The sequence below is a fragment of the Marmota marmota genome, unplaced genomic scaffold (assembly GCF_001458135.2).
Source record: "Marmota marmota marmota unplaced genomic scaffold, marMar, whole genome shotgun sequence".
Lineage (NCBI taxonomy): Eukaryota > Metazoa > Chordata > Mammalia > Rodentia > Sciuridae > Marmota > Marmota marmota.
Window position 1 is genome coordinate 11,147,088 of NW_025999982.1, and position 70,492 is coordinate 11,217,579.

Consider the following 70,492-nt stretch of genomic DNA (forward strand, 5'->3'; position numbering starts at 1 on the left):
TTAGGTGTCTTACTGATCCTTTCTGACTTGTAGTTTTCTTATCTATAAATGGGATAATAACATTTCTCTTAAAAGGTTGTGGAAATAGCTAAATGAACTATTCTGGCAAGTATTGACTGCATTTAATACATACTATATTTCCTCATTTCAAGTTTGCCCTTTTTTTTTAATGAATTATCTATTTTTTAATATACCTTTACCTTGTTTATTTATTTGTTTTCATGTAGTGCTGAGGATTGAACCTAGTGCCTCACATGTGTGAGGCATGCACTCTACCGCTGAGCCACAACCCCAGCTCCTTGCCCTTTCTTTTTTATGGAATTTATCATCAACTTAATAAATCATTCTTTTTAGGAAAGAAGGAAATTTACATTTTTTTTTTTTTTTTTTTTTTTTGAGAGAGAATTTCATTATTTATTTCTTAGTTTTCGGCGGACACAACATCTTTATTTGTATGTGGTGCTGAGGATCGAACCCAGGCCGCACGCATGCCAGGCAAGCACGCTACCGCTTGAGCCACAACTCCAGCCCCTGTATACTGTGTTTTAAGCACTTGCATAAGACTGGAGTAGTAGCTCAGTGGTAGAATGCTTGCCTAGCATGTTTAAGGCCCTGGATTTAATCCCCAATGCCACAAGAATAAAAGTGCTTACATATATTATCTAAGCTAAAGAACCTTCCAATGGGGGCTGGAGATGTGACTCAAGTGGTAATGAGCTCGCCTAGCATGCGTGATACACTGGGTTTGATTCTTAGCACCACGTAAAAACAAAATAAAGATATTGTGTCCACCTAAAACTAAAAGATAAATATTAAAAAAAAGAACCTCCCAATGTATGTATGATTGTCTCCATTTTATAGATTAGGACTGGGGAGATAATCTGTTTAAGTGGCAAAACATGGCCTCAAATCTGGTGCACCTGGCTTTAGAGGCTGATGCTGCACATCCTGTTAGGTTTCCTCTGAAATAGCCAGAATTTGCCCTTCCAAAGATAGGAAGGTATAGAACTCCCCGCTCTTGCTTCAGATTCTGGTTGCTGTTAATAGGTAAATACAGAATCAGTGAAAACAAAACATTGGGCACTTTTCTGTGCTTTGACCACTTGAAGCATATTCCACCAGCCAGAATTTCTACTTTTTTTCTGAACTGGAATTGGACCAAATCTCCCACTTAGGGAAAGGTGGAGAGTCGACTAAAGGGAGTGGAGAGCTTGTGAATAAGGGGGCTATAAATTGTTTTGAGTGGAAGACATATTAAGCCAAGTCAGCTTCCTCAAATGCTTATTTTAAAAGCCTTCAGCTGGGGCTGGGGCTTGGGGCTCAGTGGCAGAGTGTTTGCCTAGCACATGTGAGAAACTGAGTTTGATCCTCAGCACCACATAAGAATAAATAAAGGTATTGTATCCATCTACAACTAAAAAAAAAAAAAAAAGCCTTAAGCTGGTTGCTGCGGTCATGCTAATAATCCCAGCAACTCTGGAGGCTGAGGCAGGAGTATCTCAAGTTCAAAGTTAGCCTCAGCAATTTAGTGAGGCCCTGTCTCAAAAAGGGCTGGGGTTGCTGCTCAGTGCTTAAGCACCTCTGGGGTTCAATTCCCAGTACAAAAAAAAAAAAAAAAAGAAATTTAGTTTTAAAAAAGCCTTCATAAGCAATGCCTAGACAAAGCAAAGTAATATCTGGATAATTTAGACACTTATTTCTCAGTGGATTTGGGATTCTGATCTCATGAGTCTTCTCCAAAGGAATCCAGAAATGAAGATCAATTAATATTAGCAGTAAAACCCTCTTTCCCTGGCAACAAGCTTGCTAAGAAACCTTTTTGCCTGGCGGGGAACCCCAGAGGTGGTTGTGAAGTAGTAGCCTCCAGTCCCAGGAAGTGTAGAGCCCCAGCTGCAGCGGGGTTCTGGCTTTTAATCTGTTGCTACCATTTGGGTCTCAAAGCAGTTGTGGGGCCCAAGCTAGGTACATGTAAAAGGTAGCTGATGGGCAAGTGCAGTCTGTAAATGTCGCGCTTTTTGTACCCCTTTCCACATCATCCTTTTTCATGGTGTAGTCTTACACCTCCCATTGCCTCATCTTCATTTGTCACTTAGGTAGAATAGTCTTATCAAGTAGACAAAGGGACATCCGCTGGAGACTATAGATTATGGAATGGTTGGAACCCATTCTTTAAGACCTGGCCTGGAGTGGGAGTTAGGGGGTTGGGAGATCGTCAGAATCTTAGAGCCAGCAGGCTATAAAAGATCTTCACATAACTCTTAAGCCGTGGCTGAAACAATAAAGCTAGTGTCAGTGTTGGGGTTTTGTGTTGTTTTTCTCCAAAGTCCCCTTTGCAGTGTATCTACATATACAGACAGCATGTATGTCGAGTAGGACAAAGGGCAGGAAGGCCAAAATACCCCTGGAATTGGGCCGGGTTGGGTCTTCCAACCCCACACTATAGTCTAATAGGGAAGCCGCGCTGTGACAATTGACCTCCAATCCCAAACAGGTAAGTTATGGGAGAGGAGGCTGGTGTAAGCCAGGATTTGTGGAAATGTTCCTTTGGGGGAAGGGCCGGGAGGTCAGCGGTCGGGTGAGTAAAATCCTGCTTCCTGCCTGACAGGGGGCGGGATTCTTGGTCTCCGTGGAGACGGCTGCTCCTAGCGACCTAACAGGCGTTGAGCAGAGTTGCTGGCCTGATGGACGCGGAGAGCCTCCTCCTGTCGCTGGAGCTGGCGTCGGGCAGTGGGCAGGGCCTCAGCCCCGACAGCCGGGCCTCGCTGCTCACTTCCCTCCTGCTAGTGAAGCGCGACTACCGATACGATCGGGTCCTGTTTTGGGGTCGCATCCTCGGCATCGTCGCGGATTACTACATCGCACAGGGCCTGAGTGAGGACCAGCTCGCACCACGCAAGACACTCTACAGGTGGAGGCGGCACCGGAGCGGTTGAGACCTCTGGAGGGGATCCAGGAGGGCTCGGCCGAGGCAGGGAGAGGGCTGGCGCGTCTCGAAAGGGGCGGGGCTTATGGTCGGAGAGCAGTGGGCAGAGCCTGAGCCCGATAGAATGAGAAAAGGCCTGGGGGCGGAGCCTGGGGACGAAAACGCACGGTTGAGGGGTGAGAACTGGGATGGCTTGGAACCTGGAGATCTAGGGTGTGAGGGGGCCGGGAAGTGGCTGGCGAGGTCAGAGAGGGCGGGGCCGGGGAGCACGCCCCAGCTGTTTGGGAGGCTGAGGCAGGAGGATCACAAGTTCAAAGCCAGCCTCAGCAAATTAGCGAGGCCCTAAGCAACTCAGCGAGACCCTGTCTCAAAAGGCTGGGGATGTGACTCACTGGTTAATCGCCGCTGGGTTCAAGCCTCGGTACCAAAAAGAAAAAAGAAAAAAAGAAATTTAGGTGTGCATGGATTAGTAACAGAGGCCAGGAACAAAGAAAGTCCTGGAGAAGGCAGACCTGGAGTAGAAGACAGATCCGAGTCAGCTGCTGGACCTGGCAATTCCCAAGGATTGAGTTTAGAGAAAGGTCAGACGCCCTGGGCATGGGTTGGTGCTGTTTGGAAGCATCTTGGATGGAGGCGTCGCTCTGCAGTAATAGTCCCTTTGGAAGTAGAAAATAGGCGAAATGGGGAGAGGTATGTAGAACTAGGAAAAATTCCCTGGACTCTGCCATACAGGACCATCAAGCCTTTTTAACTCACCCCAATGATGATGGGGGAACTTATGAGTTTATAAAGCAGTCCATTCAAGCTGCAGGTTGTTTGGAGACTTCATTTACCTATCCATATACCAATCCAACATTGGTTACAGCCTGTGCGTCCCTTGGGGTTAGGAAGATGACCAAGACATACCTCTGTCTAAGAGTCATTCACATCCAAGGGAGGGGCACAGACTTGTTATTCAGCAGTTAAAGCTTGATGTGAGCTGGGCAGGGTTATGCATGCCTGCAATACCAGAGGCTCCTGAGGCTGAGGCAGGAGGATCACGAGTTCAAAGTCAGCCTCAGCAAAAGCGAGGTGCTAAGCAACTCAGTGGGATTCTGTATCTAAATAAAATACAAAATAGGGCTGGGGATGTGGCTCAATGGCCTAGTGCCCCTGAGTTCAATCCCTGGTATCCAAAACAACAACAAATGATGTGTTAAAAACTATAACAGAAAAATGTATATAAAGGGAGACCAAGAGCCCTGGTCTTCTAGAGAACAACTAAGATCAATCAGGGAGTAACTTGCATTGCTTCTGAAAGGTGAGCAGTTCTCCAGGCTAGTGTGGGGAAAGGAGTAACAGAGGAAAAGTTTTGCACTCTGGCTATAGAAGGCTGAGAGTGCAGCATGGGGTGTTGTAGAAGTGGATGGAGAGAGGCCAAGGGAAGCCCTTGAGGGGCTAGAAGAAGAACCTGTTTATAACTGAGTGAGCAAAATGGCCTGAAAGTAGGTTGAGCATTTAGGAGTCAATGTAGCATCAAGATGAAGAGTCTTTGAAAGGGAAAAGTAACTGAAGGAGTAGTGGTGGCAGTGGTGGATGGAAAGATTTAGGTGGAAGAGTGGGTTTAATGGGAGTGGTGGTGAAGGAGAGTTCCAGGTCCATTCCTACTTCTGGCTGAGGCAGCTAAGTGCAGGCCCCACTGACTAGGAGAGAATTCAGACAGCAGGACCTGGGAAGACTCGGTGAATCTGGGGTGAGTTTCCGAGAGCAAGGTATAAGAAGGCAGGTTAAAATGCAGATATGAAGTCTAGAAGGAAAATTTAGACTGAAGACAAGAGATTGGGATTAATTTTATTTTATTGTATAAGTATGTGTTGAACACCTACCACATGCTAAAAATTGATTTAGGTGCAAAGAATTCATTGGTAAATGATACAAAAGCTTTGTCTTCATAGAGCTTATTCAATGCAGTGTGTGTTTTAGGGTCAAGGGGGTAGAGACAAAATAGATAAAATATATTACATGCCAGCTAAAATGTCTCCACCCAAAAGGATGGGGTATTATTTTATTTTTTGCAGTGATGGGGACTGAACCCAGGGCTTTGTGTAGGCTAGGAAAGTGTTCTACCACTAAGCTATATCTATTTTTTTTTTTTTTTGAGACAGAGTCTTGAGAAGTTGCCCAGGCTGGTCTCAAACTTGTGATCCTCCTGCCTTGGCAGGAGCTGTGATTATAGGCATGCGCCACCACATCCAGCTTTTGGAGTACTATATTAAACAGGGTGGTCATGTCCTCTCTGATTGGGTGATATTGGAGAAGAGACCTGAAGTGACTGAGGGAGTGACCTGTGTGGATCTCTGAGGGAAGTGAATTCCAGACAAGTGTGAAGGCCCCAATGCAGGCGTTTGCTTAGTGTGTTTGTGGAGCTTCATAGCAACTAGCATGGCAAGAGAGGAATGAGGGAGGGAATATGTTGTAGGACATGAGATCAGAGAGGTGAGGAGTGGAAAGCTATCATATAGGACCTTGTGGGGCATGAAAAGATATGGTTCAATGAAAAGTCATTAGAAGATTCTGCACAGAAGTGACATGATTTGGTTTAGGTTTGAACAGTTCGGTGGCTAGTAGTCTGAGAGGGGAGTCAATGTAAATTGACACAGGGAAGACAGTTAAGGCATCTACTGCAATATCCAGGCAAGAGTGATTAGTGGCTTGGACCAGTGGAGGTGATTGAATTCTGTATATTTACTGGGTATAGGTGGGCCTCAGGAAGACAAAGAGAAAAATAGGTGAGAATTGATCTCTGGAATTACTTGAGAAACTGGAGGAAAAAGAGAGGGTCTTGAGCCTAGGTTAGGCCTCCCTGAGATGGGAGGAGGGATGACCATGCTGTTGGCTCAGTAGTCAAACTGAGCAAAAATTAGGGCTCACCAAAGCAGGGGTGCCATGATTGAGTAAAGTTCAGCTTCCAGAAACTCATTTGGAAGTTCAGTCCAGATGTACAGGAAGAGTCTCATAATTTCAGTATACAAATCCCACCCCTGTTGCAGTTGTTTGACTTAAAAAAATTTCGACTTTACAATGGTGCAAAAGCAGTATTCATTCAGTGGAAATTGTACTTTGAGTATTAATCTTTTTCTGGAATAGCAGTATGCAGTCCGACCCTCTCTTGGGATGCTGATCAGAGCAGTAAGCTGTAGCTCCCAGTAGATGTTGTTACTAAGCCATGTTTGCTAGGTCAAATACATTTTTTTTTATTTGGCAATATTTTCAATTTACTCTTGAGTTTATCAGGATATGACCTTATTGGAAGTTGAAGGGCATCATAAAATTCTTGTGACCTTAAAAAAATAAAATAAAATGTCTGGGCATGGTAGTACATGCCTGTAATCCCAGCAGCTTGGGAGGCTGAGGCTGAGGATTGAAAGTTCAAAGCTGGCTTCAGAAATTTAGTGAGCTTCTATCTCTAAATAAAACATATAAAAGGGCTGAGGACGTGGCTCTGTGGTTAAATCCCTAGTACCCCCCAACATTAATTAATTAATTAAAATAAAATGGAGCTATACTTGGTGGCACATGCCTGTAATCCTAGCAATTTGGGAGGCTGAGGCAGGAGGATATCAAGTTCAAGGCCAACCTTAGCAACTTAGTGAGACCCTGTCTCAAAATAAATAATAAAAATGTCTGTGGGCCAGGTGCTGTGGTGCGTGTCTATAATCCCAGTGGCTGGGGAGGCTGAGGCAGGAGGATTGTGAGTTCAAAGCGAGCCTCAGCAATGGTGAGGCATTAAGCAACTCAGTGAGACCCTGTCTCTAAATAAAATACAAAATAGGGCTGGGAGTTTAAAAAAAAAATTGTCTGAGGATGCAACAGTGTCCCTGGGTTCAATCCACCAGTACCATAAATAAATATGTAAATAAATAAATCAAATTTGTTTCATGCATGAGGGTAGACTGCATGTGCAACAGGCATTGAGGGTTTCTAAGAGTCTGAAGGGAAGAAAGGTGGAAGTTTTAACAGCTCTTTTGGGGCCTGACCAACTAGGGCTAAAGGAGGTGCAGGAAGACTGGGTGAAGGGCCGTTGGAATCCAGGGGTGATGATGGATATCATTGGCAGCCTGAACTGCACCGATTGGAGCCTCTTGCCCCCCGCCACAGAGGAGACGATGGCACAGACAGCCATGGTGAAGGGCCGCTTCATGGGGGACCCATCACATGAGTATGAACACACCGAAATCCAGAAAGTGAATGAGGGTGAGAAGATCTTTGAAGAAGAAGTAGTGGTAAGTGCAGGTGGGAGGGTGGCCTGAGCCATCCAGAAGCCAGCCCAGGAGCATGTGCTTAGCATGCCTGAGGCCCTGGGTTCCATCCCCAACACCCAAATGAAACACACACACACACACACACACACACATACACATCAGCTCAATAGAAAGGGCAATGACGGCTATTACCATGACCTTCACTGCTGCCTAGTTGGTACTGAGTACATGGGTGTGCCCGATACTTTGCTGCTGTGCTTCAAACATCTTCTTTAATCCCTGTGATTCTGTGCAGATGAGACATTACTTTCCAGATGGTAGAGAGGAAGACACTGAAGCTTAGAGAGGTTAAGAGACTTGCCCAGGGGCACACAGAGTGAGGGGAGAGGACAGGCAGCTCTTGTGGAGCCTGGTTCTGGTGGGGCTGGGAAGCAGGGTCTTTGCTGTGTTCTGATGTCAAGGAAGGTGCCCAGGTTTGTGTGTGTGTGTGTATTTTTGTCACATACACAAGCTGCATTCTCAACCCTCTTACATTTTTATGTCAATTTTTATTATACTACAAAATACATCACATAGTCCAAGGTTCAAAAGTATATGGAGATGTTGGGTGTGGTAGTACAGACCTGTAAACCCAGTGTCTCTCTGGAGGCTGAGGCAGGAAGATCACAAGTTCAAAGCCAGCCTCAGCAACTTAGTAAGGCTCTCAGCAACTTAACAAGACCCTGTCTCAAAATAAAATTTAAAAATAGGGCTGGGAATATGGCTCAGTGGTTAAGTGCTCCTGGGTTCAATCCTTGGGCTCAATCCCTGCCCCCCCCCCCAAAAATATATAAAGATACATAGTAAAGTTTCCTGTCTTTCCTGTCTACAAGTTAAGCAGATCTCCCCTCTGGGGGACATTAATGAAGTTGTTTTGCATGTGTGTGTGTGTGTGTGTGTGTGTGTGTGTGTGTGTGTGTCCATCCACATCTTTCTATGAGAGTGCAGTCCCGATCAGAAGCCTCATCATGTCCTAGGAGTTAGGAGTGTCCTAGCATCAGAAACCTGAATTTTTTGCAGGGTCCCCAGGGGATCTGAATTTACACTGAATTGTGAGGTGCTGTTTCCAGAGACAGTTCATGCAAATATAAACCTCAGCAAATACCCTACCTCAGCAAATTCTCTTTTGCCTTTAATACATGACACAAAACAAATGACTGCCAGTTATCTGCACAGTCCTGAACCTTGCCGTTTTTACTTAACAATGTCTTCTGAAGACCTTTCTGTGCAGTGCCTGAAAGGGCCACCTCATTCTTTGTGCCAGTGTGGGATGTGCCAGCATTTAGCCAGCGTCCGGTTCATGGAAATGTCAGCTTCCAGGTGTGAGCTTTGGCAAGCAATGCCACAAGGAGTGACTTTGTACTTAACGTCATTTCCAGTGTGCGTGCTTCATCTGAAGGATCGATTCCTAGAAATAGAATTGCTGGGTCAATATGAAAAGAGCCAAAATTTTGAAGCTAGACAAAGCCAGAATTCAAAACCCAGTTCCCACACATGAACCCAGAGGGTGGCAAAACTCTGTGGTTGGGCTGCCAGGCCCCAGGGCCAGCTGCACCTCACACCTGATAGACAGTTTCCTGGGCCTCTGTTTCATTTTCTGTCAAACTGGGATAGTAGTATTTGCTTTGCCATTTGTGCAGATTGACTGAGGTGACATATTCAAAGTCCCTGGCAATGCACTTACTGCATGTTAGTTTTCTCCTTTGCCAACCATGCAAAATGGCGGCCCATGGGAAATAGGTGGCTCCTTGATTCTGTGGGGCCTCTGTTGACACATTTTCCCTGCCAAGTGGTGCTTTTGCCCAGATATCTCTATGCAGTCCTTTTGATCATGGTGCCCTTCATGTTGATTGTAACCAAATTGCATCTGTGCAAGATTATAAAATGGGGGAAATGCTTGAGAAATAATGGGCAGGATATAAAACTATGTAAACTGTGACTCTCATTTTATGTTCAATATATGCATAGAAAAAAGCGGAGAAGGAAGTATACCAATATGTTAGTGATTATCTTTGGGAGGTGGGATTCGAGTGTTTTTAATCCTCTTAGGTATGTCTTTTTATCTTATCCAAATATTCTACAGGGAGATGATTGCTTTCATACTCTAAGAAGGCAAAATAAGCATGACTTAAACATGATGATTGAATGGTATGTGCATCCGGAGATGGCTCTGTGACCTTAAGGGTCTTTTTGGAAAGAGAGGGAACATAACAAACCATTCATGGTGACTGTCCCCTGCCATGGGGAAGAGAGAAGGCAACTTGGGGGGTCAGAGAGAAGAACTGAATTTTTTGTAGTTTTGAATACTGTGTCACCTATAATGATCACCAATTCAAAAAGGAAAAAAAAAGAAAGGAGGAAAAGAAAGAAAAAGGAAGAAGGAGATCTGTGCTGTACTCTGAGGTGAAAGAATGTATACACATAAAGTGTGTGTGTGTGTGTGTGTGTGTGTGTGGTACTGGAGATGGGACTCAGGGCCTCACACTTGCTAGGCAAGTGCCCTACCAGTGAGCAACTGAGCAACTGGTATTTTTGTATCAGTTTTTATTTTTCTAGATAATACATCACATGGTCCCAGATTCAGATGTTGAAAATGGAATATAGTAAGTTTTCCTCTCATCCCTGTTTGCCAGGTATGTAGGTTCTCTTCCTGGGGGACATAAATTTAACTGTCGTGCATGTGCAGGGAGGGAAGGTGAGGGCTTTCCCACCATGATCTTCTGTGGCCTTAGCTAGCACCTGTACTGGGTGACTCAGGTAAGAGGGCCATACAGAGGGTCCTCGCACCAGGTGTGAGTGGACACAGCACTCTGGCTGGATGGCTCCTTTCTGCTCTTCTCAGGTCCAGGTCAAGGAAGAGACCCGCTTGGTGTCCATCATTGACCAGATTGACCAGGCTGTGGCCATCATCCCCCGAGGTGCTCTCTTCAAGACCCCTTTTGGACCCTCTAATGTTAACCGAACTTTTGAAGGTGAGTTCTTTGGAGCCCCTCTCAGGACACGAGGGCCTCTCTTCCCAAAAGTCAGATATATGTCTGGAACACCAGAGTGGACCAGCCCTCCTTGGAGAAGTAAGCTGGGCCACATCACCTAGGAGCATGTGCCCCATGAGCTGGTGTTGGTGGTTGGGATGGGCTACCCTGACTCTGGACCTGAGTCTCTTGTGCCCAGGGAGTGGGAGTAACCATGGTTGCTGAACATGGTCTGAGCTACCTGCTTTTCCCCACCTGCCTTGTCCTTGGACTTTTCCTCATTGCAGGATCTGAACCAAACTTTTCCCTTTTCTCCCTTCACTTCTCTGTCAGTGGTTGACTTAGTCTTTAACAAAGCCCTCCATATGGTCCCAATGCAAAAAGGGGCTCTAGAGCTTTGGGTGACCATCCTCCCTGGCTGCCTCCTCTTCCTAGGACTGTCCTTGTCTGAAGCCAAGAAGCTCAGCTCTTACTTCCACTTCAGGGAGGCTATCGACTTGAAGAATAAGACCTTGCTTGAGAAGGCTGACCTGGACCCCTCCCTGGACTTCATGGACTCTTTGGAGCATGACATCCCCAAAGGTAGTAGTCTATTATCTTGAGGATCTGTCCTCAGGCTAAAGCAGTGGGCTGTGCCATATGCCCCTCTTCTCTGAGACTGGAAGCTAGGACCTGGGTAGGAATTGGTGGCTTACTATGGGCCCTTGAGACTGGGGCTTCCCTAGGGTCTAGTTGTAGTAAACACTTGGTTAATATTTTCCAGTGTCCAAAATTGGGATTTGTTTTCCTGAGATACTTCCACAAATGTGAAGTAGCTCAGAGTCTCTTGATTTTCAGAGAAACTTTTTTTTTTTAAATTGAAAAATAACCACCCTATTTTAATTTTCTTTAAATTAATAGGTTAAATTGTATGAATTCATCATGTACAATGTGATATTTTAAAATATATATATATAGGGCTGGGGATATAGCTCAGTGGCAGAGCACATGCTTAGCATGTGCAAGGCCCTGGGTTTGATCCCCAGCAACACACCCACAGTCAAAAGAAAATTCGATATACACTGTGGAATAATCCAATCCAGTTAATTAAAAATGCGTTACCTCGCCTAGTTCTCATTTTTGCAATGAGAACATTTATCCACTCTTCATTTTTCAAGAATACATTATAGTCATCATGAACTATTAATCATGTAGTCCTTGTAAAGATTACCAATTCAAAAAAGAAAGAAAGAAGCCACTACTACTTGGGACACTGAGGCAGGATGATGCATGCATGCATAAATAAATAAATAAAATACATAAAAATAAAGGAAGAGGACAAGGGACGCATATGCTGCTCAATAGATCTCTTACACTTATTTCTCCCAAGTATAATTCTATATCCTTTGATAACATCACTGTGGGCCCCTTTCCCCCAACCATCCCAATGACTAGTAACCACTGTTGGTCTAATCTGTTCTGTGAGGTCAACCTTTTAGGTTTCGTGTATGAGTGAGATTATGTGATACTTGTATTTCTGTGCCTGGTTTTTTCACTTAACAAAATGATCGGTAGTCCCATCCATGTTGTTGATAAAATTTCATTCTTTTTTAATGGCTGAATAGTATTCCCAGGTGTATATATTTCCAATTTCTTTATCCATTTATCTGTTGATGGACACTTAGATGGTTTCTATTTCTTAGCTGTTGTGAATGGTGCTGCAATGAATGTGGGAGTTTAATGTCTCTTTGACAGACTATTTTATTTCCTTTGGAAATATACTCAGGAGTGGGATTGTTGGATTCATAGCAATCTTGAATGGAGGCAGGTTAGGAATCTTCCTGAAAACATCTCTGAAAATATCCTGAAAATACTAGTAACACATCAATTTTCAGTCTGGGAGTTCTGGACAATGCTTGGGACATAACTGTGGCTCAGTGAGTGGGTGTTGGTTGATAAGTGAACCACCCATTAAAGACATGAGTTGTACACGTGTGTGTGTGTGTGTGTGTGTGTTTTACTGGGAATTGAACCACTGAAATATGTCCCCAGCCCTTTTAAGACAGGGTATAGTTAAGTTGCCTGGGGCTGGCCTCAAACTTGTGATCCTCCTGCCTTAGCCTCCCATTTAGCTAGGATTACAGCCATGCACCACCATGCCTAGCTTGTACACTGACTTTCTGCTATGTATTTGGTTCATTTAAAAAAATTTTTTTTTGTACCAGGGATTTAATCCAGAGGTGCTTTACCACTGAGCCACATCCCCAGCACCCCCCTTTTTTTAAATCTCACTTGTCTCCTATCTTAGCTGGCGACCTAATACTGGGTTCACAAAATCTGACTATTATAATAACTCAAGAAAATGACAAAGAAAGCACGCAACCACACAGAAATACCTTTTCAATAATCTGGAGATGGCTCTGTGACCTTATTGGGTCCTTGGAAAGAGAGAGAGCCACCGGAATTCTTTATTCTTATATAGGGAACACACAGGAGAGGTTCCATGGAACATTCTATCCCCAAAAGGGCAAAGGGGTAGGATTACAAAGGAACAGGTGAGTGTAGCTCAACCCCTGCTGGTGACACCTATACCTGGAGCCACACCTCATTATCCAAGCGGGGTAATGCCTAAGTTACTGCTACCTGGCACTGCCGTGCCAGACTGAAGGCAATAATTGGTCAGAACCCGGTGCTTCAGGACTTAAGCGCGTTTGCATCCAGGGCAGCTCCCGACACTCACTAAATTGCTTAGGGACTCACTAAGTTTGGAAGGCTGGATCTGAACTTGGGATCCTCCTGCCTCAGCCTCCCGAGCCCCTGGGATTACAGATGTGTGCCACCATGCCCAGCTCCCTGTATGTGGTACTTTTGAATCATAAAATATGGAGCTTCAGAGGCCAGTGGTTTCTGGCAGGGCCACAGACACCCGATTTCCTTCCTTCAAGCATTACCAGCAGAGAAAAATGCGTCTATTGATGCTGTCACCTGAGACGGGTGTGAGGTTGTAGGCCTTTGGGGATCAGACGCATAGTGACTTAGTACTGTGCTTTTTTTCTTTCTGTGGTTGGCATTTCTGAGAACTAGAGGGATCTGATGATGATGATGGTGGTGATCATGACAGTCACAATAACCAATTCATAAAAGCAATGACACTGCTTGTTGGGACCAGGTGCGGTGCTCAGCCATTCCCATGCCTTATCTAATCTTAATCTTTGCAGCGAGCCTCTGAGCTGTTATTTTCCCCATTTTACAGAGGAAGAAATAGTAGTTCTGAGAGTTAACCCCAAGGACACACTATTTGAGCAGTAGACTCCAAGGCTCTGGCATTAACTGTGGTGTCAAATAGTGACAGGTGACAGGGGGTATGAAGGGACAATAGTTACTTCCTGCACTAGGAAAAACACTTCTGAGGAGCAACAAGCAACCAACAAGGCTGAACCTAAGGGAGGGGTGGGGTGGCAAGAGCTCTGGGGACAGAACTGGGGCTGCAATCCTGAATTGCCACTGACTAGCTGTGTGCCTTAGGGCAAGCTCCTCCAGTTCCTTGTGCCTTGGTTTCCTCATTTCTAAATGCAGAAATAGATATTTTCTATCTCATTGGGCTGTTATGAGGATTAAATGAGGTAACTCCTATACAAAATTCTTATAATAGGACCTAGCACACAGGAAACACTCAAATAAAAATGATTATTAATGATAATGATTTTTAGTGGCAAAAAGTCAGTAGAGATGAATTGGGGCAGGCCTAGCAAGACCCAGAAGGCCAGGGCAGAAGCTGCTGATGGTTTGGAAGCAGGTCTGTGATGATAATGCAACACAGGTGGAGAGAGAAGGGACAAGGCAAGCCAGGCCTCAGGAGGCTGTCTCAGGGCCACTGTAGCACCCAGGGGCCAGGGAGTGGTCCTGAGTGGGTAGCTGCCACTAAGGAGTGGCCACTCTGGCTGCTGCCACATGGGGGTGTCCAAATTAAGCACCCTTGAGGCCTTCCAGTCCCACAGTGAAGGGTAGGCGGGGCTCCAGTCCAGTGGGGGAGATGAGGAAGGGCTATAGGAGTTGGAGGATCAGACACAGTTCTTAGACTTATCTCCTCCAACTCTGCCCCCAGCTTTGCTCAAAGCTGGAGAGTGCTGCACACCCCCTCTTGACAAAGGGACCAGAGATTCTAGTGGTGGGATTCAGCACCAGGGGCAGAGAATGGACCCATAGAAATCTTTCTAGTTTCCTTAGTCTGGGGTGGCAACCGCACCCCTGGCTCAGGGAAGCCATCTGTAGCCTCTTTCCTTGAAGCTGGATGTGTGGGGTGGGAGGATGGGGCTTTCCCTTTGTCCAGTGGGAGGGGCAAGGAGGCCACCAGGGCTTCTACAGCTAAGATCAAAGCCATTCAGACTGGGCGGTGGGGGCAGCAAAGTCTTCCAAGGAAACACCATCAGCTCAGTCTGCACTGTCTTTCCTTGCAGCAGCGGAAGTAAGATGTAGAGTTTTGGGAGTTGTGCTAAAGGCTGCTGGGGCCACCCTGGTGTGTCCAATTGGCAAGTGAGTCTATCAGTCCTCTGGGAGGCATAGGGCCTGGGCATATTTCAGAGACTCTCAGTATTCTGCCCTGATTGTGGGTCCCAGCGCTATAGGATTCCCTGAGGATTCCACTTCCCAGGCCAGCCAGCATGTTCCTTTGTCCTCAGTGTTGGCCTCAGGAGCTGAGGGGTCCTGGCTTCTGTGTAGGTGTGGGGGGTACTCTTGGCTCTACCTTTGGAAACCTCCCACAGCCCTTGGCCTCTAGGTTACTAACCCTTCCTCCCAGAGTTACGACCAGAAAACCTACAGGAAGTCAGACCCAGCTTTTTCTCATGAGGATTTAGTGGGGGGCATGTGTGTATGTGGGGGTGTGGATGGTCAGGAGAGAGCAGATAGCTCCATTGGGGAGGACGCCATTCCTTAGCAGTCAGCGAAAGAGAATGAGCTGCTGGGGGACTCCTCTGCCAGACAGACAGCATCTGAGAGGGCTGGGCTGCTAGGTGGGGCCAAAACCCTAAGAAAGTATTCCCTGGACACCAGACTTGCCTAGAGGGTGGGATTTGGCAGCTATTCTATGCCCAGGCAAGATAATTGTGTTTTTTTTTTTTTAAACTATTGTAGATGGGCAGCTTACCTTTGTTTATTTTTATGTGGTGTTGAGGATTGAACCCAGTGCCTCACACACGCTGGGCAAGTGCTGTACCACTGAGCTACAGCCCCAGCCCAGATCACTGTGTGTATGTTTTCTGGATCTGAGGCAATGTTCAGGGGAACGTGTCACCTCTGAGCAGGTGTGGTTTAGGTTGGTTAGGTCCCTGGATTCCAACTCTCGGAGCCAATGGAGATAGGCCAGGAGTTCAACAGCTTGTCCCTGGGCCAGCCTTGGCTAAAAGAGGAGAGAGAGGGATGTTACCTGGGGCCAATGTGCTATTATGAACTATCATGCCATTCCCTGGGATCTGGGTGGCTTTAGGGGCTACTGCCTACTTCTGGGGTGGCAGCGCCCATCCTCCTGGTAGATTCAGGGCAGTGCCTGAGTTCTCTGACTCTGGGCTGTAGCTGAGTAACAGGTGGAACAGTAGGTGACATAGGTGGAGTACTGGGTCTAGACAGTGTTCTGCTACTCAATGCTCCTGAACCTTTCCAACAGCCACAGAGCAGCTGCTACATGCCAGGCCCTTTTGGTTTCCTCAGGATGAGATAGCGCCCTTACATAACAGAGATTTGGGGAGATCAAATGAAAGTCTGGGAAGGGAAAACCTAGGCTAGAAGGTGTCTTACAAATGGGATCATTGGTGTCTTGGGGACAGAGAGGAGAGAGTGAGTGGAGCAGAGCAGGAGGGCTGGAGGGTGGAGCTCCTGTCCTTGCTCCACTCTGGACTGGAACAGATGGCAGGAAGGGCCAGGTGCAGGCCAGGGCTCCATCACCAGCCAGCTCTCAGCAGCATATGCTCAGCTTGAGCAGCAGAGGGCAGCAAGGGTCCTGCTGCCTGGAGAGCGGCTTTGAAAGCTACCGTGTTGGTTGGGGAGTGTACAAGTAAGACAGTGGTATTGGAGAGGGATGGGGAACATGGTACCAGGATCAGTCTTCTGGGGGTGTGTGTAGTGGCTCTTCACATCCAAGTCCCTTGGAAGTCCTACTGGACCATACTTAACCTTCTGGACTAGGATCCCCGGCTCTGCTGCCCATCAATTAGACAGGAGGTTGACATCAGGGGAGTTATTCTCTTCCTCTTCTGTCCCCAGGCCTCTAGGGGGTTTGTCTATCTTGTGGCACTAGTGGGGGCAGTCATGGCTCCCTCCACTGGGAACCCATAGTCATTTTTTTTGGTGTGTGACAAGATCAGGAGGGAGGGGCTGGTCTGGGGAGAGGGTCTCAAACTATCTGCTGCCCCTGGACAACCCTGATCCTCAGCCTGGCCCATTTTCTCCCTCAATCTTAATTTCAGAGCGCTACTGCCTTTCTTCCTAATTGGTAGGAGAATGTAATTGTAAGTACACCCTGGCCTGAGTCTCCACTCCAGCAAAGTGAGAGTGAGCCTGGGACACCCAGGAGGACCACCTGCCCCTTATAGGAGGCCCTTCCTTGATCTACCAGTTCACGTCACCCATATCCTCAAAGCGTGGAGAAGTGTGGCTGCCCACAGGCAGGAGGGAAGAGACCAGACTATAAACCAAAATACCAGGCTGCTTCCCTGAGTCCTAAAGGGGGTGACAGCAACTGGCTGGGCCTAGCCTTTTCAGTTTGTGAAATCAGAAAGTGGATTAAGGTGATAGCAAGTGCCTGGCTCCTCAGGTAGATGCTACGTGACTTCTGGCACGTTGAGAGTCTGTGCATTTCCTGGGTGACCAGCTGAGCCAGCGATGACGACAAGACAGGAGTGTGACAGGAATGTGAGGGAGGAAGGAGGCAGTGCTGTAAGCTGGCCAGCCCCTCACATGCCACTAATTCTGCCAGCACCCTTCAGCCTGCTTGGCACTGCCCTCCTGCCCTGCTAGGGGTGCTGTTTCTCTAGCTTCTCCTTGCTCTCTGGGTGGGAGACTCTGCTGATGGGCCTGAGCCACTGTGACTCCCTTCCCTTATCTAGTGCAGGCAAGGTTACCGAGGCCTAGGGCAGGCAGGCTGGTATGAGGGCAAGTGCAGATAGCCCTTACCTGAATGATGAGGGCCTAGGTTGGGGGTGGGCTCTAGGATTTCATTTTCTCAGGGCAGCAGGTGGTCCAGGGAGGCTGCAAGCCACTCTCCCTGTACGGGCAAGGAGGAATAAGTGGTCTTGTCTTTTTTAAAGGGGCCATGGGTTCCAATGTCAGGAAGGACCGTGCCTTGATAAGAAGCTGGCCGCAGATGATGCTCTGCCTGGCAGGAGTGACAAAGTCCAGGGAATAGCACCTTCTCGGGCTGTGATTTTTGCCAAAGGCCAAACACAACGCCCTGGGAACATACTGTTCTGACATCCCCACCTGTATCTCCCCAGGCAGCGTTTCCTGGAGATGCGTGACCAGGAAAGCAACAGGCCAGGGCCTCTAGATCTGAGGAGGGGTGGCCTGGATGAGCAGAGCCTCAGGTGCCCAAAGAGAGGTTGTAGAGCCGGGAGAAATGCCCTCTTCTCAGGGCAGTGCTCTAGCCAGAGCCTTGGCAACACAGGGACATTCACTTCCTTCTTGATGAGATCTGACAGGCACCGAGGGTGGGAGAGCCAGCCAGCGCACACTGGGGCATCCACGTCATCATGCCATGCAAGGGTGGTAGCACTTGCGGCCACTACATAGTGCTTGAGTGAGCCCAGAGGGCCAGGAGCAGACCTCTATATTCTCAGAGGCCTATTATTTGACCTGGGCAGGCAGTTACCCCTAGTGCAGAGCTGAACTGCCATCGGCGTCCAGTGTTCCCAGCAATCAGGTCTCTTGGAGGCAGGGTAGCCCCCAGTGGGTGGAGACTGAGTTGTGAGGCTGTTGGGTGTGGAGTGACCAGGGTGGGCCATGGTTGGAGGTGGGCTATGGGAAGCTAGGGCTGTGGGAAGCTAGGGCGGTGGGAGCCAAGCAGGCGGGCTGAGCTGGCAGCTGATGAAGGCTTCAGAGGAGCTCAGTACACGGCTGGCTGGTCCAACACCAGAACCTTCAAAGCATTTGCCTTTCTGGCAGGCCCGGAACAGGGCTGCGGCTGGTTCGGGAGAGGCCTCAGTGCGCAGGGGAATAGAAGCCCCAGATCTGCATCCAGAGGCGATTTTCCCAGGCTCCTTCCTCCCACACAGCGGCTCCCTCCCTCAGATCTGGAGCTGGATCAGGCACTTCTAGCCAAGTCCTCATGGCTGCACAACTCAGCCCTGGGCTGGGCTGCTCCTGTCTGGAGAAGCAAAAACCAGGGCAGAACCCAGGATAAACAGGGGCTCCTTGGCGGCAGCCACCTCTCCCTTACACTAAGGACTGCTCCCAGTCTACCAGCTGTCAGAAAGGGCACTGAGCTGAGCTGTCAGAAGTGGTCAAACTTCTACTTGAGCCCCTGGTCTGGTTTAGTCCCTCTCAAGAGCAGAGGCTTCTGGGACTGAGGAAGAGAGAAAATCTAAGCAGGGGCAAAACCACACCAGAGCCAAAGTCACTGGTGATTACCCCTAACATAGAGGGAAAGGAGGCTGGAGGGTATCTCCCTGTCACTCCCATCTCCTCTGTGCCCGTGGATCAACCTGTAGCTAGACTTGCCAATAGGAACAGAACCCACTGGTTGGAGTTTCACTCTGCACTTCCTTAGCCCTCCCTCTAGAAGTGGTTTTTATGAGCCACGAAATGGCTGAAACGGAGGAGCACACTTGCCGTCCCCTCCACAGAGCCAGGCCTCACTTCTGCCATCTGCCAGCAGGGTCATGGAGCATCCAGATGGAGAGAGGCAACGCTTTGGTTGTTCTGCGCAGCCTGCTCTGGCCAGGCCTCACCTTCTACCATGCTCCCCGCACCAAGAACTACGGCTACATCTATGTGGGCACGGGTGAGAAGAACCTAGACTTGCCCTTCATGCTGTAGGATGGAAGAAACCTGGGTATTCAGCTTAGTCTAAAGAATGAGCTTGGCTTATTTGTTTTGTCTTGCCTTTCTCCTTATTTCTGCCTCCTTTTGGTGTCCAATCTCTAAGGAGAGGCCCACTGAGCCAAGAAACCTACCTAAAGCAAATGGCAATGAACTCGAATGTGTTAAAGGAGACATTAGATAATGATGGGTGGCATGGCCGTGGGAGGTGACAACCAGCAATCCTCTGAGGAAGGCAGCTCCTTAGACTCAGGTGAGAGCTACATGTAGGCCATGCAGCTCAACTCACGTCCTCCAGAATAAGGAGCTCAGAGCTGTCAATAAAAAGTATGGAACCTGCTTAGCGCATGAACTCCATCCAGCGGCACTCCAGTGTAAGGGCTTAGTGGCTTGATGCTCAGCAACCAGATGGTAACATGCCCAGGCTCCCGGACTTCCCAAGCAGCAAGCACACACTCAGAAGGTAAGTTCATGGTCGGGTTTATGACATTCCTTCTGGCAAAACTCCTGTGCCCCGGCACTGACCATCACCCAAGCCAGTCATAAAATCACAGCAACTGCCAAAGGACCCAGCTTGCCTGCCCCTAGCTCCCAGCACTGTTGCTGGCAGCAAGAGTACTAAAGTACTATCCCTTGTACATTTGTGCTGGCTGGCCAGGCCATCCTATGGTGGAGGGCAGAAGGACAGCTGTGGGGGCTCCCAAGCTGGCCTGCTGCTGCTCCCCAGCAGATGTGCAGGAGGTGCTCTGGCCAGGTCTCAGTCAATGATAGAATTTCAAAGGCGTTCTTGAGTAGCAGATGTTGTCCTTTAGGAGTGGTGACCCCACAGCCATGCCCACCTTGTTCCAGCGGGCACCTCTTTTGTAGATTGGCTTGACGGAGTGGGGAGACCAGCGGGTCAGGTAACTGTGGAGGAAGCACAAGGAGGTGGCTATGAGTGCAGGGTGCACGCTGGGACAGAGACAGCAGGGTATGGTCTCCTTGTGCCAGGCTGCCATGCGCCAGGCAATTCCTTCCTCCAGTTTTCCTTTTTCTAGGGGAAGGGATTTTCCTGCTGAGTGTCCTATAAACAGATGGGCTGGGTGCTTGTTGCTCCAACTGTGTGTGGCCAGGGTTAGGCAGCCTGGGCAGCTCTCTGATCTTTACGAGTTGTCAGTGTTTGTCCGTGCTGTGGGAGAAGGCAGAGGAAGAGGCTGCTTGGAGAGTAGATTGCTGCTCTCTGGCCCCAGCCAGGGAAGGACAGTGATGCAAGGGTCTGGAAGAACCCTGCACTCTTCCCCACTTGGCTCTCTCTGCCACCCCAGCCTTCAGGGAATTCCCCAGGTCACCACAACTAATCAAGACCCCCGCCCCTCACTTAACCCATGACGGGAACCAAGGGATAACGGCCTTTGGGTGCAACCTTGGCCCAGGAAGGTTCCTGTAAGTAGGAGGGGTTGGGGAAAATGATGGCCACCCATAGTCCTCTGGCCTCCTTTGGGGATGGCCAGGGTCCTGACAGTTCCTGGAAAAGTGGCTCATATGAACTGGGATTGGGGTTACTCTATCCAGAATGAAACTTGGATCCTGTCCAAAAAGGCCCATCCTTTATCCTGAAAGTTCAGCTATGACAACAGCCAGGAATCCTCCTCTGCCTCCACTCTAGGTGTGTGTTCACCCCAGCACCTCTAGAGACCCTCAAATGAAAAATTTTTTAATTTAAAAAATGAATAATTTTGGCTAAAAATTTTTAGATGAAAAAGAAAAAAAGATTGCTGATTTATGCATTTCAGCTGAGTTCCTCTGGCTCTTGGTCTTTTGCTATTAGCTCTGTGCAGAGGGGAAGCTGTGAGGGCGGGGTGGGCGTGGATGCCTGATCTGCATTCCATGTGTGTAGAGTTGGGGTGGGGGCTGCCAATATCTGCTGGAAATGTCAATGCCCCTGCTGGGGTACTGGCTCTAAAGGGGCTGGCCCCAGGACAGTTTTTTTCCTATGATCAGTTTTCTTGGATAAAAGAAGAGTAAGGCAAAGGGAAGGGACCACCAGATTGATTCCTATGCTGATCTCTCCCGTCTTTTGGGGGGAGGGTGAGGACATGAAGCTTGGGAGCAGGCCCGCCAAAAGGAGTGCTCACTGGGTTCAAGGACTCCAGAAGATCCCTAGGCTGATTCCCAGAGCTACTGTCCTCAGCCATTCTTTTTCTTTTGTTTTGGTACTGAGGATTGAACTCAGGGATGCTTTACCACTGAGTTACATCCCCAGCCCTTTTAATTTTTTGAGGTGGTCCTGCCTCACCCTCTCCAGTTCCTAGGATTCCCGGTATGAGCCACTGTGTCTGGTCCTCAGCTATTCTCTTCCCCAGGCCTTGGAGACATCGGAGAGAAGCATGTGCCACATGGAAAAGCTGCCTGGCAGGGATGGGCTAGAGACCTCTGGTCATTTCTTTGGAAACACCTTAGCTTTAGAAAGAATCCAGGCTCTCTCCCAAATTAGCCCCTTCCTACCTCTCCTGAGAATGGGCGGCGGGTGGACAGAGGCAGCAAGACAACAAAGCACGACTCTATGGGGACCAGCAGAACCTGGGCCCCATACATGGCAGCAGCTCAAGGGCCTCTGGGTGGAACCATAGAGTCCCTTGCAAGGAAATCAATTTCCTTTATAGCCGGGACTCCCCCTCCCCCCCCAGGGTGGCCTTTTGAAACCCAAGAGCCCCCACACATCATCAATCCTCTGTCATGTTAAAGGACACCGGATGTATGGGAGGGAGCCTGGCCTAGCTTCAAAGGCCTGAGGGCAGGATGGATTGTGTCCTCGGGCCTGCTGCTGTCTCTTAAAAATCCAGGAGGGTGGGCTCAGCCCTCAGTGGGTCCATAGCCCAGTGGGAAGATGTAGGACTGTACCATGTACCAGCTCTGTACCATGTCCAGAGCTGCTGGCGGTTGGCCCAGCTCACAATGTGGGAGATACAGGTGGAACTGGGCACAGGGCCAGGGTGCTGGCAAGGTGTCCGTAAAGGCACAGCTCTGGCCCAGGCTCTGGGGTCAGGGGAGACAGGGTACCAGTAAGCAACCCTGTGTTCCCACATCCTGCACCATTGACCCAGCAATCTGGCCTCCCACCCTCCATACCTGGGTTCTAGTAGGGCTCAGTCTAGGTTTACTGGGAGTTAAGGGGTCTTGTTTTGTGACAGTCATCTTTGGTTCCCTACAAAGATGAATTTTTCTCATTCCAGTCTGGAAACTACTAGAGCAGCTGGACAGACTGGAGGCTGTCTGGAGGGGCCATTAGTAGAGTAACACAAGAAACTCCAAAGTCAACTTTACAGACCTGGCCTTACTCTGAACAATGGGACACCATAGATTTAAGAGCACATGAGTGTGGTGATGTCAGAGACAGAAGAGGAACAGACAACAGGATAGCCGCTTGAGTGTTAGACAAGAATCTGCTCCTATTCTAGAAAGGCTACCTTGTTTAGGCTGGAGGGAAGACTGATTCAAGGGTGTGGGCTGTCTTCTCCTCCTTGATAAAACCTCAGGACCTCTCAGGCTGCCACACAAAGTTGAGTTGGATGTGAATTGCACAACTTCATGAAGCACCGCTTGTGATCTAGTCTACATGGACGCCACCCTGAGGTCATGCAGTGCATGACCTGCTGTTATGTATAGTGACCCAGAGAGCTCTTCCATTTCTTTCTTTTTTGGTACTGGAGAATCGAAGGCAGGGGTGCTTTACCACTGAGCTACTATCCCAGGCTTTTTATTTGTTATTTTGAGAAGGGTCTTGTTAAGCTGCTGAGGCTGGCCTTGATTGTGATCCTCCTGCTTCAGCCTTCCCAGCCAAGCTGCTGGAATTACAGCTGTGTGCCATTGTGTCCTGCGAGCCTTGCTCTGCCCTCTAATAACCCCAAAGCTACAGTGAGCTAGAAGACTGAAAGTTTGTAGAAGTACTCTGACATCTCCATAGCAACTGAGTGTGATGTCATAAACAGGGGATTGGCACATTCCAATGCCCAATCAGCAGGCCTCCTTACCCTTCTTGCCTCTATGTCTGTGCTCCACAGGGCTGGGAAAAGGAAAGAGTCTGGGGCCAGTAAGGCAGGCAGTAGAAGCAGTACACACTGCAGTCATGGTGGAATGATGGAGGTGGGGGTGCTTGAGCTGGTGAGGAAAGGACCAGACATCCAAGGCCACTCTAGCTTTCCTGAGCTGTGGGCCACACTCCACAAATGGCTTCCCCAGTGGAATCCAGTGTGAGTCGCAGGCCCACAGAGTGCTCTGGTTGTTGGCACCCAGGATTACTTACCGGTTGAGTTGGGGTTTGCTCTTTGGAACAAATCCTTCAGGAAGCCGAGGCCTGTGATTTGGGAGCAGACCTGAGTGGAGGAAGTGCATATAAGGGATGGTCTCTGCAGCTGAGGAGGCATCCAGAAAAACCAAGTGGGAGGTGGGCACAGGGGTGGGTATAACTACCACTCTCGATACCCGCTTCTCTGCCTGGAAGGTAGATACGTAGGGCAACAGAGAGGGAGGGCGGGAGCCTGCAGCCCTCTAGCTTAGGGGCCTTCTACCTGCTCGGTGGGCCATCTTCACACACTCCTCAATCTTGCGGTGTTCTTCCTGGCATAAGCCTGTGATTTTTCGGGGCAGCATGCCTCCATGAGGCCGGATGAACTGGCTTAGTAGCAGAACATCCTAGTGGAAACCGAACATAGGAGACATAGGTCAGCTAGATTTACCTTTAATCCTGGGGAGTCATGGGGAGCCACTCCAAGGGGTTGATGTGTCTTAGGAGCCCACCTGAGATGACTCCTTCCACACAGACCTTCGTACATTAGTCAGCCACCTTCTCTAACAAAGGTTAATCTCAACTCAGTAGGATTTTCTGTACCAAATTATCAACCCCAAGAGCTCTCTTTGCCTCCATGAGACTGCATGCTGCTAGATTAGGAAAGAGACTACAAATGCTTTGAGAAGCACCCATCTTTCATGCACTTGCAGTATGTAAAATATTTGGTGGATTGTTCTCAGACAGGAGAGGAGGCACGCCAGATATTCTATACAAGAAGGAAAGCCATTTCAGCCACTAGAGCCTACAGGCCACAGGCTGAGTATATGCAGACAGCCCACTTTGCCTTCTGCCATTTCCTCTGAAGTGCTAGGCAAGAATGCGAGCTGAGGAGGGAGGCCAGGTTGTTAAGTTTAATCCTACATTTTCTAACCCCCCTGTTGACCAGATGGGAATGGATTCCTGGGCTTCCTTTGGGCCATCACATGTTCAACAGGCTGCTTAGGATGGGTCAAGGAAAAAAAGATAAAGAGAGCCAGAATTGAGTGAGAAGGCCCCCTTCCCCCACCTTTCACAGAATGGCTGAAAGGGTTAACAGAATACACCACTGTCCCACTAGTGGCCTGGCCTGCAGTCTTAGCAGTCATGTTCCATATACTGACTTGCTGCCCTGGCAGACACCTCACTGTATGACTGCAGATTTGCATTAATCACTGGACAGTTCCTGAGGGACCCAGGCCCCCAATTCTCTCCCTTATACTCTTCAGAATCAGCTGAAAAAGAACTTGGATTAGATTACTCCAAGGCTGATAAGCTGGGCTCATCACCCCAGCCCTCCACTGTGGGCTGCCACGCAAGCTGATGGCTTTGTGCAATTCAGGCTAACAGTGCTCCAAGTAGAAAGGGGTAAAAGGGAAAACAACTTTACCCTTTACCTCAGAGGGGATTAGATTTCTTCTGCTGGATAAACAGAGCCAAGTACATTTCCTGGAAACTGCTGGTAGGAAGAGTGACCCACAGTGGCTGGGCAGTTGTGGGGTTCACTGATCAGCAGCTGGGATTCAAAGCATAACCACATCCCCACTAACTTTCATGTTGCAGGAAGCTCATAACACCACTCTTCTGCCTGTACACTTTCTATTACTTCTGGCACCCACTGGCAGAAGGGCGTAGGGAAGGGAGAAAGAGCCTCTCCCCAAAGGTGGCCTGAAGCCAAGGCTCCCAGCCCAGGAGATTAGTTGGGTCATTCTGTTCAGATCCCATGGGCATGTGGCCTCTTCTGCTCTTATCATCTGACCAGGATCTCTGTTCTTAGTCATCCATTCCACAAAGGGGCATAGGGACAACTCACAGGTCAAACTAGCTTAGAGCCTGAATCACCTGAAATCCCAGAATAGAGTGCTTAATGTCACCAGCTCTGAAGAACAAGTATGGATTTCTCCAGGGCTGTGTCCTACCCCCTCCCCATCTCTACAGGGTAGTAGGAACTTGGGTTCTGTATCCCTGGAATTTGTATCCCAGTTCTGATACTTAGCTGGGTGATTTGAGGCAAGTTCATTAACTTCTCCATGCCTCAATTTCCTCATCTGTTAAACATGAATGGAAAAGTCCCTACTTCAAGGCATTAGTGTGAAAACTAGGTGAATTAAAACAAGCACTCACGACAGTGCCTAACGCAGGGTGTGCCCTCCTTGCCCTGCCTGCTGCTGTGGGCACTTGTTATCCCTTTCTCCAGAAGCAGCTGCTCCAGAAGAGGTGGAACAATCAGGGATCTCTGTAGCTCCAATATGGGAAAAAGGAGCAGTATGTTCCCAGATCACAGTAAGAACCATAAGCCAGCCTCATTATAAAAGAAAGAGGGCTGGGGATGTGGCTCAGTGAATATAGCACTTGCCCAGCCTATGCCAGGTCATGGATATGATCCCCTGCACCACACATATATATATACCTACAGAAATAAAAACAAAATGAATATGGTATAATGTATTATTATGTATGATTATGATGCACCAATTTAAAAAAGTAATAAAAGGAGGAGAGTAAACCCAGACCTGATTCTATCACTGCAAGAATATAACTCCTAGTGCTCCAAAGCATAACTGATCCATGAACTCAATCCATGGCTCTCAGCCCTGGCTGCATGTTAGAATCAGAGGAAAGATTTAAAAATGCCTGGCTCACTCCCAGAGACTGATTCGGTTGGTCTGAGGTAAATGTGGGGCATCACTTAAAGTTCGTCAGGTGATTCTAAAGTCCAGCAGGGTTTATAGCCACTGGACAATGCTGCTATTTTTTGTGGTTTTGTGAAATGCAACAGTGGCTATGGCATGGGGATAATGCTCAAGTTAACTAGAAACCCAACCTCTACAACACGCAGGCTGAATGTCTCTGCATGCAGACTCACCTCATAGGTATACTTGTGCTTCAGGTTCCAACGGCAGATGGGGCACTGGCCTGAGGGGTTGGGGGGATATGGACTCTCCTTGGGAGTCTCTATGATACGGCCTTCGATCTAAATGGAAGAGAAAGAAGACAGCCGAGGCACAGGATCAATGTGCAGCTGCTTATCTTTGAGCAAACCCCCAATGACAGGAATTCTAGTGGAGGTTTCTCTCTGAAGGTCTGGTGGCAGCAGGCCTCCACTGCCTGCACTTAGGTGTGTTTCAGCTGGGATGGCCACAGGGATGTGGTTTGGCAGCCTACGGGGTAGTGGGAACTATCTGGAGAGAGGGGGGAGGCTTACTCTAGTAACTGAATGCTACCTTTCCTTCCTCATCAAACAAAAACAAAACACTAGAACTTTATGCTTCCTCTCGGCCTCTGGCAAAAGGTAATACATGCACAGGGTAAAAGTTTCAAATGGCACTGGAGACCAGGGAAGATTCCCTCCCACTCCATGTCGTTCTGAGGAGACTGCACTTTCTAGCTTTACCTCACAGAGTGAAGTCTATGCAAACAGACCGCACCAGAGGTGATTTTGCTCCCCAGGGGACCCTTGGAAACATGTGGGGACTGGGAAAGGAGTGTGACTGGCATCTAGCTGGGATGCTGCTAACCATCCCACATTGCACAGGATAGTCCTTCCAACAAAGAATTATCCAGCCTCAAATGCCATTGGTTCCAAGGCTGAGAAACCCTGGGCCCTGTCCATAAAAGCAGGTGTCTATGTGCACTGCAGTTCTCCTCTCTTTGAAAATAAACAAAAACCACAAACAGGCAGATACATTCCTAGCTCCTCTTTGTTTTTATCATTTTAGATGCCACCTTTCAAACCCTGCTAAGACCATGTGCAAAGTGACCCCCCTGCAGCTGTACTGTGTCACAGCCTTGAAATTATTCGGCGCTATAAACCAATGATCTGGGAGTCAGCTCCAATTGCAAGGGGTATTTAGAGAGCGTGGCTGACTGTGACTGTGAACTATGAGCATAAGGTTGGGAAAAATTTGAGGCTTTGGGAGGGAAGCAACACTGTCTCCTGGGGGTAGCAGGGAGACTGGCCAAAGAGAAAGGGACTGGAAGTCCTGCGTGGCTGTGCTGGGCACCTCTACCCACCTTTCTGCCATAGCAACCACTATGCCATACCTCTACCCACCTTTCTGCTATAGCAACCACAACCATAGCCAGAAATAGAAGCTGTGGGCTACAGAAAATCCACAGGTGCATAGTAGGCCTTGGGAGGGCATACTGCAATGGGAGAGAGCTCACATTTATTACCCTTCCTTATATGAATGGCTCTGTGCCAAGAATAGTTCACATAAATCATTTCATTTAGCTCTCGCCACCTAGTATGGCAGGTATCTGATCTTATTTCATAGAGGAGAAAGTATCACCCATGGTCAGCCATGGCAGTGCCTCTCCAGGCATGGATGGGCTCTCCCGGAGCTACTGCGAGTGTCTCCATGTTCATTCTACAAAGAGCAAATTCTTGCCTCACATGAAAAGCACTCAAAAGTCAGGTGTAGTGACACATGCCTGTAATCCCAGGCACTTGGGAGGCTGATTCAGGAGGATTACAAGTTTGAGGCCAGCTGGCAATTAAGGTACTGGGGACCAAACCCAGGGGTGGTCTACCACTGAGCTACATCCCTAGCCCTATTTTATTTTTTTAATACCAAGGATTGAACCCAGGGGTGCTTAACCACTGAGCCACATCCCCAGCCCTATTCATTTATTTATATTTATTTTGATACAGGATTTATTTTAGTTTTGAGACCAGATCTTGCTAAGTTGCAGAAGCTGCCCTTGAATTTAGCAATCCTCCTGCCTTAGCCTCCCAAGTTGCTGGGCTTCACCCTGGCAACTTAGCAAGACTCTGTCTAAATAAAATTTATAAAAGGGCTAGGGGTATAGCTCAGTGGCAGAGTGCTTACCTATATGTGTAAGCCCTGGATTGAAGCCCCAATACTGCAAAAAGAGAGAGAAAGAGAAGAAAAAAGTCAGATGTATCTTTCTCCTCTAGTATGGAGTTTACAGGGTAAATGCTTATTTGCCTTTAATCAAGGAACCCCAAAAAAGTGCCCTGATGGGATGGAAGTCCTCTAAAAAATCCGGACTGTTGAGGCTAATTAGTGGAAAGGTTGATGGAGTATTCTGGGGAAGACCCAAAGCGAAAAGACTTGTCTTGGGGAGGGCGGAGCTTGGCCAGCTGCCAGAAGGGTTAAATCCTTGACTGACATACAAGTTACAGAGGCTTCTAGGAGCTCTGTGGAGTGGCTGAGGATTTTTTTGAGGCATGGAAGGCCATGTGAAAACAGCGTTGTCTTTTAAGGATTATAGGATAATCTAGGCCCCGTGACTCCCCAAGGAGGGGAGGTAAGATATGTCCAGTGAAGGAAAAGGGAGAGTGGATAGATGAACAATCATTCCAACTTTCTTACCAACAGACAAGCCAACATGCCAGCTAAGTAAGGCCAGAGTGCAAAGAATGTCACCTTTCAAATGTGCATTGCTTAAAGGAGTAGCTTAGTCATTCCAGGCAGAAAAGAAAGGGAACTGAGATCCAGGTTCCCAGTTCTGGCAACTCACTCTGGCTCTCTAGGCCTGCAACACTGCCTTAGTTTCCCCTATGGGAAACTGATTTATCACCTGCCAAAGAATGTATCAGCAAAGGCCTCTGAGACCATATCATACAAAAGATCACTTTAATCAAATAACAGATAATCTCCGCCCAGGCCCAGTGACTGTTCCCGATTAGCCACATTACAATGCAGGCTTGGAAAATCATTGACTGTAGGATTTATGGTCACCCAGGGAGCTGGTCCAGGAGCCAGGAGTCCAGTGTGGGCCTGCTTCCCTCCCTCAGAGGGACAGCCAGGCAGTTCCAGGCGTTAAGGAGGTTTGAAGCGGCCAACTCGATACTTACTATAGTTGTCTTCCCTTCTTGGATCTCCACCACTGCAGAGATAAAGGGGAAAATTAGGTCAGTGATTTAATAAGGAACAGGGAGTTTCAAATAACAGCTCAAATTCTAGGCAGAAAAAAGGAGCCTCAAGTCTGCCCTCTCCTGTGGGCCCTATCTGGGACAGAAAGCATTCAGGGCTTACCCCCCAATGGCCAAGGCTGATTGGGGGCAAGCCCTGGTCAGGCACAGTGTCATCTCTCTGGGATTAAGGGTCTCCACACTAGTTTTGCCCATCTAAGCTGAAAGATACATCTTGGTTATATTTAAGAACTGGCAAGATCCTACCCTGTTGTGGTTAGCAATTATGACCTAAAAGTTGGTGGGGCAGCAGCATTGAAAAAAAAGTACTCCCTACAAATGCCCCTTCACAAAGAGAACAGACAAAATGGTTTCCGACTTTGAAAGGCTTGCAATTTAAAATAGTACTACCCTAACAGTGTTCTAGCAGCCCCGTGGTGGCTAATCAGTGAGACAAGTTCACCCTTAAACACATCCTGAGAGTTGCATGTTAAATCCCTATGAAGACAGCCCTGTGAATTAAATCCTCTCCTCAGCTCTATTTTTCTCCATTCCTCTCCCCGGAATGTTGCAAGAAACCTGCAGGAATAAGGAACCTGCAGATAGGGTGCAGCAGCATTTCAAGAAGAGCACTGTCACTCCAAACTGAGAGCGACTCCCTAGGTCTGAGACAGTCAGAAGGAAACACAGGGCAAGACCATCAGTTGCACATATCTGTCAGTTACACACAATTCCTATCTCACCTAACCAGGATACAGAATGACAACTCCAACAACCACCAAAGGAAGAACCAAGCTGACAGCCCACATTCAGCACTGTTCCTGGAGAGAATCCCCTGTTCTTTGAGTTTATTTAGGAAGAGAGCAAGCCATAGCTGTTAGCAGAGGATCTGGTCCATAGCAAATTATTTTTAGGGAGCATAATATTTGCCACAGTCCCCTTCTAATTGCTAACTACTGCAAGAGAAAACTTGGGCCTGCATAGCTGCAAACTGTCTCTCAAAACACTAAAACCCTACTTAAGCAGCAGCTTGGTTACCACAGTTTACCTTCACTTAGCTCTGGCCAAAGCAAGAAATAGTACAGATTAGAAAAAGCCTAAGGTCTTTAACGTTGAGAACCCAGTGAAAGCTACAGACCACTCCCAAGGGAAATGGCCATCAGCATATATACAATTAGCTGTGGATTGCAAGAAGCTCCTGGCCAGCTGTGTGTCTATGCGTTAGATATCCAAATCCTAATTCTGGTTATCCCTTGTGGTAGGAATATGTAGGTACTTTTAGTTTCTTCTTTTTGCCTATTTACATTTTCTAAAATAAACATATGTTGCTTTTGCAATAAAAAATAAAAGGGACTAAGGAAAAAAGGCAATTCTAACCAAGCTAGAGGCCCATGGCAGCATCTGCGTGATCACTGAACTCTGTGACTGACACCTAATTGGACACAGACTGCTTGGAATTGTCCTCCATTTGTTTTCTGGGCTAGCCATTCCAAAAGACTTATTATTCCAAAACAACCAACCTGAGAGCCTCTCAATATCCAACCCAGCCACACAAAGGAGAAATGATGACTAGCAAAGCCCTGAGGCTCTCTCCAGAGAACACAGTAGTCACTAATCAATTCACAGACAAGCTAGGTTTCTCAGAGAAACTTAACTTGCGTCATCCCACACACCCAACACACGGATCTACTTGTACAGAACAGAGACCAACCCAAGAACGGGATGTGGATGAGACTCAACCTGGTCCTTAGTCTGAAAGCCAACACAGCTGCAGAGGGAAGGTCACTGCAATGTGTCAAGATACAACCAAGGGTTGGGGGAGTAAAAAGAGGGCACACATCCCTAGCCCAGTAAGGGATCCAAGTGCCCCGAAACTTTGAAAATTCGCACAAACTGTATTGGGAGAGGGTCTGCGGGCAACCCATGAGCAACAAGCAGGGGGGAAAGTTTCTAAGCTAAGAAGCCCCACAGGAAAGAAAAGCAGACACATTCTGGTACCACTGGAGTCAGCACAAGAACAATGCCCTGAAACACAGAGGATAAACATGTGGTTCCCTTCGAGGTGCAGGCACTTGGTCCTAACCATGAGGTAAACAACTCTAACAAAACACACATCACTCTCGGCCAAGACCCAAACCCTGAAGTCATCCCACTGGCCCCTGGAAAAGAGATCAAAGCTCATGGCAAGCTCCACTATTCACAAGCTCTCCACACAGCAACTCTGAGCCAGTGAGTCCTCTTACTAGGAGCCAGTGGGTAAAACAATAGGCAGATGCTTATCTAGGGGAGACAATTTGTCAAACCAGAGGAATGACCTGAGAACTCACAAGAGACAGAGACTGATCAGGGTGGTGTCTTAGTGCAGGGGGAGAGGGCCCAGCTGGAGCCTGGACAGGCCCTCAATAGATTTTAAGCCTCTGGAAAGAGGAGATAGGCATCAAAATAGTATTGATTTTCAGTGTGCATAGCAAAACATGTTAAAACCAAACAAACTGAGATCCATTTTGTCCCCAGCCTCCTCTCCATTCAAGAGAAGTGGGGTGGCTAAGAAAAGCTGAACTAAGAGATTTAGGCACTAACAGAAAACTTGTTTGGGAAAAGATGAAATCACCCTTGTGTTCAGAGATATGGCAGTATCAAGTAAACTAAGGAAAAAGATGAAGCAGTTGTCTAAACTAGAATTAAGGGCCAAATCCTTCAAAATAGGCATTTCTCATAATCTGTCCCAAATGAGGCAACACATTTGCTAAGCACCCATGGGGTGTACAGCCTCACTCTACATATTGTGGAGAGCTGGGACTGAAAAGGCACAATCTTTGCCCTAGTGGAAGAAAGGGAACTAATCCAAGTATGAGAATTTTACCATAAGAAAGCTCATGCCTCTTAAAGAGGTTCTTTGAGTACTTCAGGAAACTCTCCTAGGATAGAGTCCAAGATAATTAAATTATAATAGTCTGGAGCAAAACAGCAATGTGGTGAGACTGTGAGGAACACAAAAGACCTTGATGGCCACATAAATACAAATGCAGTGATCTGCAGCTGTAATAAAGACCCAACTGCTTAGTAAAGAAGGAAGTGAGGACAGATAAATGATGAGTAGTATTGCAGGGTATGGCTGCAGTGAGGTCAAAGAATCCATGAGCTCCAAGATCTGTGGGAATCAAGTCCTAAGCAGAGTATGAAGGAATGGAACAACCGAGGGCCAGAAGGTAGCCTTACCAATCTTGTTTAGGGTTAGGAAGCAGAGAACATTTTTGGGATGTGTGCCTGCACTTCTGGCCACTAACTACTTTTCTCAAATAACTTCTTGCATCAAGATCTGCTTTCTTTAGTTCATCTTTAATTCAACCATTAAAATTTCCTGGTTCTTTCACTGAATCTCCCCTTCTTTTCCCTTGGACCTCTCAGGGAATTTCCATGCCCTACACTTCTGAATGAGGAGGATTACTACTGCATAGAAATCTCTTTCCACTAGCAGGTCACTTTGGACTATGTCCCTTGAGTTCTTTTGTTTTCTGTTTGTGGTACTGGGGATTTAACCTAGCTCTACATCTAAGCTACACCTCTAGCCCCACCCAGTCTTTAGTACCAGATTGAACCCAGGCACTTAACCACTGAGCTACATCTTCAACCCTTTTTATTTTTTATTTTGAGACAGGGTCTCAGTAAGTTGCTGAGGCTGGCTTTGAACTTAGTGATCCTCCTGCTTCAGGGGCTCCCCCCATCCCCCAGCTGCTGGGATTAGAGGTGTATACTATCATGCCCAGCTTCCTATTTTATTTTTGAGACAGGGTCTTGCTAAATTGCTGAGGCTGGACTTGAACTCGTGGTCCTCTTGTCTTAACCTCCAGAATTGCTGGGATTACAGGTGTGTGCTATTCCACCTGACTGTCCCTTGAATTTATTTCAAAGTCCTCAACTTGCATACTCTTCTCTCCTGGCTTTCAGCTCATTAAACTGTCCACCCTGCCAGGCACATCATTGTCTGAAATGACAAGTCCTCTAAAAGCTCTCTTAACTAAATGAAGAAATGATGCAAATTCTCTTTGGCCTTTCCCCATTACGCTGAAAGCGTACTGAATCATGTATAGATCATGGTTGTTAATTCATACAATTATGCATTTGTTTTCTTGTTTTTAAATGTTTTCTTGTTTTTAAATACATTTCCTTAATGAGGGATCTAAGAGTGACAAAGCAGGACAAAGATCTAACAAAATATTTGCTAAATCTGGCAGTACCAACCATAAAGGCATTAAACAGTCTTTAACAAGTTAACTGTTAAGAACTTTCAGGGGAGGAGGGAACACCAGGAAGGCTATGCCATAGAGTACCAAGGTAATGTTACTGATGGAGAGAGAAGACTATTGGCTCAACTTCCACCTCTCCCACTTATAGCTCATGTTGGGCAAGCTACTGAACTCCTTACGACCAGATTTCCTCAGCTGTTAAAATAAGGACAGTTAATAGTCACCTTTAAGAACCGTTAAAAAGAATGAATAAACATATGTGGAAAATCAGGCACAGTATGGTACAGCAAGAACTTAGTAAATCATAATTTCTATTTTTGTCCCTTTTCAGTCTTGCTCCTTCAATAATAATTATTGAATCAATCTCTCTCTGTTGGTTTTATATGTCCCTCTTGCCAGACTTTAGATCAGACTTTGTCAGAAACAGCAGGATTGGCATTTTAGGCCAGACGGTTCTTTGTTATAGGGAGCTGACATGTGCACTGTAGGATGTTTAGTAGCATCCCTGGCCTATACCCCATGCTTTACAAATAACAGAGCCATTTCCAGAAAACAAAAACTTGAAAGGTTCTGGACACAGATGATTACCAAGAATATAGAATATGATAGTGCCTTCATGTAAGATCACATCAATTCAATCTAATACTTAGATTTAGGTTTACCAATGATTAACACAGACAGAACAGCTACTAATCCAAGTATTTATGGAGAAGACTTTAGAGAGCCATTTGAATATACAGTCCATCATTTCCCAAACCCTCCAACTAAAATAATTTCCTAAGCCTAACCTAAAACACTCCTATCTTTAAAAATCCAACAAAGAAGACCTGGTGCAGTGGAGCATACCTTTAATCCTAGGAACCTGGAAGGCAGGAGGGTCCCAAGTTCAAGGCTAGCCTGGGCAACTTAGCAAGGCCCTGTCTCAAAATAAAAGGGCTGGAGATGTAGCTCAGTGGTAAAAGTGCCCCTGCATCCCCCATACTGTAAAACGAAGCAAAACCAAACAAATAGCAACAAACAAAAACCCAATAAGCAAAATAAAAAACTATCCCTCTTTCAACTTTTTTTTTTTCTGAAAAAAAGGCAAAGAACTGTTTCAACTTTGAATTTCATAAAGGATATGCAATTTGCAGCAATTAGAGTTTGACACTTGGTAGACAACCTAATAAATGTATGAGTATAGGCTTAATTATGCAGCATGGAAACAGATGAAACTCCTTATCCAAGTTCTTTCTGTCATCAGCATGATCTCTTTGGTGTCTTTCTTTAAATTATTCTTGCATTAAGCAGGAAGTATCTGGACTTTTTTCCCTCCTAGTAATTGTTCCATCTTCCCATCATAGTTGAATTCTTCAAGCATACCTGCTATTACCATTTCTTATTGAATATCTTTTTGATTTCCTCAAACTTGCTGGCCACTCTACTGAAACTTGTTTGAAATCTAAAGAGAGAACTCTTCCAAGACAAATCCAAAGATTCCTTTGTTAAACTCTTCTTTTTCTCCCTCTGACAACAATGATCATTCTTTTCACTGGATACTTCTCAGCTTTTAATGATATACTGGTTGGCCAATACTATGACAGAATCCTAAACAAAACAAAACTATATCACTTATTTTTCACATCACTCATTCTTTCCTGCTTCCAACAGTATACAAAGGAAGGCCACGTCCTGAAAGACCTTTTCACTCTTTGCCAGATTCCATCCTTTTATAAGCCTGTTCAAGAAACATTCCCCTTCTGAAAATTTCTAACCGGGTTTGCTGTTTCCGGTAACTGAATCTCCCAGTACTTTTTGTCATGTAAATGGCTAACTTGAATTTACTGAAGTGCACACATATCATCTCATTAGAACCTAAGCTTCTCAGGAAAAGAGCTGTGTTTTCTTTCTTCAGAATCCCTTCACAGCTTGAAGCACAGCACTTGTCCTTCAGTAACCTCTCAGTTGACATTAGGCTCCTTTCCCAGACAATATTAACGAAAAACGCAACCACCCTGCGGCATTTGCCTGTCTCAGCTGTTCAATGGCCTTTCCACCTCGGCCTGCACCTCTCGGGGAGACTACCGGCACGGGGGTGAGGGGAAGCCACCTTCAGATCACAGCATTTTCTCGAGAGAAATTGATGTTCCTTCTTCATGGTTCAGGGACGTTTTAATGAAGGAGATGGCGATGCAATCTCTTCCTGAAAACTTTTCTGAACCCCGCGACAGGTTTCTATTTCTGCTAAGTAACTAGGTCTTTCTCGCTGCCCTCCTCCGTTTTCTGAGAACACTTACAAGACACACAAATTCAAACACCATCACCAAGGTCGGAAAAAGGTTTTAAGCACCCTGTGAGGTCAGCACCTCCGCCGATGTTTCAGAGTCTCGTGAAGGAAGGGAGGGGCGCACCACGGCGGGCGGAAGTACTTTCTGTAGCTTTTCTCAATCTCGGACGCTCATGGACTTAGGACTCACCTTCCCTGAATCCTCGAGCTGGAACCCGAGGGCAACTGGTCGTGACTGGGACCCCCAGGAGCCCTCGGAGCAGCCGCCCACAGCCGGATACCAGCGCCATGAAGGACGCCATCTTGAAAACCAAGCGTGACCTCTGTGCACTTCCGCTTCCGGAACGGCGCGTGCGCAGCCGGTAGTTCGGCAGGACCTCTGGCGCCGGACTTTTCGCTCTTTTACTCCTGTTATTATTTTATGTATTTGCTTATTTTAGTACCATGGGCGCTTAACCCCCAGGGGCGCTTAACCACTGAGACTCATACCCAGCTCTTTTTTATTTTTTTTTAAGATACAGTCTCACTAGCTTGCTTAGGGCTTTGCTAAGTTGTTGAGGCTGGCTTTGAACTTGAGATCCTCCGGCCTTAACCTCCCCCTCCGCTGGGATTCCACGAGTGTGCCACCGCTCCTGGCTTTTACTCCTGTTATTGCCAGGTCTCTTACCCCGTGGGCATTTGAGTTAAGGAGAGAAGCCATTATGTCAAATCGTTATTTCTTTTCGAGGGAGATCTTCTAGGTCCTTTGTTCCACTCCCTAGTCTTTAAAGTTGCTTTCGTTCCCTGGAGCGCTTGCCTGACATGTGTGAGACCCTGGGTTCGATCCTCAGCACCATATATAAATAAATAAAACAAAAAGATCCATTGACAACTAAAAAAAAAACTACCCCTAACATATTAGCTGTGGGGTTTTCAGTTTCTGTGACTGGGGCTCGATCTGTAAAGGAGAGGTTAAATGGTTAGGGCTTCTGGCTTTGGAGTATCAGGTATTAGATCTGGGATAGAATTAACACTTCCTTCTTCCCGACACCGCCTCTCCCCAACACACACTTAGAATTCTTGCTCACTTAGACTTCTCTCCAGCCTCAAGGCCTTTGAACAAGTTATCCCCTCTGCCTGCTCTTTAACAAAGTGGCAAACTCCTACTTATTCCTTAGAGCCCACCTCAAATTCCTTTCTACAGTGAAGCCTTCCTTCACCATCCTGACTCTGGTTCTCGGCACCAGATAAAGGTTCCATCTTAGTACTTGACACAGTTGCGGTTTTACATTTGTTCGTATAACATATGTCTCCCCACCAGACTGTAAACTCCATTAAGGCAAGAATAATGTTTTTTGTTGACTTTCATATCTCCAGCATTTAGTTCAGTTCCTGACATATAATAAGAGTGTAATATATACTTGTTGAAAGAACAAGTAAAATCAATATTGTAGGGTTGCTGTGAACATTAAATGAGATAAAACAAATGTTCAATAAGCATAAGTTAATAGGGCAATTAATTGAGGTAACTCTTTTCCTGTTTTACCGACTTGCTTTATAAGGAAGCTTATGGTACCCAGAAAGAAAGTCCAACTGACTAATTTCCTCTCTTTTACATTTGCAGGATATGTGGGATGTTCCCCTGGAGCTATATAAGAAAGGGAAGATCATTTGCCACTCAATTATTCCACTTGGTGGTAAGGACCCCACCCCCTTCCAGAATAAACCTAAACGGGGAATTTCTAGTTATCTTATTCTGATTCAAGGATGAGAAAAACCAAGCTTATTAAGTGGCACAGCATGTTCCTTGATGAGGGACAGAGAAGGGAGCCCACTGTCTAGTTGGGACTGCCACCTTGGTGGGATTGAGGATGCAGAACAATTGTTGCATGGGGAACTTGAGTAGTATCATCAAAAACAGGGAGAACAGGAGAATGTGGCATTGTATACCAACAAAACACCACAATTAGGGGAATCAGGGGAAACTTGAAAGAAATGTCAATCAAAGTGGGAGAAACTGACATCTGGGTTAGGAATGGAACAGAAGGTCTTGGTGGGATGTAGGTCTAGGTTTCCCTGCCAAGATAGGAAAGCTTTGACTCTCCCTATAGCTTACACTTTTCTTTTATAAAGATGACCTTTAATCACACCCACTGTTAGTACCACATTCCCTGTTTCTTTAAGCATCCTCAACTACTTCTGGGGACCCAGCAGAGGCTTTGGCAGTAACAAAGCCCCACCCAGCACTTGCTTTGGACATAATGAGCTAAGGCATTCAAGTACCCACCTTTGCTCATTAATTTATCATCATCAAATTTTATTTTGAAAAACCACTATTTTCTACAGTGAGGTAATGTGATCATTGTAGGAAAAAGAAGAAATGGATGAAATAAAAAGTAAATAAATGCCATCCGTAATCCAGAAAGAAGTGTTAAATATTTAGCAAAATAAAATAGTACTGTGCATATTCTTTGTTTTGTAATATCTTGTTTTTTAAATACATTTTTTATTAGTCTCTACATGAAAAACCAATTCTGTGAGGGACCAGATTTAACTCAAGAGATTACCCTTACACACACACACACACACACTCGCACAGAGAGAGAGAGAGACCTTTTAATGAAAGTATTAATTATATGGAAAGTACACAAATCAGCAGTATACAGCTTGAGGAGTTTTCACAAACAGAACACACTATCTATGCCAACAAGTGAACATAACCAGCACTTTATAACACTGACTTGTGTCCCCTTCCAGACACTACTACTTCCAAGGATGATGATTATCTCAACTTTTAGCACCAGAAATATTCTGCTGTGAATATACCACATTTAAAAAAAAAACCCTGTCTTCTGTTGATCCTTTCCATTTGAGACTATTGAAAATAGTGTTGGGAAAAAACCTGACTTTTGGAAAAAAATAAACCTTTTTCAGGGATGTATCTAGCCGCGGAGTTGTTAGGCTATCAGGTATGTATATGCTTAGCCTTAGTAGATCCTGACAGTTTCCCATTGTGATTGTACCAGTTTACTCTTTCACCAGTTATGTATAAGAGTTACAGGTGATCCACAGCCCTATTCGTATTTGGTATTTTGTACTTTTTCTTTTGTCGTTCTGGTTGATGTGTAGTAGTGTCTCATTGTGTATTTATTTTACGTTTCTCTGATACCTAATGAAGATAACTTTTCATATGTTTATAGGCCATTTAGATATCTTCTTTTGTAAAATATATGTTCAAGACTTTGTTCTATTTTATTTGGGGTTGCTTATTTCTTTCTTTTTGATTTGTAGTTCTTTATATATTCTAGATACCTAGATGTATTTATATAGTAAATGTCATATAACTCTTTGTGGGTCGCTTTTTGTTTCCATTTAGTTTGTGGTTTTGGTGAGTAGTAATCTTTCATTTTTAACATAGTGTAGCTCATTGGAGTTTTTCTTTATTGTTTGTCCTTTTCATTTATTATTAATTGTTTTTCTCTTTGAAGTCACAAAGATGTTCTAGTATGTTTTCTCTCCAAAATTTTATTTTTTACCTTTCACATTTAGAATTTAAATTCATCTGGGATTGTTTTGTTACAAGACCTGAGATTGCAATTAAGATTAATTTTTCCCATAGCAATATCCAACTGACCCAGCACCATTAAAAAAAAAAATCACACTTTTGGGGCTGGGGTTGTGGCTCCGTGGTAGAGTGCTTGCCTGGCATATGTGAGGCACTGGGTTCAATTCTCAGCATCACATACCTCAGTTGGGTATGCTATGGGCTTTTTTTTTTTTGTACTGTTATGCTGTGAAATAAAAGGGGGTGAGGGCTCTTGTCTGGGGCTGCAAAATGGTAGCTGCCACCCAAAGGAGAGGTCTTTTCATGATCCAGGGTTTCTGGGGCTGCTGGCAGAGCTACTGTAACACATGGAGAACTGTTTCTAGCTGCAGTGGCAATCCTGGAACTCACAGAGCGGCAAGGACACTGTATGCTGGACCTTACCCCATTCCCTCTTCCAAGGAGCCCAGTCCCTAGCTTCTGCCCTGCTTTGTTCCTCACGCCTTGTTCTGGAGTCTTGTCTCCTATTTCTGGAGATAATGTAATCGGAACTAAATCTTCCCAAGGAAGATGTTCAGGGAACGCCCCTAGGAGATGAACCCAGATAGATTCATGCCAATAAAAATTTCAACGTGCAGCAGAAATGATCTGGTCTGGTGCCTTGCTGCCCACCAACAGGACAGCAGGCTCAGGCCAGAGCAAAGGCAAGAGTCAGGACACCATGGGTGGGTCAGCCAGTCTGACTACAGGGAAGTTCTGAGCCCAGCTGCGGATGGATGTGCTCTTCCAGCCTCCTTCCCACCTCGCCCAGGAAGAGAGATCTGAGCCAAGAGCCACATGGTTGTGACCTGTGAAAGAGTAGAGGCAATGAAAAGTGTGGGAAGGTGGAGAGCAGAGGCAATGAAAAGTGTGGGAAGGTGGAGAGCACTGATCTGGTAGAGAGCTTGGTGGAAGGGACAAGGAAAACCAGAGGAAGGGACTGGCAGACTGGAGTGACAGTCATGTTTGCTTTCTCTTAATTAATGTGGTTTCCTTACAAACCCCCTGCTGATTCCCAGCTGGTTCACTCAACCATAACAACACGTGGCCTGCCCTGCCTAGGCCAGGAACTGAGGCTGGACGCCTCCCAAGAAGGGTCTGGTTTCATCTGCAGCGGCTAGCCCTGCTCCCCCTTACTGGCTTTATGCAGATGAGGGAAGGGACAGCACCTCAAGCTGTGGAGACAGCTGGGCTGGAGAAAAGGCCAGGGCCTGGCTGTTGTGGGTTCGCCTGGTTGCACACTTTGGTTTCCCACGACCTTTCATAAGGGGCAGTACCCTCCTATTTGGGCTGTGGCCTGCCAAAAAGCTGAGTGGCGGGTGGGAGGAAACCTTGGACAAAAAGCCCTTGTTTGGTGGTGGCCTTCCTACAGGTGTGTCCTGCTGATACCATGTGCCTGGAAACAGTTGCGGCGAGGGTCTAGAGTTTTTGCTAATTCAACATTTTCCATCCAGTTTTCAGTGTCGTTTCTCTTCTTTGCCAGGATTCTTACTCTGTCCAAATTTCGTCATTCATTTGTTCACTGGTTCATTTCACCAGTAGGTTATCAATTGAGCAGGTACTGCATGCCTTTTATGAACAAATGATTATATGCACCTAGGGAATATGCTCTGGGGGTGAATCCTCTTGTTTCACAAAAGAAACACTTTATAAATTTGATGATTGCCCTGAAGTTCACTTGCTCTTTCCTTTTTATTTAACTAATTTTTTTTTACACATTTTAAATCATGAAATAGGACACACATTTCAGAAAAAGTATGTAAAAACTTAAATGTTCCATATAATAGATTCATTATAAAGCAAAACGGATTCATTTCTATGCTGGAGGACCAGGACACAGGACTGCCTTGATAAGGAGAAAGAAGGAAAACAAAGAAGTAGAATCAGTAAGAGGCAGTGTTAGCGGCCTTCAGAATCCCAAAGGCTTCTGGGAAAGTGAGGCTGGAGGAAGGCCCCAAACAAAACTGCCTGTGGAAGGGGAAGAGACCTGCTGTAGCGTTTGGGTGCCCTCCTAGGCACAGACTAGAATCCCAGCCAAATGAGCAGTCCAGCCTGTGGCTGTGTCCAGTGAGGCCAGCTCAGCTCAGTGCCCTTAGCAAGCCCAGCTCTGGCTATGTATTTCTGCAGAGGGCAGGATACCCTTACTGAGAGGGCCTTTGTGTCTCTGTCAATCGAAGTGACACATTTGAGTCCTTTCTCCTGGTGCCCAAGTGCATTTTTGTTTATTTTTTTGATACTGGGGAATGAACACAGGGGCACTTAACCACTGAGCCACATCCCCAGACCTTTTCTTAAAATATTTTATTTAGAGACAGGGTCTCTCTGAGTTGCTTAGGGCCTTGCTAAGTGGCTGAGGCTGGCTTTGAACTCATGATCCTCCTGCCTCAGGCTCTAATGCCACTGGGATTACATGCACCATGGTCCCTGGCCCCCAAATGCATTTCTTTTTCTTTCTTTCTTTCTGTTTTTGGTGGTACTGGGGGATTAAACCCAGGGCCTTAACACACTACACAAGTAGTCTACCAACTGAGCTATATCCCCAGCCCTGCTTAACCCCCAAATGCATTTCATTCCTAAGGAAATGTTTTTAACCTTTTAAGACACTTCAAAACGGATGGTACATTTTGCTGAATGTGTAAAAAATGGTGCCTTAGGCCGGGCTGTCCTCAGTATGCAAAGAAGAAATATACAAAAACAGCTGGGTGCAGTGGCTCATGCCTGTAATCCTGGTGACTCTTGAGGCTGAGGCAGGAGGATTGCAAGTTCAAGGACAATCTGGGCCACTTAGTGAGACTTTGTCTCAAAATAAATTACAAAAAAGGGTGCAGGAGGCTGGAAAGGTAGCTCAGTGCTAGAGAACCTGTGGATTCAATCCCCAAAGCAAAAGGACAGAGCTGTAGACTGAAAATCAGCCTCTTCCCTAACCAGCCGGCAACATAAAGCCAGGTGCACATGCTGTCTGGGCCTGTTTCTCCATCCGTAAAGAGCGTCATCAGGTTCTAGATTCTGATTCTGCAAACAGTCCTGTTCTTATAACCCAGAGTGGTAGGGCAGCTGTATCACATTTGCCAGAACTTAGCTTGATAGCTATACCTAGCCACCACGGCTACTGAGAATTGCCTTTTTTTTTTTTTTTTTAGAGAGAGTGAGAGAGATAGAGGTAGAGAGAGAGAATCTTTTAATATTTATTTTTTAGTATTTGGCAGACACAACATCTTTGTTTGTATGTGGTGCTGAGGATCGAACCCGGGCCGCACGCACACCAGGCAAGCGCGCTACCACTTGAGCCACATCCCCAGCCCGAGAATTGTCTTTATTCTAGGCAGACATGTGGAAATAGTCCATTCACCTTGCTGAGACTCAGTTTCTCTTCTCACAAGATAAGATGTCTGAGGAATCACCCAGTGGGATGGACTAGACCTGGAAGCCCTAATTTGGCAGTCTGAATTCCAAGGCCCTCCCCCAAATCCCCATCCCTGCCTGGGGATTGCTGTGGGTGTCAGAGGGCCAGAAGATCACCTGGGCCACAGGCCAGGAATAGGGTCCAGGTGTGGGAGAGATCATCTTAGGAACCAGCTGGCAGGGGCCCCTAGAGAATGCTATTGTTGAGAATGGTTTTCTTCTGGATCCTAGGATCCAGATGGGGGACAAATGCCACAGAGTGGTGGGCAGAGAGAGGAAGGCGACAGCTGAAGAAGGCTGGGGAGTCCCTGCTGATGAGTGGAGTCGGGAGACGTGCAAGCCCTGCCTCTCAGTGCCTGTGGCGCCTGAGGCTTATCCCTGCACTGTTTGGGGCTCCCATGACCTCATCTGTAAAGTGAAATGCTGGCCAAGGGATCGCTGAGGTCACCTCCTAATTCTAGGCTTCAGTCACTCTGAGTGAAAGCATAGGTTCTTCCTTTGTGCCTCCATCGCTGGGCTGGGCTGGGCACAGAAGGGAGAGGATAGAGTCTCGTGGAGCTCTGTTCTCATGTCCTCACTCTGCCCCTGCTGTTGCCACAGAAGCCATTTTGACCCCAAGGAGATTGGCTTCAGGTGAAAGTGGTAGGGGCAGGGCCAGGATAGGGACAGTCACAACATTTCCTCAATGCCATCTTCCTGGCTTCTGGAAACTGAGTGAGCTTTGGATCTGGCAGTTTTGGGATGAATTTATTCCAGTTGTGAGTATTAGTAATAAATACTAAAGGGATGTGAGAACTTGTGCCCATGTGGTCTGAGTGAGCACACACATGCTCCATGGATAGCTCCTGTGTGTAGGGGGGACTGTCAGAACTCAATGCTTGGAAAAATGCCAACTTTCCTCTTTGTTCACAATTTCCTTTTGACCCTAGAGAAGATTTTCTGATGTATTTATGACTAAGAGCTGCCAGGACGTGGAACGTGAGAACCCAGGGGAGGCAGTGGAGCTGGCCTCTCTGCTCACTCCTGTTGGGTCATTGGAAGGCAGCTGGCCAGAACGGAGGAAGAGGGCAATTGCTTTCTTTCCCCTTTGTAACCCATTTGGCTTTCAAAGGGACCTGTGTCCCACTACTCCCCTTTGTTAGAAACTGTATGTAAGCTTGTGTGGAGGGGGATGGATGGATCCTTGGGGGGCATTGAGGACCAACATGGCTGCCAGGCCATGTTGGTCCCTGGACCTCTGTGGAGGTCCATCTCTACAGGGCCTCCCACACCCTCAGCTGCTGCCCCTGTTGCTGAAGTTCTGTTTATTTTATCTGTCGTAGGCCTCCGGGTCTCGGATCTGAGGGTTCCTCATGGGTGGAATCACCCCTTATTCTCACATCAGTCCTGGATGGCAGGAAAGGGAAGGCAGAGGGTTTTTTCCTGACATGACCCACCACTCCCAGCATTTGTCCCAGAGAGGACATGTGATTTTCCCCTAAAGACCCAGCAAATTAGAGAGAGAGCGAGCTAATCAACCAAGCAACTGGGCTTCTAGTAACAGATACTATTTGTTCTTTGCTTGGGAGGTGGGAGGGGCTGGAGAATCTCTTTGTTGGGGGTTAGGTGGTCTCCAACAAAGGCGCTCTGGAAGCTGGACATTCCTGGTTGTCCTGCCTTTGGTCACTTGCTGGGACACAGAAGTTCCAGCTCTGCTCCACCAACTTGGTTTTGCCCAGGGAACTGATGGCGAGAAGGAGGGCAGGAGATGGCAGGACAAGGGAAACCAGAAAGGGAGCAAAGGGTTTGGGGACAGAGGGAGCTGGAGAAAGAGCAAATGAATAATGTCCTGGAAAACAGCTCGTTTCCCCTTTCCAGCCTCCCTCCCTGCCCTGCCCACTGGAGACAGTCGTAATTTGATTACATTCGCTTCCAGCCTAGCAGAGTAAACAAGGATCTCCTGTGGAAGGAAGACAGGAGGTGGCCCAGGCTTCTGGCACACTCTTCCCAGGGCCTTGACAGGGGTTTCCCCCTCCAGTGCTTGTCCTTTTCTCCCTGGGTGCCCATGTTTGGAAGGCTTCAACTCCCATTTTCTACCACTGTCCTGTGTCTCCTGTCACCCCCCGCAATGTCCTCACCCTGAAGCCTGCCTACCATGCAATTTTTAAAACTATCTATGATTTCCTGTTTATTATCAGTGTAAATCCTGAGTTCACTCATTTAGCATCTGTCCCCCTATATCTATCTCAGGAGAGGCCTGAAGGCAAGGCCATGTGTCTACCCTTCTCTAGGAGCACAGCATTGCTCAGGTCAAGGATGTGGCTAATTCTGGCTTTTATTTATTTATTTTTGCCCAATTTTTTTATTGTGGTAAAGTATGCATAAAATTTACCATCTGGGGATATAGCTTAGTTGGAAGAGTGCTTGCCTCACATGCACAAGGCCCTAGGTTCAACCCCCAGCACCAAAAAAAAAAAAAAAAAAAATTTACCATCTTGAAAATTCTTGGAAATTGAAACCAAGGCCTGGCACATATTAGGCAAGTGCTGATCACTGAGCTACACCCCAAGGCCCATCTGAACTATCTTTAAGTGTAGAGTTCCTCTGGCACTAAATACCTTCACACTGTTGTGCATCGGTCACCACCATCCATCATCCATCTCTAGAGCTCTTTTCTTCTTGCAAACTGAAACTGTGTACCTATTAAACACATAAGTCCCCAACCCCTGTGTCCCTGGCACCCATAAACCACCATTCTCTCTCTGTGAATTTGATTACCCCAGGTAACTTCATGTAAGTGGACCCACACAGCATCTCTTTGTGACTGACTGATTTCACTTAACATAATGTCCTGGAGGGTCACCCAGGCTGTAACCTGGGCCAAATTTTCCTCCTTTTGGGAAAGGGGAAATACTTGGGAACCATATTTGCCAAATTATATTGTTATACTCTGTGCATTTACAAATTGCACCATTATGTACAACTTTTCTTATGCACCAATAAAAAATATGGAAAGTAAAAAATGAATAATGTCCTGGAAAACAGCTCATTTCCCCTTTCTAGCCTCCCTTTTAAAAATTACTAATAATATACCATTGTATGAATTTAGCATATTTGCTTATCCATTTATCTATAGATGGGCATGTAGTTTGCTTCCACCTTTTAACTGTTTTGAATAATGCTACTAAAAACACAGGCATACAAATCGACTTTCTTTTTTTTTTTTTTTTTAACACTAGGGATTGAAACCAGGGTGTTTACCACTGAGCTATGCCCTCAGTCCTTTTTATTTCTTTATTTAATTTTTAGATAGGGTTACACTAAGTTGCTGAGGCTGACTTGGAACTTGTGGTCCTCCTGTCTTAGCCTCCCAAGTCACTGGGGTTATAGGTATGTGCCACCATGCCCGGCTTCAGCTTCAATTTTCAAAATAAAAGGCTACCACTATAGTTTGCATCTGAAATGCCTCCAAAGGCCCAAGTTTCGGAGGCTTAGTTCCCAGGGAGGCGCTATTGGGAAGCGGTGGAACCTATGAGACGAGGCTTTGTGGCAGGTCTTCAGGTATGGGGTGTGCTCTTCAGTGGAATATTGAGACACTGGCTGGCCCCTTCCTCTTTCTCTGTTTTTGCTCCTTGGACATAAAACAAGCAGGTTTTGTTCTTGTTTTATTTTATTATTATTATTATCATTATTTTTTTGGTGTTGGGGATTGAGCCCAGGGGCGCTTACCCAGTGAATCACATTCCCAGTCATTTTTATATTTTATTTTGAGATAGGATCTCACTGAGTTGAACTAAGCAGTTTTGTTCTGCTACTCCTGCCATGATGTGCTGCTTCACCACAGACCCAAAAGCAACAGGGCCAACTGCTTATGGACTGAAATCTCCCAAACTGTGAGCCAAAATATGCCCCCCACCTTTTTTTTGTAATGGGGGTTGAACCCAGGGGCACTTAACCACTGAGCCACATTCCCAGACCTTTTTATGTTTTATATAGAGACAGGATCTTGCTAAGTTGCATAGGGCCTTGCTAAGTTGCTGAGGCTTTGAATTTATGATCCTCTTGCCTCAGTCTCCCAAGCCACTGGGATTACAGGTGAGCACCACTGCACCTAGCCAACCCTTTCTTTTTATAAATTTATTATCTCAGGTATTTGTTATAGTAATGGAAAGCTGACTGATCTAGCTACATTTTATTGATTGTTTACTACATGCTCAGAACTGTGTAGACTTAATCACTTAATTTTTACAAGTACCTATCAGGTAGCAACTATTCTCTCCAACTATTTTGTGGATGAAGAAATTGAGGGGCTGGGGATGTGGCTCAAGTGGTAATGTGCCCGCCTGGCATGTGTGAGGCACTGGGTTCAATCCTCAACACCACATAAAAATAAAATAAAGATATTGTTTCCACCTAAAACTAAAAATTAAATACTAAAAAAAGAAAGAAATTGAGGCTCTGGGAAGCAGGTGATTTGTCCAAGGCAAGGAAGGAGGACAGGGAAAATGAGAACCTGCTCATTCTCTTTAACCTCAGCCTTTTACTGCATTATGTTCATGAAGTACATGACACTAGGGTCTCAGAGTATGGTGCCCATCTTGCACCCCTAGAAAGGTCGAGCTCTTCCTCTGGCCCTCTGCCCAGTGAGGGAATCCATCCATCACTGATAGGTTATTTCATTAGGCAAAGGTCCTGTCTGCACATTTAATTGATGCCCCAAACTTTTTCCCGGAGTTAAGTCAAACAGTTAAACTTCCAGGGGCTGGAGCCCAGGCATCAACATTTGTAAAAGCTCCCCAGGAGATTCTATGTGTGACCAGGATTGAGAACCACTGGGTTAGAAGATGGAAGCAGAGGTAGAAGGATGGATGCCCCTTTCAGCCTCTTTGTCTTTCCTTGTGATCCCATTCCTCCTCCCTTCCAAGGATGGCGTTTGGCCACTGAATGTCTTCAATTCAAAGACTCTGAATCCCTGGGATGCCTCCTTCTCCCTCTTTCTCCACAGGTTCTGAGTGTGTGTGTGTGTGTGTGTGTGTGTGTGTGTGTATGTCCCATGGATAGGACACAAGGTTCTACAGGTCCCTGGATGGATCTATTTAAACCAGCCAGACCCAGAATGAAAATAAGTTGCTGACAGCCCTCAGGCTGCAGATTTCCCTCACCTCCCCATTGGGGCAAGGGTGTGAGGTGGAGGGCAGAGGTTCCTGCGTCATCAGAGGGTGGGGAGAGGAGGGAGGGGAAAGTACTTGGGCTTCTCGGGGTGGATCCAGAAAAATTGTGTGCCATGCCTGTCCCAGCTTTTGCCTGTAGCTATAGTATATCTCCTTGTGGTGCCCTGCCCCAAACCACAGCTGTCCCAGTCTCCATGAAATCCTGTTAAAGCCAGGGTGGCATTGAGGCAAGGAGAATATCCAGGTTGGAAATGCTCTAAGACATTCTGTCTCCAGAGAACATCTTGAATGGGGGCACTTTGGGATGAATGGCTCTGGGAGCCTATCCTGGGGATCTTCCTCCCAGCCAGTCTTGAACAAAGAACTCTAGGATCCTTATGGGATTAGCAGGCTGCCAGGCAAGTGCCCACAGGGGTGTGGAGGATGGATGTGGGCAGGAGGTCTGCCTTGGTTAGTGGAGTTTCTGGGTCCGGCCATTACCTTGCTGCATGACCTTGAGCAAGGCACTTCTTTCTGGGCCTGAGCATCTCTATCATTATAAAGGGTTTGGCCCAAATCGCTAGTTCTCAAATTCAGCTGCACATTGGAATTGTCTGGGGAGAATTAAAAAGTACCATTGAGTGAATTTCATCCTCAAGAGACACTGATTTAATTGGTGTAAGTTGTGGGCTGAGTGTCAAGATTTTCAGAAGATCCCTAAGTGATTATAATTTCTAGCTAAATTTAAGCACTGCCGTTCTGGGTAACTGCTTCCAAACCAGTCACATGGTAGCATCAGTAGAATGTGAAGTTTGAGCCATGCCCTGTCAGCAGAGAGGACTACAGAGAGGCCTCTAGCTGCCCATCTACCTAGCTGCCCTGAGGACCGCAGGGGTCAGGGTTTCAGGACCAGAAAGACAGCTCTTGGATCCAGTGAAGTTTGTTGCCTCATTTGCCCTCCAATAGAGGTCTACAATGACACATGTACTAAAGTTGAGTAGTTTAAAGTTACAGTTAAGCATGAGACATATTCTTATGGCATCAGTATCCCTAGAATATTTTAAGAGAAAAATTATGATTCACTTTGTAAGTAAAAATGATGTGTGTGTGTGTGTGTGTGTGCGCGCGTGCTGGGAATTGAACCCAGGAATGTTCTACCTCTGAGCTATATCCTCAGTCCCTTTTTAAAAACTTGAAAAGTTTCCCTGCCTGGCCTTGAATTTGTGACCCTCATGCCTCAGCCTCCTGAGTCATTGGGATTACAACCATGTGCTGTCATGCATGGCAGAATTATTATTTAAAAAATACAATAATAATCAGCTCAGTGGCACATACCTGTAATCCCAGCAACTCAGGAGGTGAGGCAGGAGGATCACAGGTTGGAGCCCAGCCTCAGCAATTTAGTGAGACCCTGTCTCAAGATAAAAAAATAGGAAGGCTGCTGGGTATGGTACCCCCTCACTCCCATAACCCCCCAAAGAAAAGAAAAAAAGAAAAAGACTGGAGATGTAGCTCAGTGGTAGAGTGCCCCTGAGTTCAATCTCCAGTACCACATACAAAAAAATAAAATAAAATAAGGCAGGCATGCTGGCACACACCTGCAATCCCAGCAGCTTGGGAGGCTGAGGCAGGAGGATCACAAGTTCAAAGCCAGCCTCAGCAATAGTGAGGCACTAAGCAACTCAGTGAGACCCTGTTGCTAAATAGAATACAAAATAGGGTTGTGAATGTGGCTCAGTGGTTGTGTGCCCCTGAGTTCAATTTCTGGCATACCCTCCCCCCCAAAAAATAAATATATATGGCTATATCCTGGAGTAGAATACACATATTTGAAGCTAAAAGATCAGATGTGAAATTTGAACACCATTTCAAGAGGCATGAGCCTGAAGTTGGGGTGGAAAGTAGTACTCCCCTGACTTGGGTATAAGTCTGAGGAAAATGCTGGCGAGGTCCTGAGTCAGTCAGTGCACACTGATCAGTGGGGAGAAGATGCGTTGACTCCATTAGTACTGGTATGCTTCCTGGAGGAAGAGTCTTCTAGGCAGGATCTTGAGGAATGGGAGATAGGAGGGTCTGGCCAGGGTCTCCGTAGACCCCACTAAGGAATGTGATCCCAGACATTCTTTCTTGCCTTGGGCTTGTGAATTCAAGAAAGTCCCCAAAGATCCTGCCATCCTCCAGCGCACACACATATCCAGCTCCACACCTTGAGGCTGACCTGGCTGTGAGTCTTTCCGCCTGGGGCAGCTGAGTACAGGATTGTAACACCAAACTGCTCAGTCTAACCCCAACTTTATCGACCTGCAGCTGAGTCACTGTTGCAGAGGTAGCCACCCGCCACCCAGGTAGGGGAGTGGCCCCATTGCCCCAGATTCCTACCATTTTCTCTTACCCACTTACTCTGTTCCCCAGGCCAGAGGTAGGCCCCTGAGTTGCTGGGCTAGGAGCAGGCTGGGGGTGGGACAACATGTCTCCCATGTCCTGCATAAGGTCCTCCGGGCAGCTTGTGTCTATCCCCTCCTGACTCCAGGACACCAAGGGACGTGACCTTTAAGAGTTTCGGCACAGCCCAAAGAGACCAGGGAGGGCACTGAGTGGGTATGCTGAGGATTCAAGCCTTGTGTCCTCCGTTCAGTAGCCCAGCTCTCAGAGAGGGGGTCATGAACTCTAGAGCCCACCTGCTCCTCAGCAGAGTGGCTGTTCTTTCTCTTTGGTGACTGGGCTGATCATGCCCTGGGACACTTGAGCTTCAACTCCACGCATGAGGAACGATCCTTGTTCCTGACCTTCATCCTACCCCAAGGAGGTGTGGCACAGGCTGGTTACAGCATGAACTGTTTGGAGATTCACTGTTTAGTCTTCAAAGAGCCTAGAACATGCCTGGCACAGAGCAATGGCTTAGGAAGCATAGTGGGCCCTCCGCATTCCTGGGTTCTGCTGAGTCTTTGGGTTCTGCGTCAGCACATTCAACGAGGAGTGAACAGACTAATAAATAAATAGAAATAGCGTCTGTACTGAACATGGACTTTTTATTTCTTGTCATTATGCCCTAAACAGTATAACAATATTTCCATACCATTTACATTGTAGTATTTATTTCCATACCATTTATATTGTAAATAACCTAGAGATGATTTATGTATGCAGGAAAATGAGCATGGGTTATATGTAAATACTATGTGTTTAACGTAAAGGACTTCGGCATCCAAGGAGTTTGGTTTCTTCAAGGGTCCTAGAACCCATCCTCTGGTTTTGATAAGCAGATTTATTGATTAAACAAAAGGAACTAGTGGACCTGGTTTTCGGTCCCCATGGTATATACTATGGGGCCTTTGTCTGCTTTACTTTTTCCTTCTGTAAAATGGGTTTGGCAATAGAATCTCCTTCATAGAATATTTTTATTTTTATTTATACATAACAGAAAAATGTGTTTTGGCATATTATACATATATGGAGCATAACTTCCCATTCTTGTGGTTGTACATGATGTGAAGTTTACACTGGTTGTGTGTTCATATATGAACATAGGAAAGTTCTGTCCGATTCATTCTACTGTCTTTCCTAGTCCCATCTCCCTCCCTTCCCTTCATTTCCCTTTGTATAATCCAATGAACTTCTTTCCTTCCCTCCCACCCCTCTTATTGTATGTTAGCATCTGCATATCAGAGAAAAGATTCAGCCTTTGGTTTTTTGGAATTGGCTTTTTCACTTAGCATGATAGTCTCCAGTCCCATCCATTTACTAGCAAATGCCATAATTTCATTCTTCTTTATGGCTGAGTAATATTCCATTGTGTAGCTATACCACATTTTCTTTATCCATTCATATGTTGAAGGGTACTTAGGTTGGTTCCGTAGCTTAACTATTGTGAATTGAGCTGCTATAAACCTTGATGTGGCTGTGTCACTATAGTATGCTGATTTTAAGTCCTTTGGTTAGATACCAAGGAATGGAATAACTGGGTCAAATGGTGATTTCATTCCAAATTTTCTGAGGAATCTCCATACTGCTTTCCACAGTGGCTGCAGTCCCACCAGCAATAGGATTTCATATGTTAAGCTTTGGAAGGTTCATGGATATATTAGGTGCTCAGTAAGTCTTGGCTCTCTCTTGCTCTTCTCTGAGCCCCTGCTGGAGTCCCAGCTGAGAGAAGTAAGGGCTGGCCAGAGCAAACATCACACACACCCTTGGGGCTTAGGGCAGGATACAGGCCCAGCCACTCGGGTCCTCTTCTTTTCACTCCCCTAGCATGCCTGTGCATGGAATGTGGTTCAAACACATGTAGATGGTGGGTATGAGGAGGCCAGGTCCCAGGCAGCCAGCACATTGCGAAGGGCTGGAGAGGCCTGCGGACTGCAAAATTGACTAACAAGGCCCAGCTTCCCCTTTGATCCTTCTCCATACCAGCCTAGTCTATCTAAACCAGAAAGAAGACAGTGCTGCTCCCTTGCTTATTGATCCTCAAGGTTCATCTTGCCTCTGCCAGTGCAGCCCAGGATCCTGCAAGGGCCTCTGTAGCGTGGCTCCTGACCTTCGCTCTTCTTCTCTCTTGGCCTTGCCTGTGGCTGTTGCTTTTCGGTTGTACGTGCAAGTCACCGCCATATGACCTTCAGTTTCCCGACTGGCTACTGTCTGGAAAGTTCCTCTTGCCCTCAAGGCTTAGCTCAGACGTTCCCTCCTTGAAGATGTCCATAGGGCCCACATATCCTCTTTCTACCCAGCTCACTGGTCAGGATCTTTGTTGGTCTTATAAGTCCAGGTGCTATTTTCTCCACTAGGTGGGTAATTTTTGGGGGGCTTGTATCATGTGGGGCCTGGAGCTTAGCAGAACTCAGTGAAAACTCATGGAAAGAAGAGTGAATGAATGAATGAATTTCCTGGAGAGAGTATTCACGGGTATAAATCAAAGCTGAGGGTTGTTGCACCCTGAGAGGACGTTGGACTCATCTTCTTGGGGCCAGGATGTCTATGCATACACACTTGAAAGTAAGGGCAGTGGGGAGGGGACAGGTCACTCTGGGCTGGGGTTGGAGGTCTTGGAGCTGGAAAACCCACTCTTATTCCCTGCTTGCCACCCATCGAGCCTCTTTGGAGCCTTTGACTGTTGGGCAGGGACTTGGGTCAGAATAACGTTTGTCTTTCTACAGGATCTCTGGTGCTTCCTGCTTTTAACCTCTGGCCTCAGTCGCTGCTCCAAGCTGGACCCACTGAAGGACCTCAGAATTAGATGCCTGCCCTCAGGGCTCTCAGCTCAGAAGAGAGACTCAAAAATTGGTGGAGGTCCTGGAAGGTGATCTTGTCCAGACCCCGACCTGCAAGCAGGCCTGGGCTGGGAATGGCCTGCCCTTTCCTCAAAAAAATTTCTGTAGAGGGGACTTCTTGAGCCCTTTTTCCTACTTCTCAACCTTAGTTTCTGGCTGGGCAGGACTCTTCCATCTCATTTGTGCAGTGGCCAGGCCAGCCTCTGGGTGACATATGCTGTATTTTGTAGACCTATGAGGCAATGTAAGTAGCTGGGGGCATGTTCTCTGGATTCATACTGGGTACAAATCCCAGCTCCGTTGCTTGTTAGCTATGTGATGTTGGGGACTCCTTAATCACTCTGTGCCTTAGTTTCCTCATCTGTACAACAGGAATAATAAAAACTCACTTGGGTTTTTGTGAAGAACAAATGAGCTAATACATGAAAGGCATTTAGTGGGGGGAGTGCCTGGTGAGGGGTCAGATACTTGGTAAGTGTGAGCTTTTGATACTTTCCTGCTGTGCTCCTGATCTGGCTCAGGTTCCACCCTTTAGCTTGTCTCTCCGCCTTCACACACTTGCCTCCCTAAAAGGACTCCATCTGGTAAACGTGTGCTAGGGGTCCTCTGCTCTCAAGAGGTTCACAGTCAGCGGAGTGCAAGGGTGCACGCCTGAAATCCCAGCGGTTCTGGAGGCAGAGACAGGACGGTCACAAGTTCATAGCCAGCCTCAGCAATTTAGGGAGACCCTATGCAACTTAATAAGACCCTGTCTCAAAATAAAAAATAAAAATAAAAAGGGCTGGGGAATGTGGCTCAGTGGTTAAGAGCCCTTGGATTCAATCCCTGATACCAAAAAAAAAACCAAAAAACAAAAAACAAAAACCCCAAAACAAAACAAAACTTCACAATCCCCACTGGAGCAGGCATGGAACAAACCTAAGAAAACTACTTAGTCTAGAAGCTGCTGCCACTCTTGCTTTCTAGGGATATGGCACTGTTCATCCTGGGGAAATGATTCTTCTGTGAGGAAATCACAGAAATCACCTCGAAGACCATTGACTGACTACTCCTCCACACAGTCATAATGGTATAAGGAGTTAATATTAATTGGGCTCTTCCTCTGAGTGCTTTGTATCTAGTAGCCCATTTAATCTTTGTGCAATCCTCTGAGATTCCTACTTATTTATTTATTCGCCATGCTGGAGATAGAATCTAAGGCCTCATACATGCTAGGTGAACATTCTACCACTCACCTACATACCCAGCCTGAGTTTCCCTATTTTAGATGAGACACAAAGAGGATGTATAACGTGCAGAGTTTTCTCAGCTGGTGAGAGAGGGGCTGGCAGTCACCCAGGAACCTGTTGGGGCCCAGGCCCTTCACCTCCTCCCATTCTGCCTGTGCACACAGGAGGAGGCTGAGCCCAGAGGGGAAAGCCCTTAGCACATTGGAGGCAGAGCCAGGGCTAGAATCAGGTCCCCTTCCCACCCTCTTTCTGGAACACTGCTTCAGTTTGCCTGAGGGATGGGGAAGGGAAGGAGGTGGTGGCAGGGATGTGGTTTCACTGGGGTGAACAGAAAAGCTGTGAATGGTTCTGGGTGGTGGTGCGGGCAGCATAGGGCCTTCGGGTCCATGTGTGGAACATCTGGTAGTGCAGGGTGATCTGGGGGTACCTTAAGAGCTAGTGGGTCTCTCCAGACATTTTTTTTGGACAGTTTTATGAGATAAAATTCACATTCCACACAATCAACCCACTTAAAGTGTTCAATTTGATGGTTCTAGGATATTCGCAGGGCTGTGTGACTGTCCCCACTACTGGTTCTTGAGACTTCTCCTCCCGGCCCTCGTTTGGCAGCATCCATATCCTCGGCTCGCAAACCCCCACAGGTCTCCCTGGGATCAGAAACAGCCTCCCCTGACCCCGCGCTGACTCGGCTGTTGTGCAATCCGCTTCTTCTTCCATGACGAAACCTCTTGAATGAGCGCTTCACACCCACCGCCTTCATTTGCTCAGATTCAATAAACATTTTCAAAAAGCGTCTATGAAGTGTGATGCCAGAAGTTTTCATATACATCATCCCATTTAATCCTCACAAGCACTCCGTGAGGTGGGGATTATTTTCTCTATTAGAGGTGAGAAATCCAAGGCACAGGAAAGTGACTTGCCCAAGAGGCGTGGCCAGGTCAGAGTAGGTGCAGCATCGTGCTTTTGCTGTGCCACTGTTATTCTTATGGCCAATCCCGCTGGGAGGTCCGACTGATGGTCCTCTGGTCCTCTTCTCTCACCACTCAGGATGCTCCTTGGACCCCACCTCACCTCAAGTGACCTTTCTGCTCCAACCAGATGGATGCTCTCCTAACTTGGTCTGTTATCGCCAAGCCTGTGCTCAAACTGTCCGCTGTCCCAGTATCTTGCCTTCCTCCTTCCTACCTTGGTCTATCTGAAAATCCCCAGCCTAGGCTCAGATCTGCTTTTCCAGTGAGTTCCCTGCATCCTTGAGCGTACCTGCTAGTGAGGTCCAGGGCTGGTTTTGTTCCTTACCCAACATCTTGGTCTTGTTATAGAAACCACAAGTACAGTTTTCAGTTCCCTGGGGCCCTGGAACCACACTAGTGCCCCTGTAACCCCCACCTTCCTGTGTTACAAATGGAGCCAATGCTCAGTATGTATTTTGCACAAAAGCAAAGGAAAGAAGGAAGGAGGGAGGACGCGTGGAAGGTAGGGAAGAAAAAGGAGAGGGAGTGAGAGATATGTCTAAGGCTAATGGTGAGGGTCCCAGGAGACAGGGATGTGAAGGCGTTTTTCCTAACATGAAACTTCTTAGGGTGAGATAAAACTGGTCTCTCAACAGGGGCCTCCCATAGGCTGTCTGCTCAATCACATTAGTCCTAAGGCCCTCCCCCCACAAATACCCTCCCTGGAGCTGGGGGAGGTTGTCTTGTGGTCAAGCAGGGGAGGTGGTTGGGGGTGGTGGGTTCTGAGGGTGGCGCCAATAAGATTTCCTGCTGATTGGAGCCTCTGCTATTAGAAGGATGGAGCCACTCTGAGCTGCTATGCGGGAAGCTCTGGGGAAATGCTTTTTTGAGGAAAAGCTCAGAGGTGTTTTTGGACATTTTGAGGTTGAGGCATCTGGTAGGCATGCAGGTGGAGCTGACACCGAGGTGACCGACCATTCAGGTCTGGGATCCTTTGATCCAGCTGAACTTGGGAGTCTACTTGATAATGTGCGGGGCTTCTGGGCCCATTGTAGGGCCAGAGTTGCTGTTCCCACAGACTGGGATTGTGTAGCATATGAAGGAAGGGTCTCTTTCTGAAGCTTGGTTTCCTCATTTGTAAGACTGATATAATGATACTCATTTTGGGGGTTGCTGAGTGTGTGGGGGCAGTTGAATGAGATACTAGTCAAAAAGTATTTATTAAAGTGCCTGGCACAAAGCTAAGCGCTTGATAAATGGTGGTTAAAAATAACAACTGCTGTGTGCAGTGGTACAGGCCTGTAATCCCAATAGCTCAGAAGGCTGAGGCAGGAGGATTGTAAATTCAAGGCCAGCCTGGACAACTTAGTGAGACCCTGTCTCAAAATAAAAAAAAATACAAAGGACTGGGGATGTAGCCCAGGGGTTACATCCCCAGTATTGCAAAAACAAAACAAAACAAAAACAAAAACAAAAGCATTAACATCAAAGGTGTTAAGGCTGTGTGGATCAGGGAGGAGGGCGTTGTGGGGGAGGACCTGAAGATGTGATTTCACTGTTCAAGGGGACTGGAGCTTGTGGGACAACAGGAAGGGGAGGAACTTTTTTTTGCGGGGGTGGGAGTACTGGGGATTGAACTCAGGAGCACTCAACCACTGAGCCATATCCCCAGCTATATTTTGTATTTTATTTAGAGACAGGGTCTTGCTCAGTTGCTTAGGCTGGCTTTGAACTCGCTATCCTCCTGCCTCAGCCTCCTGAGCCGCTGGGATTACAGTCATGCGCCACCAAGCCCAGCCAGGAACTTGTGAAAGTGGGTGTAGGTGCCACCCGGTTGTAGGTGAAGAACAGTTCCAGTTAGGGCTGAGCAGTGGTTCTCTGAGTGTTCCAGCCAGGATGAGGAGAGGGCAGCTGTCTGGGGACACAGCCCCTTTGAGTATTACCTGTAGGAGATATTAACCAGTCCTTCATTGTTAATGTTGCATCTTCTTGGGAGAGAGTTCAGGAGTTCCTCGGCTTTTCTCTGATGGCTTAGTATGCAGCAAGTCTAATGAATGTTAACATCTGTCCTTTGCTCCATATCTATAAAAATATTAGTTAAGCTTTATCTTCAGACTCATGATGAAACTTACATGTGATAGCATATAAGGAGGCATCTTTCGCGGTGATGATGGTTAAACCCCAGGATGATTGACTTCAGAGGTATCCAATCACCTCCCTGAGGCCATAGGGAAGGAGGCTGTGGGCAAAGGGAGATTTGGGGCTATGGAAGCTGACAGGAGCTGCCAATTCCTGTGGGGAGGTAGGATGGCGTTCAACAAGCTTAGAACACGAGGCGGGCAAAGCTGGGCAGAGAGGTGGGCCACTCAGGCTCTAGGGAGGGTGTGCCTTTGAGAGCAGGTCTGCAGTGAGGCCTGTATGATGCAGGCAGAAGCTAGAGTGATTCTGGAAGGCGGGGCAGGGGCTGGAGATAGGGGAAGATGTTTCTCCTAGCTTCCTGCTGCTCTTAGAAGGAAGAAGTCCGTGTTCTGGAGCATGGACCAGACCACATCTCCCAGAAGTCTTGCCAGGGAGGTAGAGCTCTCCCATCACCAGATGAGACTCTTAGGCCTGGAGAGGCTGAGGACCTTTCTCAAGGTCACTGAGACCAACAGTGATGGAGTCAGGATCATGACCTAGCTCAGCTCAACTACAAAGGATGCCCTCTTTCCACTATACTGCACGGTCACTGTGACCCCCAGGCAACAGGAGGATGGACAATATCAGATGACCTTTTGAAGATCTTTTACAGCAGAAACATTCTCTCCATCTCTGCTTCTTGGTCCTCCCTGCCTCCTCCCCCTCTCTTTCCTTCTCATTACTCAACCCATAGTAACCCCATGGCTATCTGCAGGGCTGGGGGAGGAGAACAGCTCTTCTGGGTGACGGCTGTGGTTATTCAATTAACCCTCTGCCGCCTGCCCAGCTCCCTCCCGTTTCACTGGTTTGGTGGTGAGGAACCCCCAATCCTGTCCCCACAGGCAGCTGCTGACAGAGGGGCACTTCCCAGAATTAGCCACCGCAAACAGCTGGCTCCAGGAGGCAGGCAGAGAAGGCTAACAGCTTCCAGATGTGCCAAGGCATAAGCGCCTCCGGAGACTCAGTTTCAATGGTCTCCTCCTGTGGCTGAGAGGCTGAGATGGGCTGACCCTAGCATCCGGGACTTCAGAATTGCAGAGGCAGCCAGGCAGAACCCTACTTGCAAACTGCATGCAAATCTGTGCGTACAGGGGGAGGGAGACCTCTGTGCTGCACCTGCAGCCCCCCCCCCCCAAACCCCTGCACTTCAGTAAGTGTGGCTGCTCTCTGTGGCCTAGGCTTAGCTTGCACAGCCCATAACAATATGAATATTCATAGTAACACTAATACTACTTACCATGTCGACTCTGCCAGAGTATGCTGTTTTAGAGTACAGGGTCGGATTCATAGTGCAAATCCCTGGAGACAAATCCCTGCTCAGCCACTTACCTTTCCTGGAACCCAAACTGCTTAGCTCCTTTAGCTGTGTGAATTGGTTGCTATCTCATAGAAGGTTATTATTAGGATTAAATGAAATAATCAATGCAAAGTGCTCAACAAGGTGCTTGGCATATAGTTAAGTTGTTTTCATTTAGAGAGTACCAGTGTTCTTTCAGAGGCAATGTGATTTTATCTTTGCAATCCCAGAAATTAACTATGCGAAGTATCATTCTCCACTCCCTAATACTAGGGATTAAACCCAGGGCCTTGCGTGCAATATAGCTCTGCCACTGAGCTTCATCCCCAATGGCAGAGACAGGGTCTATGTTGCCAAGGTTGGCCTTGAACTTGTAATATTCCTTAGCGTCAGCCTCCTGAGTAGCTGGGATTACAGGTGTGTGCCAGAGGCTCAGACAGTTATTACCTGTTGAGGTTTCCACAGGTATTCAGTGTAGAGCTTTGATTAAACTACACGGAATGGACCCTAAATACCTTCTTCATGTTTTTTTTTTTTAAACCACATTCTTATCCGTGGTAAAGGATCTGTGGGGTCTGAGACTTCATTTCCTATCCTGCTTACCTGAAGGGAGGCCTGACTCAGAAGAATGAGCAATAGCTTGGTGGTTCAGAGGGGCTCTGGAAAGAGGAGGCAAGTGCTTTAGAGGAGACACTGGGGACAGGAGAGTTTGGGAATGTGGATGGAGCAGGGGACAGGGTATCCAGATGTTGGAAGGAGTTCAAGTTGTCCCAGGGTGCCCTGAAAGAGTATGCAGAGGCTGTACCAGCAGATCTGCAGCAAGGCCGACTGTTCTTGCTGTGTGTGTGTTTCTTGCTTTGCCAGCTGATGCTCCTCTTCGGCACGTCTTCTCCTTGGCTGGGGCGGGTGGTGGAGGGTCTCCAGAATTCCCCTTTGTGGGATGGGGAGGACAGGAGACCAGGAGGTGGAGAACCAAGGGTGAGGGGGCTGGAGCCAGCCAGCAGGGAGGCCCGCCATTGGCCCAGCTCCCAGGGCCTGGGCCTGAGCAGGGAGCTGCCTGCCCCACACCATTCCCTCCCCTGCCCCCCAAGGGCTCCTTGGCTGCTGAACTTGCCAGCTGGACCCCCGCCAAGCCAAACAGCTGCCAGGGGGAGAGGAAGAAGCATTTCCGAGCAGAGAGGCCCCTATGGGCTCCGGCTGAAGCCTAGAATCCCCCTTTCTCACCGCCAAGCTAAGAGGGAATCTGAGCTTATGCACGCATAGCGCTGCAGAGCTGGGCACTGGTCAGGGGCCTGGGCCATTGCAGGGTTTGAGTGTGGGTCCCAGAGCAGCTTGGACAGGGCTGCAGTTGTGCCAGGTGATATAGGATTGAGGAATTAAGTTTGGCTTATTCAGAGGTTGTGACAGGGGATATAGTGGTCCCTCAAATTTTATGTCTACCTGGAATCTGAGGCTGTGACTTTATTTAGAAATAGATCTTGGCAAATACAATGAAGGTAAAGATTAAAATGAGATCATATTGGATTAGGGTGGATCTTAAATCCAATGAAAGTCCTTATAAGAAACAGAAAGGAACACAGAGACACAGAGGAAGGTCATGTGAAGACTCAGGTGAAGATAGAGGCAGGGACCAGCCACCAGAAGCTGGAAGAGAGCTTGGCTCTGCTGATTCCTTAATTTTAGACTTCTGGTCTCCAGAGCTGTGACAGAACACACTTCTGTCATCTTAAGCCACAAAGTTTGTGACGATTTGTTATGGTAGATCTAGAAAGTGAATGCATGGAGACGCATGGCAGAGGAGGTGGGCTGGGGGAGTGGGGAGGTGAGGCTTGGTAAGAAAGCCCTGGAAACAGAATGAAAAATATCCATCATTTCTTATGCTACTTAAAAAAAAAAAAAACCTCTTTATTTATTTTTTAGGTGTAGATGGACACAACACAATGCCTTTATTTTTATATGGTGCTGATGATGGAACCCAGGTCCCAGCCGTGCTAGGCGAGCGTTCTACTGCTGAGCCACAATCCCAGCCCCCTCTTATGCCACTATTTTACGCCATGCCTTTCTAAGGATATTTATTTCAATCCCCCCAATAACCTTGCCAATAAGCACTATGATCAGACCCAAGTTCGCTCCAGTTAGTTGGGATCCCATTATAGGGTCCTCTGCCTCCCACGCCTCAGGGGAAGCCTCAGCAGATGCTAGGCCAGATAATACTTACTTCGAGTTGGAGGATAGTCTGAAGTCCCAGACAGGAGCATATTATACCTTGCTGGGGAACTGGGGGAGGGGTCATTACTTCCATTGCTCTGGGAACCTTCTGTGCTGTGTGCCCTGTACACTTTCTAATCAACACAGTGTTCCTGTAGTCCTCGAGGTCATGGATGATTGTCGGTTGATGCTTAGAGAAAGAAAGGGGACACCCCTACTCACCTCATTTCCAACACCTCAACCACCATCTCTACCTCCACTACTTTCACCATCCCTATCCCCTCTACCAGCTCCTCATCACAACTGCCACCACTTCATCTCTATCATCTCCACCTCTAATATCATCATCATAATCACCTCCACCACTACCACCATTACCATCATCAACACCATCACCATAACAACACCATCATCACCACTATCACCAACCATCACCATCACTACCACATCACCATCACCACCACCACCACCACCACCACCACAATCCCCATCACCACCACCACCACTACCACCACCACCACCATCCCCATCACTACCACCACCACTACCACCACCACCACCATCCCCATCCCCACCACCACCACTACCACCACCATCACCATCGTCACCACCTTCACCATCACCAACACCATCACCATCACCAATACCATTATTACCACCCTCACCATCACTATCACCATCACCACCACCACCACCACCATCACTATTGCCATCACTGTGGAATTATGGTAAGGTTATAGCAGGAAGGTTACCCAGGGAAGATTTTTCCATGTTGAGACAGCTGAGCAGAATTTTGCAGGGGGAGGAGGAGCTGGGAACCATGTGTAGTAGAGGACTGGCAGCCCTGGTCCAGCCTTCTCGGGAGGGGAGGTGGGCCTGCCTGGCTGGAGTAAACACGCAGTGGGACACACTGTCTTGTGGATGTGCATCTGGGTGGGTGGAGGTTATTTGAGCAACATGTTCTGGCCGTGACTGACTTGTGGTGGTCTCAGGGGGATGTGGATTTTGGCGGGTCCCTGGCTGCTGGCTGCCTGCCTGGCTTGGTCATGGCAGTGAGGTCATGAGAGTGGCTGGACTGGGAGTACTGGGGAGTGGGGAGAGAGCAGGGGGCCCGCCCTGGCTGAGTGAGGAGAAAGGCCTCTCTCCCTTGGCTGACTCTACCGCTTGATGAAGTAAGCACACTTCATCCCCTACCCCTTCCCCTGCCTGCCTACTGGGCTTGGGGGCTGTGGGCTGTCTGCCAAGGGCTCTGGGCCTCCCTTCCTAGGACGCACCTTGCTAGTCAATCATCCATGACCTGAGGGAACACAGGGACCAGAGGCTCTGATCATGGATGGGGATGACTAGCGGGTGGGGGGGGGATGGATGTCTCATTTCTTTACTCAGCTGGGCAGCCCCTCCCTCTAGTTATGTCAAATGTGTGTGTGGTGTGTGGCTGAGGACAGCAGAATGTTCCAGAAGCTCAGGCCCCAGCAGCTTCCCTTGCCCTTTCCCTGCAATCCCAGCTACCTCCACTGTCTTTAAAGACTGGGGACTGGCCAGCTCTGTGAATAGCCTTTCAATCCTTCCAAACCCCTAAGCTGCCTGAATGCCTGGCTAATCCTACCCCCCTAGGATCGCACTTGAGAGCTACGGGAAGTGGGAAACAATACTATCGTGGGATATGTTTATCTCTGCATCAGGCGTGAGAGCCGGGCAGACAGGCTGGCGACTGGAGGGGCCAAGGGCCCACTGAGTCTGGATACAGGAGGTTGGAGGGTGGGGTCACTGACAGCCTGGGGAGGGGGCCCTGGCTTCCACCCACACTCTGGGAAATGCAGATCTTGCCACTGCAAATCACTCCTCAGGGGAAGGCCTTCTGCTGGCTTAGGACATGGAGAGCTTTGATGATATGCTTTCATGTTTATTGAGCACATACTACACAATCAAGCCTTTTCCAAACACTTTGTATGTGTCCACTCATTTTATCTCCCCAACATTACTACAAAGTTAATACCATTACTGTTGTGTACATATATATTTTTTTCATTGAAGAAACTGAGGTATAAAGAGGTTGGGACATTTGCTGAAGGTTATACTGTGGAAGACAGGTGAAGATCGGATTTGTACCCAGCTTATTGGGCTGCAGGGTGGTGCTCTTTACTCCAGGGTAGAGTGAGGGTGAATTTTCTCCTCTGAGGCTGGGAGCTTCCATTCCAAACTGCAGACTTTTTCTTCCCCAGGGACCCTACCCTGTGTGGCAAACAGCATTGAAATGGGAGCCAGGAACCTTGGGGTTTTGTTCCTCTAGCTCGTTCTACAGCTGAGGGCAAATCTTCGTTCTCTCTGACCTCAGTTTCCTCATCTGCCCTGTGAATACATTGGACTGAGTCCCATGAGCTCTGAAGGCCCTTCCAGTCTGACATCTGAAGTTTAGGTACCCCAACTTGGAACTACTTCTATGTGGGGAGCCTCCCTGGGATTCACCTGGCTCCTGGGAATGGTTTGGGTTGGGGTGGGAGGGTAGAAGACAATGTCCCCAAAGATCACTGTGAGTCTGGACAGCTCTTTGGCCCTTTGGAGGCAACTGTGCAACTGCGGGGACTAGATCTGGTCAATGAAAAATACAATAATCTCTCTTCCTCGTTTTGATACTGGGGATTGAGTCCATGGGTGCTTTACCACTGAGCTACATTCCCAGTCTTTAATTTTTTAAATTCTGAGACAGAGTCTTGCTAAATTGTCTAAGCTGTCCTTGAATTTGGGATCCTCCTGCCTCAGCTTCCTGAGTTACTTAGATTACAGGTGCATACCACCATGTCTGGCTCAGTAATTTCATTTAAAATGTGAAGTTCCCAGATACTAAAACAAAAACAAAACAAAACAAAAGTGAAGTTCATTCATCAAAAAAGTTTATTGAGTGACTACTATATTCTAGGTGCTGAAGATTCAATGGTAAAAAGACAGATTCAGTTCCTGCTTTCTTGGACATTGTGTTCAAATGGAGAGGAAAACAATTAACCAACTATTATATGACAAAAAAAAATGACTTAGATACAAACATAAAAAGCCCTGGAGAGAGGCACAGGGCTGAGAAATTTCTCCCAGTTGAACCTGCCTGAGTTTGTGTGATCTAGGAAAGTTCCCCGAGGAAGTGATATTAAAGCTGAGACTTAGCAGGGTACAGTGGTGCATTCACAGAACAGTAGTCCCAGCTACTCAGGAGGCGAAGGCAGGAGTATCACTTGAACCCAGGAGTTTGAGGCCAGCTTGGGCAGCACAGACTCAACTGTAATCCCAGCGGCTTGGGAGGCTGAGGCAGGAGGATCGTGAGTTCAAAGCCAGCCTCAGCTAAGTGCTAAGCAACTCAGTGAGACCCTGTCTCTAAATAAAATGCAAAATAGGGCTAGAGCTTGGTCATACCATCTCACCTCACTGTCTTTGTTCTAGGCAGCCATGGGCCTACATGATCACGGACGGCTACAGGTCAGATCAGGAGTTCTGTTACTGAAGAGGGGCAGATGGATAGAAGTTTATGTCACAGGGAATTCACTAGGTGGTGATGACAGAGAGGCAGATACTAGAGAAAGGGCCCGGTATGGGATGGAGGCCCCCAGTCATGTAGGGCATTGAGGATGATGCAATGACTCTAGTTTGTGGTGTGATGCCTCCAAAGAAGGAGTGGATCTGGCAACCAGAGAAAAAGTTCCATTTGGACCCTCTAAGTGGATGGCCATCCATGTAGAGAGGCACATGGAAAGACCGGACTGGACTCAGGACACTGAACTCAGATCTCTGGGCTGGAGGTCTATCCTGGGGATTGTAGGCATTTTAGTGGCAGCTGCGGCCATCCTGGGAGGGAAGGAGAAGGCCCAAGGAGCAATGTAGAAGGAGAAGAGCAGAGCCCCGGGGAGAACCTCAGGAAACGGCCTCCCTTGTTTTGTGGCCTCCTGGCCTCTGTTTCCCTGTTGGGCTGCTTCCTCTCTTCCATCTTGTAGGCTGAAAAGTCACATGAGTTACTTTCCCATGCCAGAGTTGGAAGACTCCCTAGAGACTCATTCTATTCTGGCATCCCTTTGACTTCCCTGGGATAGCTGAGGGGTGTCCATGCAACTTAAGCTCGGCAGACCAGACACTCTCCTGGGACTGGGCATCTTGGACATCCTGCTCCTGATATGGAAGGGGACTTTGGGATCCAGCCAAGTCATTTCTGTCCCATTTCTAACCTAGGCACTCCACCCTCCTGGTCAATTCTCTGTACTAGCTTCTCAATATTTTTCCAATAAATTCTTTCTTTCTTTTATCCTTTGCCTTCATTTTTTTTCCTTATAAATGCCAGAGTTGGTTTCTGTTACTTGAAAACAAAGAGGAGCCAGCAAAGGAAAATGAGCCAGACAGGACTTCAGAGGGGCAGGAGGAAAACTAGGAAAGGGAGTTTTTACAAAAATAATGGAAAGAGTATATCTTGAAGAAAGAAGTAGGCAGTGGTGTCAATTTTTATTTAAAAAATGTCCAGTATGTCTATATAAGCATAGGAGACCAAGGCAAGAAGGAGACACAGCTGTTAATAATGATTAACAGTGGGCGGGGTGGGGGGGGCTTTGATAGATCTCTGTTTCAAAGAACAAGAACCCAACTCATACCTGCTAAGACGAGAACAATAACAAAAAAGTCATTTATTGGCTGAAGTGTCCGGGGGTGAATCTGTTCTTGGCCCAGCTTAGCTAATGTCATCAGGACCTGGTCTCTGCTCTCTGGTGTGGACTTCCTTCTTAGAGGAGATCTCCCCAGGCAGGGCTCCTGGAAACTTAAACTGAGCTGTTTAGCAGCTCCGGTATAGAAAGCCATTCTTTTCCCCAGTGGTCCCAGGAATATCCTTGCATTGGCTCTGATTGGGCTGGATCAGCCATATATCCTTCCTGAACCAACCACTGTGGCCAGGCCTAAATAAATCATGTGTCTCCCCCTGGAGATAGTGGGACAGTCATCTCCATTCGAGTCACTTTTACTGAGGGTGTGGGGATGGCCCAAAGGAAATCAAGACACAATTAGCAGAAGAGGGGATGGTTCTGGGCTTGAAAATCAAATTTGCATCCTAGTTGACCAGAGGGAATGGTACAATGACTGGCTAGTTCTGGATCACAGGGCCATTCCTGGAGGGCATGGGTAAGGCCCATTGAGTAATCCTTCCCCAGAGCAATGGGTAGCAATGGCAGACAAAATTACACTTGAACACTATAGGTGGCCCTGGGATTGGGCAGGAGCAGAACAGCACAGTAATAGCATAGTGGGTGAGTGAGTGAGCTCTGACGTCAGAAACCCAGATTTGAATCAGAACTTTGTCAGTTAATAACTTTATTTTACTTCTGAGCCTCAGTTTCTCATCTGAAAATCAAATTAAGGCAGGAGTGAAACTTACTTCTTAGAATTTTCCTGAGAATTATATGGAGGTGTGGGAGCTGGTACTGGGAGTGATCAGCGTGCATCCTGATAGGGCTGGGTCAAGGCTAATGGGAAGGCTGCTGGAGGAACAGGGTTTGGTGAGAGTGAGGACTAAGGGGAGGGGTGATTTTGGCCAGAGCCAGCAGGGGTCACTGCAGATCTAAGTAACTTCAGGGAGGCTGCAGGGCCACCCACGGGCCCTCTCAAGTCACAACCTGCCTTCCTAACAAGGATGCAGGTCTTGGACCAGTTTTGGGCAGAGGGCTTGGGGTTTGACTCATGTAGTTAGCTGTGGTTACCTCGGGCATCCGGCCTCTGTGCCCTCCTGAGACGGCAGGCTCCTTGATGGAGGTGCAACCCGGCCGGGTAAACTTGGCTTCCCAGGGGACCCTGGGTTCCAGCAGTGCCTAGAAAGTGTCTCTGATGATGTCCCCTATAAAGAGCTCCGAAGTGGATGGCATCTCTTGTCTCATTGGTCCTCTTAGAGGGCTGTGACCCAGATCAGCATGTTAGAGGCCCTGTGAAGCCCACTTGTGGGAGTGCTTCATCTAGGTTTCCCATGCTCATTTGAAACCATTCCTGTTTAAGAAATTGTCCTGGTTCAGAGGGCAAATGCCCCAGAGAATGTTCAGACATCAAGCACCCCCCCCACCCTTTGCAAAGTAGTGTGCTACACGTGTTTGTTGTAGAAAAATAGGAAGAGAAAGTGCATATAAAAATCCCCTCCTCCACCTCCTACTCTTTGGTTCAGCCTCAAAGGAACCCTGGCTACTGCCTCCCTCTTCCTCGAAAGGGGGTGATCATGAGTTCTCCTCCAGGAACACCCCAGATCTTTCTATTGGGGGGAGCTGCATCAGAAAAGACTTTTTGTAGAGGTTACCTCATCCAGCCCTCAGTGTCTCCTCTGTGACAATGCCTGCCCCCCTTTCTTGCTGACATTCCTAGGGAAGGGAGGGTGTTGGCAGTGGTTTGGAGGGTGTTGGCTGCCCTGGAGGGTAAATGGGTATCTAGATCATCAGGGTGGAAGGTGATCTTCCTTTCTAGGCTGGGAAACAGGCGCAGAGAGGCGACGTGACTTACTGGGGTTTCTCAGTGAGCCAGTGGGACAGCCTGCAGGCCCTGGCTTCTGGCCAGGTACCCTCCCCATCCCATCCTCCAGCTCTAGATGCCAGGAGGCTGGAGAGAGGCCCATGTCCTCTGCGCAAGGCTGCGGTTTCCTCTGTGGGACTGTCTCGCCACCCGGGGTGTGTGGGTGTTGAGTGCGCGCACACGGTTGTGTAACAGGCTGGGGTGTGTGCACGCGCTTGGTAACCTGATGCAACAGGGAAGTTGCGGTCCCGTGAGCTGGGGTGTGGGCGCTTGGCTGGGGCCCAAACCACAGAGAGTATTTGGCTTGTGGCTGCGGAGGCTGGGCCTGGGGGTCGCAGAGTTGTCTACGTCAGGGCTTGTCTGTCCCTAGTTGCCCACATCCTGGTCCCTGTGGGCTCAGGGCTGGAAATGGGGCTGCCTGGCCAGGTGATGCTGGAGGGGGGTTGGTACAGAGAACGGGCCTTGCTCCATCCCCATCCTGTTTGCCAGGATGCCTATTGTGATGGGGGTGGAGGGCAGGCGGGGCTTCCTCCCTGTGGTTCTGTCCCTTCCATCTCTTCCTGGCTGTAACCCATCCCTGCCAGTCCCACATCCCCTCTCTCTAACCATCCGGGAGCCCTCCCCTCAGATCAGGTCATTCTGCACAGCAGTGTCTGTCTCTCCCTCCTCTCCCTCCACCCTCCTGAGTTGCCCAAGTCTCTTTTCCCCTATACCCCCTGCCCCATCAGAAGCAGATTGGGGGTGGGGGGACAAAAAGACTCAAACCAACTGTCCACTGCCATTTCTGAAGTGAGTGACTGAGAATGATGTGTGCTCTCTCACCTCTGTGGGTTCATCTGAGAAGCGAGGACCTTGATAACCCACAGAGTTGCCGAGAGGGTCGTGTGTGTTCAGGGAAGGAACTCTAGGATTCAGGAAGGGACCTCATGGATGGGATTTGCCCTGTCATTCTGACTCCCACCCGCACATCTCCTCACTAGATTGGGCGACCCTTCCTCTTCTCTCCTCCTGAAAGGAGGTGAGGCTTGTGGGTGAGTGCTGTCTGCTTCCACCTGCTCCAGCCTCTCAGAGATCCAGCATCCTTGGGGGTGACTATGGGTGCCAGCGATGCAAGGCTAGGTGAGGAGCAGAGAGCATCTGTGTCCACTGTCCTCACCTTATTCCCTGACTGGGCTGGACCTGGCTCCTTGGGGATCCTCCCTGGTGCCCTTGGAATGCCCTGGACCTATATTGCCTTATCCTGCACTAATTGCTGAGTCTTTTTGATGATCCATTTGTGCATCTATTTAAAAATAATAACAACTGATGACACACACGGTGCTCTTCATTGCACAGGTAGATATGATTATTACCTGTGAACAAACAGAAGCCCTGCTCAAATCCAAATAGCATGTATTGTCCAACCTCCATCACGATTGCATCACCCTCTTTTATTTGCTTCAGAGCCTTGATCATAAAACCAGTGATGTATTTATGTGTTTGCTTGCCTCTGGTCTGTCTTGGAGATGGCAAGCTCCCTGAGGGCAGGCGCTTCATCTTATTCACATCCCTAAAGCCTCCACTAGCACTTTAGACATGCCCAATAAATAATTGTAGAAAGAGCGAGCTGCTCGGTGGAGACTCCTCCAAGGTCTGCTCTGTGATGGCTCATTTCTGTTACCCCTGCTCTGTCCAGACATAGTGCTTGGTGAACGGCTGAAACAGTGAAGGAATGATACAAGGGGAGAGTCCAGGGGCCTCTGTTGCTGCTGCTCTTCCCTCCTGACTCTGGAAACTAGTGGGAAGTCTTCAGTCAGGGGAGATGCGGGGAGAACGTTCCTCTGGATCTCTGTTTGGGTGTCTTTGTGTGACTGTGTGTGTGTGGGCGCAGAGTGGGTACCCAGTGGGAAAGAATGAGAAACAGACTGGAAACTAAACATCCCTGGGCAATGACTCCTTCAGTGATTGCTTCGTGTCCAAAGCGCGAAGAGACAGAGACCTGCTTGTGTGTGGTCCAGAGGAGGTGCCTCACGAGTGTTTAGTGAAGAAGTGAACGAGGGAGGGAGTGAACTCAGTCAACCACACAGGGAGCTCCTTGAAGGCAGCCCAGGCCATAATCTTCTTTGTCATCTCAGCCCTCCATGCTGGTCCAGATCAGGATTTGATCCCTATTTGTTGAATGGTTGAATGATCACTGCCAAGAAACATGGAAGAGAGGAGAGAAGTGGGTGCTATAAAGGGCCCCAGAGCCCAAGCGAGCCAGACTAGACACACAAGTTCAAGCCTTGGTCTTTATCCTAGGAAGCAGGGTCTGAGAGGTAAGGAAGGGGCCTGGTGCCTGCCCAGAGTCTGGTTTCCCATTCATTCTTTCCAGGTTATCTGTGTGGGGTCCTTCTAATAATTATTAAAAAGTAATAATAATAAGAGTTCATATTTACTGAGCACTTACTCAGTGCAATGTTGTGCCCTAAGCTCTTTACATATGTTTATCTTTTCATTGACCTATGGAGTAATTATACTATTTGGCCTATTTTATAGAAGAAGAAACTGAGGCACAGAGAGATTATATAAATTGCCCAAGGTCACACAGCTAGAAAGTGAACACACAGCCATTGCTCAGGCTCTTCTGGGGATAGCAGCTGCTGCCCCCCCACATCTAGGGAACATGCATTTTGATGTGTTGCTACTCTCTTGCCCTGGTGCCAAGAACCATCTCTAAACTCTTTGTGAAACAAAGAGCCTGGATAATGCGACCCCTGGAGACATGGATTTTTCCAGCCCCCAGAGGAAGTCAGAGGGCTGTGGAAGCTGTAAAGACCCACAGGGCTCTTTGAATGGGATTTTCCTCCTTCTCATGGTGAATCAGCACTATTTTCATCATGATCACGATCATTTCTAGACCTGGC

General features: G+C 47.5%; 2 protein-coding genes across 8 annotated transcripts; one reads left to right on the forward strand and one right to left on the reverse strand.

Annotated features, from left to right (window-relative positions):
* The first annotated feature begins 2,638 nt into the window (after window positions 1-2,638).
* Rsph9 (radial spoke head component 9) lies at window positions 2,639-53,628 on the forward strand. 6 transcript variants are annotated; one of them, XM_048805390.1, is made up of 7 exons: window positions 2,639-2,908; window positions 7,020-7,185; window positions 10,046-10,175; window positions 10,611-10,757; window positions 19,018-19,146; window positions 37,485-37,557; window positions 53,122-53,628. In XM_048805390.1, the coding sequence occupies exons 1-6, from the start codon at window positions 2,682-2,684 to the stop codon at window positions 37,514-37,516; spliced, it is 831 nt and encodes a 276-aa protein (XP_048661347.1). In that variant the 5' UTR covers window positions 2,639-2,681; the 3' UTR covers window positions 37,517-37,557; window positions 53,122-53,628. The 6 variants fall into 6 exon arrangements, with proteins under 6 accessions (XP_048661347.1, XP_048661348.1, XP_015343285.1 ...); XM_048805391.1 differs by lacking the exon at window positions 53,122-53,628 and having other exon boundaries at window positions 37,485-37,605; XM_048805393.1 differs by lacking the exon at window positions 19,018-19,146 and having other exon boundaries at window positions 2,641-2,908; window positions 53,122-53,627.
* Mrps18a (mitochondrial ribosomal protein S18A) lies at window positions 19,648-36,216 on the reverse strand. 2 transcript variants are annotated; one of them, XM_015487801.2, is made up of 6 exons: window positions 36,072-36,216; window positions 29,312-29,343; window positions 26,354-26,461; window positions 23,732-23,855; window positions 23,467-23,536; window positions 19,648-20,090 (listed from the first exon to the last, which is right to left on the reverse strand). In XM_015487801.2, exons 1-6 carry the CDS (start codon window positions 36,181-36,183, stop codon window positions 19,946-19,948), a joined length of 591 nt encoding a protein of 196 aa, XP_015343287.1. In that variant the 5' UTR covers window positions 36,184-36,216; the 3' UTR covers window positions 19,648-19,945. The 2 variants fall into 2 exon arrangements, with proteins under 2 accessions (XP_015343287.1, XP_048661351.1); XM_048805394.1 differs by lacking the exon at window positions 23,467-23,536 and having other exon boundaries at window positions 19,947-20,090.
* Window positions 53,629-70,492: the final 16,864 nt, after the last annotated feature.

Bases quoted from the DNA above. Each gene is read 5' to 3' on its own strand.
- Rsph9 (XM_015487799.2), top strand. From the start codon at position 2,682: ATGGACGCGGAGAGCCTCCTCCTGTCGCTGGAGCTGGCGTCGGGCAGT. The intron at 2,909-7,019 runs GTGGAGGCGGCA...TATCATTGGCAG, and splicing joins CCACGCAAGACACTCTACAG to CCTGAACTGCACCGATTGGA. The intron at 10,758-19,017 runs GTAGTAGTCTAT...GCCATCTGCCAG, and splicing joins GGAGCATGACATCCCCAAAG to CAGGGTCATGGAGCATCCAG.
- Mrps18a (XM_015487801.2), bottom strand. From the start codon at position 36,183: ATGGCGTCCTTCATGGCGCTGGTATCCGGCTGTGGGCGGCTGCTCCGA. The intron at 26,462-29,311 runs GTAAGTATCGAG...TCTTCCATTTAG, and splicing joins AAGAAGGGAAGACAACTATA to ATCGAAGGCCGTATCATAGA. The intron at 23,537-23,731 runs GTAGAAGGCCCC...TCCTCCACTCAG, and splicing joins GAAGATGGCCCACCGAGCAG to GTCTGCTCCCAAATCACAGG.